General features: G+C 34.5%; 2 protein-coding genes across 2 annotated transcripts; both read left to right on the top strand.

The window, feature by feature from the left end:
• Positions 1-15,505: 15,505 nt before the first annotated feature.
• On the top strand, positions 15,506-25,373 carry LOC306652053 (RNA-binding motif protein, X chromosome-like; the record flags this gene model as incomplete). Its single annotated transcript, XM_079125135.1, has 8 exons — positions 15,506-15,614; positions 16,083-16,189; positions 17,308-17,482; positions 19,129-19,281; positions 23,529-23,643; positions 24,394-24,519; positions 24,598-24,686; positions 25,069-25,373. The coding sequence occupies 8 exons, from the start codon at positions 15,506-15,508 to the stop codon at positions 25,371-25,373; spliced, it is 1,179 nt and encodes a 392-aa protein (XP_078981261.1).
• An 8,710-nt stretch (positions 25,374-34,083) lies between these two features.
• LOC306652036 (porimin-like) lies at positions 34,084-67,704 on the top strand (the record flags this gene model as incomplete). The annotated part of the gene is given in 4 exon segments (XM_079125093.1): positions 34,084-34,280; positions 65,876-66,050; positions 66,501-66,714; positions 66,717-67,704. Coding segments are annotated over 4 exon segments (930 nt in total). The 3' UTR covers positions 67,061-67,704.
• Between the last annotated feature and the right edge of the window lie 4,385 nt (positions 67,705-72,089).

The following is a 72,089-nucleotide window of genomic DNA, read 5'->3' as shown; positions in this document are numbered from 1 at the left end:
CCATTTGTTTTCTGTTTGAATTATTGTCCACTGTGAGACTGTCTCCACTGGAGTCTGTAACCAAAGTTTGACATTAATTTTCTGAGTTTCAGACCAAGTTCTAGATACAGCATCTTCAGGTTGGGTCAAAGGGTGCACCTTTTGAAATTTCATCTCCATCCAAGTTTTTAATGTATTCATGTGTGCATGATACCAAGACTTTACTCCATTAGTTTGAGATTCATATTTCTTCCATATTCTTATTGTATTTGTTTGTGACTGGAACCAAACTCTGACTGAAACTTCTGATAAAACTCCAGGCTTTGTCTTGGGTGTGACTCTATTAACCTTAGATTGTATCCAAGGTCTGAATGTAAATGTTCTCCATGGTTGGACACTACCAGTATTATACTGAATCCATGGTCTGACAATATCAATGTCATGATGGATCCAGGATTGGAGAGTTTGAAAGTCTGGTTGGATTCTCAGTTTCACACGATCATTTCGTGATCTAATTGTATCAGATTCAAGTTGGTTCCAGGATATGACTGTTTCAATTTTTGTTTGGGTCCAAAGCCTAATTGTACCTGCTTTTATATGTTTGTTCTTACCTTCTTCAATCTGAGTTTTGGAGGTGCTTATTTTAAAATAGGGCTGAATCCAAGGACTTAATTTTTCAATTTTAGGTTGTAACCACAATGTGATTATATCAGCTTTTAACTGAGTCAAGGCTTTTCCTGACTGGGTTTCTGAATGAATTGCATCTGATTCAGGGTGTTTCCAGGGTCTGTTCCCATCAATTTTAGAGTGAATTGAAGGTTTGATTGAATTAGTAATAGGGTGGATGAAGAGCCATGTTTTACCATCAGTATGTATCTGGTGTTCTAACATTCTAGTATTATGTTTACTCGGTAGACTGATGCCATCTATTTTGCTGGAGGATCTAATCTGGCTAGCTTTATATTGGGTCAAATACCTAACAGTATCATCTTCAGAAGAAGTTGATTTAGATTCAGGATTAGTCCAGTATCTAATTGTCTTTTCTATAGGTTCTTGGGATCCATATATATACAAAGACGACTGATACCATGGTTCAAAAGTCTGGGTTACTGTAAGATACTGGGATCCATCTTTGTTAAGCAAGGGATGAGTTCGTAATTCAATTGTATTAATTACTGAAGAAACCAATGAATGCATGTTATATTTGTCTGGATTAACATCAGTGTTTACTGTTTCAGGAACATGGTATATTTGGTTTCCAATACTATATTTACTATATTGATCCCACATTATTCTTTGTGTTTTATCTGTTACATAGTGCATCCAAAGTCCAAAATCTGGGGTAATTTCTAGCCAGGGTCTAGCTACAAATTGACTATTAATAGGAAACATACTAGATTTAACATAAGCATAGGCAGCATTAATCTCAGAAGGTACTTGGTATCCATCAATGTCATTTGAATAAAGAATCCAGGATTTGCCAGCCTCAATTAATGGTGGAGCATAAAGTGCAGTTACATCATCTAATAGTTTATCCCCCAAATCAGTAAAAGTTTCATATTGATATTTCATTGCATCTGTATGGTCTAGTTCCCAGGGTATTAGTATATCAGCCCTTTTGGAGCGCTGGGGTGCAGATATAACCAAAGGTTCAAAAGTATCAGGTACTTGGGTATACCCTGGATCAACTATATAAGAAGGATTCCACATTTTTGAAATAGGAGAGATCCAAGTTTCTGCCATTGGGAATTTGCTAGAAAAGGAGAGCTGAACACTTTGCAAATATAGCTGTATACTGTCAAGAAAAGAATCTCTGTTTTTTTGAATCAAAAAATGCTAAAGGTGGATTACGTCCTTGTCTGTCCAAAGGGAAAACTCCTAATCTTCTTCTCTGTGACTGTACAGAGAATCCATGAGAGGGAAAAACAGCAGAGTCTTTGTTAGTGCTGATCTTATTTCGTAAAACATGTTCTGCTTCAGGAAAAAAATTGCACAGTAGGGATAAAACAGGATCCAGAGGCTTCTGGGACGCCTTAATAAACAATCTCACCCAGGATAGGTATGGGGCTGTCTTGATGACAAGTATAGGGTTGTAACATGTAACTGAGGATTCACTGACCAGGCCTACAAGTTCCCAGTGAATTCCAAAGTGACAGAGAACAGGACTGCCTTGTTGTAACTGAATGAGAAAGCAAAGATAACCAGCATATATGAGATATATTCCAAATACATTTATAAACTATATATTATATTAAAAATACATAATATATTCATGCATGTTTATGAATAGCATTTGTTTATAATTTATATACTTCATGTTTCATAAATATTAAAATAGAAAATTTATATATCTTACTGAAATATATAAATTACATATGATATAATGAATAATAATAGATGTTGGAAAATACATACATCTGGAACTCTAGACTCTGACTTAAACCCAGATCATTGTGACTCTGGTTAAAAGAAGAAAAAAAAATCCTTCCAAACATTTAAGAATTAGTTATATACTCAATTTAATTCATCCATAGAAAATGAGATTAAGTAAATTATGGCATTTGCAGCAAATAGATGAAACCATTATTTACCATTAATCATCATATTAAGTGAAATAAGTCAAACTCAGAAGGTCAAGAGTCACATGCTTTTTCTTAGATGTGAAAGACAGAGAGGAAAAAGGAAAAGAAAGGTGAAGTTGAACTACCTAAAAACTAAAAGAAGATCAGAAGAGAAAGCAGACCAGTGGAGGCTGGAGAGGGAGGGCAAGTATTAGGAAGAGCTATTGTCCAAACAATATTGTTTTATTATTTATACATACAAATATGTAAGAACAATTTCCATTAATAATATGTAACTGTAATGCACCAATGAATGTGGGGAAAAATCTTTATCTGGATGTAACATCCATTTAATTGAACATTGTGCTTAAATAATCAAGTCCATATATGTTTCTTAGGAAGAATATTGAAATAGTCTTTCCTCTTCATAAATTGTAACAGCTACCATATCTATAATTTGCAAATTTCAAATGGCATTTTTAGGTTTATTTTCTCTGTTTTGTTTTACATTTTCTTCTATGTGTTTTTTTTTCTTAGTGAAATTAGCCTTATAAACTGAATATTATTTTCTTAAAAATGTACTACATGCTTTTCCAGATTAGCCTTAAGAATAAGGATATAATAGTTTTAAGAATTAGTTACTATTAAAAATAATAAATACTGGAAAGGATTGGGAGAAAAATTAATGTTTTATACTGTTGGTGGGAACATAAATTAGTGCAACAACAATGGAAAAACATCACGGAAATTCTTCAAATAACTAGGCCTGTAATAAAATTATGACCCAATCTGTAGCATTCCACAGTGCCCTAAAGAATTAAAGTCATCATACTATAGTGATGTATGTACCAGTTTATAACACCACAATTTACAATACCAAACTATGGAACCAGTCTAGGTGTCCATCAAAGGAGGAATGGACAAGAAAATGTGATATATATACAGAACAGAATTTTGTTCCACCATAAGGAAGAATGAAAATCAAATACAAGAATGGAACTTTAAAATCTTGAGTGAAATATGTCAAACTCATAAAATCAAGGATCATGTGTTTTCTCTAAAATGTGGAAGCTAGAAATAAAGCAATAGTGAAAAGAAAGATATGAAAAGAGAGGACAGCTATAGAGCATAGGAAAGGGACTAGGGAGAGGAATAAGTTTAAGGGAAAAGAGAAATATTGGGGAATGATAATAGCTAAAACAAATAATTATATTGCATTCATGTATACATGTAATAATAAAACCATTATGAATAACAAAAAAATGTGTCAACAATACTATGGAGATAAAAACTACCTATTAATAAATACATTTTCCACATTAATCCTCTGTTGTTTAAATTTGTATTCTCAGGATGAATAACTATCCCTCATAGCTACAGATTTATTTTTCATTGATACTTAATTCACATTTATGCAACTGAATTATAAATTCTAAAAACTCATTCCAATAATATAACTGTATTTCATTTTGTTTCTAAAGACTTTTATTGCAAGTCCCCTATTTCTCAACATTTTCTGATGAAAACACTCCTGCTTTAACTACATGTGTTTTTATAAACACATATCTCTATGCATCTTAATAAAATTTTACATGTATTTCTATGACACTTAAAGACAACTTTGCCCCATTGTAAGTACCAAGCAGTCTTCTTGTGGTGGACTCCAGATACATAAGTTGTAGTTTTTAGCCATGGTGATATGATGATGGTGACAGAATGAGAGGTCCAGGAGCTTGACCGACAATTTCCTGATACTGGTCCCAAAGTTATGCTCTGAAGGAGTAGATTGGAAGGTTGTGAGGAAAGGGTTATCTGTCTCTTCAACTTTTTATAACATTGTGTGTACACACACAGGGAAATATTATACAGTAAGTTAATATGCTATATATGTTACATATAGGATAGTATATATATATAAGTATATATACTATATATGTAAATAATTACATAGAATTCCCAAAATAAGTTGACTTATTCTTCCTTCTTTTCTCAAACTTATTTGATTCATTTAGGGTTCTAATATGCTCTTGGATTTTCCCAATTCTTAAAATGAATAATAATAATTTAACTTCATATATTGTCTGTTTACTCTTATAAAGTGGAATAGCATGAATTCAACTGATTGAAATATTTTATGAAAAATTTATATTATTTTTCCATTTATTTGTTTTTAAATTATTAGTCTTATGAACACTATGGTACAGCAGAATATGACTATTGAGGCTTACTCTCATATTGGTATACTCTGCAGTGTCTGTACAGACAGTTATAACAGCTCTTCCAGAAGATGGTATAAGTGTGAGAAAGTGAATTTTCTTTTCTCTTAATAGGGTACTTCAAGAGAACCACTCCTACGTCTCCTTTGACTGATTCTGTTCCATCGTTTGAATTAAAACCAGGATGTATGCAGATTTTATGGCCAAGTAAAATACTTTCTTGATTAATGACTCCTGAAATGTCAGTGCGAAAAGCCTTCCTAATGAAATAGAAAAATTAAGAATACAATAATATTAAAGCCAAAAAAATAAACTATCACTAAAACAGCTTCCCATTATAAATTTTACTTATTTACCAATGTAATCCAATGGATTCCTACTTTATATTACTGCATATTTAGGCCAGAATTTTTAAATATTAAATATTGTTTGACTTTTAAACTTTTGAACATCATTCTAACTATATATTCAACTTGACTATAAAATTTATCTATAAAATCCTTTTCTCCTGGCTCTATCTAGTTATACTCACAATTTGTTTAAACAGCTCACTGTGGAGAGGATCCACCATGGACTCAGAATAATGCCCTGGCAGTTTTCAGCCATAGATACTAGCCATGGGATGTTGGTGGATGAAGACAATGGGACAATCGTTGGGGTCAATGAGCTAAACCACTTCTTTTGAGAATTAAGTACTACGAAGGGTCAGATGGGGGAAAGAAGTAAACATAATGTGAATTACAATGTCTTATTGAATGATTAATGCTTTTTGTCATCTATACCTTATTTGTTTGATGATTAGGCAAAGAAGAGACTATAAAGAACTATGAGGCACAAAAACGGAGCAAAAATGTAGAGTTAGGTAAGATAAAAGCTCAAAAGAAAGAGTAGGAAATGGGATATATGAGAAAAGGAGGAAGAAACTATTTTAATGGTTAAAGGAAAAAAATACTGAAGAGATTTAAGAAAAAAATCTCAACTATGTATAACTTACCACCATAGCAGAGAAAAAAAAATCCCCAAAACTGATAGAAGAAAAATGGAGCTCTCATGTTGACTCAACTGGGTGTGAATGAAAGATAATGTTGTAGGAGTTTAGCTTCCAAGGTTGAGCTTGAAATTTCAGGCTATAGAATGTCTGACATCATAAGAGCTATTTGTGAGATAAATGCCTTCTTTTTATTATGATTAACCAACTACAGTATTATACATCAGAAATTTAGCCAATCTGAAAATAATTTTGCATTAAGGAAATTTTTATTCCTTATTTCCGTATTAATTTTTATTTTTATAGGGATGACAACCAGTATCCCAGTCTCTTACCTTCTATAAAGTTATGATTCATTTGGTATGACATTATTTATCTACCACATAGTACAAATGACTTAAAAAATTTATATCCTGTTATGATATGAAAAAGACATAAATTAATACAATACTGGTAATTATTTTAATGAACTTATAGTTCATTTTATAAATTATAGCATATTTCATGCATATATTCATGCACTCATATCTATTATCACTCTACTCAAAATATTTGTGTTGAAATTTATAAGAAAAAAAACTCAAGACATGAATTCAATTTCTTTCAATGAAAATGTGGCAAAAACCCCCACAGTTCTATCATAAGGTCAGATATGGTAAATATTTTATTGACAAAATAATCAATATAAAAAAACATACCATGATCTAGTTGGTTTCAAATCACCAATCCAAGAATAATTCTAAAATGGATAGAAACACATTTAATCTAGTTAAGTACATTATTTATTTGGTAAAAATTTTGAGTAGTATGGCCATGATACATATAAATAGATGAATAAATATATAAGCATATAGAATGATGTATACTTAAAATTTGTGGAAAATATATAATATCATGGAATTTCAAAACAGAGAAAATGTAAAATCATTTATATATCAATAAATTATATTTATTATATATGAATCATGAGATGACACATAACTTCATGATTTCAGTAGAGATCCAAGTGTGTTCCATCATTCTACTTAGCATTTTTTTTGGAAACCAACTTCAACTAATCAAATTCTCTTTACCATTCTGCATCTCTTTTTGTAAAACAGCAAAAAATAAATAACATAAGGAAAATTCTTAATTAGTTAAACATAATTTATTTAACTTTTTGCTACAAAACTCTCAACATGTAGGGTGAGGTACGATGGCTAAAAAGAGATGCCCAGTAATTTCATTCTCTAAAAATAAGAAGCAGCATAACAAATAAGAACATAAATTTCAGGATGAGTCTCTCTGGAATCCAGCAAAGTAGTTAAAGGAACTCTGCATAAATTAATAACCATGGGTGAAGTTGAAAAGAACATTACTAAATTTAACCATAGTTCCTCAAACAGTGACTCCAAGGCATAGGGGAAAAAGTAAATACTGGATTTTAAAATAGCATAATTATGGTGGACACCAATAATACTAACTGTAGGAGAGACAGGTTTGTAGCCATGATAGGTAAACTTATAAAAAATAGGCCCTGATATAAAATAAAAATAGAAAAATTTCAAATAAACAATCTGACAATGCATTCTAAGAACTGTGAAAAGCAAGAACAAGCCACATTCAAAACTAGTAGAAGAAAAACATAACAAAGATTATAGAAAAAGAGAAAGAAAAAAGAGAATAAATGTAAAAGGGAATAAATGTAAAATATGACATGAGAAATCAAAGATAGGAAGACTTTGTGTGCTTTTAAAAGATAGATTCAACAAATTTAACCAAAGAGAGAGAAAAAATAAATGAAATTACTCATAAATAAAGGACTTATTAAATTTGATAACAGAAATATAAAGGATCATTAGGTATTATGAAGACAACAGGCTAACAAATTGCCTATATCTAAGAGATGAATAAATGTCTGGATATATGCAGTCTCCTAAAATTGTAACCTGTTTAGGCCAAAATCTTAATACACTAATAACAAGTAACAAACTGAATCAGTGATAAAATGTCTCCACAAAGGAACTCCTAGGAATAGATGGTCACTGCCGAGTTTTATCAAACATTTGAAAATGAATTAGTGTCAATTATTTCTAAATATTCCAAAGAGTTAAAGTACAGGGGACGTATCCATACTTATTCCATTAAGAAACCATTTCCTGTTGTCAAAACTGCAGAAGTACAGAGAAAAGGAAAAAAAGAATATGTAGATGATAAGGAAAAAAGAAACTAATATCCATGATAAAACATACACAGAAAAGTTTTTAAAAAATCAACAAAATACTAGGAAGCTGAATTCAATAGCAAATTAAAAAGAAAATATGCTACAGCAAATCTCACCATTAGGTATATCCAAAAGACACTAAAACAAACAAACAAAGAAAACAATAAGTAAATAGAAGAAACCAGTAGAATAGAGGAAAGGAAATAAATAATGGGAGTTAGGAGGGGATGGAAAGGGAATGTACTGGGGGATGAATTAAAACAAATTATATCCATGCTTCTATAATTTTATAAACATGAATCTTAATGAGATACACACACATATATATAAAACTCATTATATATATTTCATATATATATTATATATAATAAAAATAAGCAATAACAAGAAAATATAATAATGTCAAGTTGGTTTTAAATCACCAATTCAAGAATAAATTTTCAAAGGATAAAACTACACAATGATCTCAATAAATGTATTATAAAATGCATTCAATAATATTCAAGATAATTTCATCAGCAAACACTGGACAGTTTGATCCTAGAGTCACTGAATTTTGTGTTTTATCCCCTGAAATAATTATGTTTTCTTGAAGTAAGTTGAACCTGGTCCATTTATGGTGTTTCTTTTTCACCTGAGCTCAGTCAGTTAATCACCTTGTCTGTTTAGCATCACTAAATAAATTGCAGGGACACAGATCCTCCTCAGGGACCACACTCAGATCAGGAGACACTGGATCCAATCTTATGACTCCACAGATACTTGTATGAGGATTGAAAATTAGCCCACGTATGCTCATTCATACCATGGGAACACAATATTCAACACAAGGACTTTAGAATGAATTCTGGAATGAAAATTCAGTTCATGAGACTCCAACTCTATTTTGGACTAATATCAACTTCACAGGACTCATACAAATCATACAATTTTCTTTATACACTTCAGTGAATATCTGTCTCATATATTTGGAACCAGATTGAACTCAGGAAATATCAGGCTTAAATTAGTGTTCCAGTCTTAAATCTCAAAATGCCATTTTAATTCATAACAAAAAGTCCCAGTTCAGGGCATTGACTTAGGAAACTTTACCAATCTTAAATATCAGACGTATGATAAGATATAGAATATGTTTACGCATCACTCCTAATTGCAGCTCATCAAACCAAACATCAGAAATTCTGGATGCTGGACACTCATTACTAAGAAACTCAGACAGCACATAGGACCCAGACATAGATCAGGAATTAATATACCAGGTGGTCCAAAGCCAAACTCAGGTTTACCAGCCCTAAAAGGCTGATAAGTTTTCTCATAGTATACCCATAAAAATTACTGGATTAGGATTTGGTCCAGATGAATATTAAACATACCTCAAAGGCCTATATTGAGAATTAGCAGACCTCAGATTCAACTTTGAAGTCAATAGAAGTCAGTAGTTTGGAGGGGAAGTCAATAGACCTCAAAGTAACATATACTTAATGCAAGAGATTCAAAATAGACTGGGAATCCAGAAATGGATATGTTCTCAGAAACAACTGAGAGCAACACAGACCAAACTCAAAGAGAGAAAGATCCATTTTGCGTATTTATTTTTTAATTTAATTTAACTTAATTTATTTTAATTTTTTGGTACCAGGGATTGAACTTAGAAATGCTTAACCACTGAACCATATCTCCAGCCGTTTTTGTTTTAATTTTTTTAAATTTTGAGACAGAGTCACACTGTGTTACTTAGGGCCTAAATTGCTGAGGCTGGCTTTAAATTTGCTTCAGCCTTCCAAGCCACTGGGATTACAGACATAAAAACTCAGGTCAGAAAAATCGGACCCATTTCTTTAGACCTGACTGGAAAGCACTGTCATAATTCAGGTTACATATACTTAACTCATGCATCCCAACATACCAACCCTGGAGTATGGAGACACTTTAAATGCCTTGAGATTCTGAAAAACCTTAAAAGATATTTTCTCAGCTCAGGGTATGTAAATGCAAAAGGGCCTAGAAACATCTTTAATGATAGACTGTCAGCTCAGGATACTCTGTTCACAGGAGAATTGAGAATCAATTAAGGATAGTTTGACTCAGTTCAAAAGGCTCAGGTACACCTGGAACACTCCAGATACTAAGGAGATCCATTTTTCACTGTAGACAGCAATTCACCTCTGGAAATTCAGTATGAGTTAGAATGACCCATACACTTTTGAGGTCATCAGACCAATTAGGTTGCCAAGTTTTAGCTCAGGAGACAAAAAAAAAAAAAAAAAAAAAAAAAAAAAAACCAAAAAAAAAACAAGGTAGTGATAGATTCATCTCAAATCTCAAGTGCTTCCATACCCACACGATTTTACCCCAGATTCAGCTCAGGAATCCAGATTACACTTAGCAATTCCCCCATATCATTCTCTGAAGTCAGATATAACTCAGGAGTCTCCATAATAGAGTTAGTAGGAATTTAATGAGATAAGGTCAATGGATGGGTGAATAAGAAGCATTTTCTTAAGAATAACTTTTTCTCTCCTCTGCAGTTAGATGATTTTTATAATAATTTGTTAAATAATATTTTGCATTATACCATATTTCCTGGAAAAATGTAAGCATTTTTCTTCTGATTTATTCTTTAACAGAAACACTTGTAAAATGCTGGATATTATTTTATTAATAAGTATGTTTTCTGTTCATCATTCTCTTTGTATATATGAATTATTCAGTCAACTTTGTAAGTTTTTAAATATTCAGTACATAAACTATTTTTCTGAATATTCTCTAAATTATTCTAGAATGTTGATTCTTTCAAATAAACTCTATTTGTGTGCATGATTATATGTATTATCATTCTTACCAGATAGATTCATATACACAATGCACATATATTTGGGATCCTTACTATTTTAAATAACATTCTTCACCTTTTAATATAATTTAGTTTCATGCTGAATTCATATAGAACATTTAACTCATCTTTCTTCTTAATATATTCTCTAATAGTTTCATGAGTTTGTTCTTTGAATAAAATTAGCACATAGATTAAGAAAGCAATCTCTAAAATAAGACAAATATCACATAAATATATTGTGGCAATGAAAAAAATCATAATGAAATGAAAAAATAAAAGAAACACTTCCTATAGTAGTCACACAAAGTGAACATATAATAGGTGATTTATTTTTAATTACTCTATTTCCGTATGATTCTTATATGCCTACATTTCTGTGTGGTATAATTATTTATTATGTTTATAAAAATAATTTATACATTTATTTTTTACCACCTAAAATCAATAAATGTAGAAATACTATACAAATGATTTTAGTTAGCAAATTTTTCAAATTTTTCCCCTAGAATTCATTTTATCTAGGATAACTTTCTAAATCATTTTTGGTAATGGCTTTATAAATCTCATATATGTCAGCTTATTTTACAACTATAACTTATGGGCCAAAGTTTTTCTAAATTTTTATTTTTTCCATTTTTCATTTAATTTTATTTATACTACTTGTGCCCGTGTGTGAGTACTCTATTTTTTTCTATTATTTATGCTGATTCTTCCCTATTTATATTACTATTGTGACTATATAATATATTGTTGAATGTTTGACTTGATACAAAATATTTAAAGCCATACATTTACATAGTTTAAAAAGGTTGATGAGTTGCTAAAGAAAGAAGGATTACCTATTAACCTTAGGCTTCCACTAAAATAAAGAAAATTATAATAATCCAAATTTTGAACTCTAAACTATCATCTATATATTGTGCTGATGGTATATTCTGGATATTTATTTAATCTTACACTTCTTTCTGGTAAGTATTATTACCTCCTTTCTTGTAGAATAAATTTCTTTGGTTCAGCAATTTACCCAACTTTATACAGCTATTAAAAAAAAAATTAAGTTTAGAATATTTGTTGGTGGCCTGCCTCATTTCAGATTACCTTAATCACAAAATTCATGAAGAAATCTAATAGACATTAATACTACTTGTGAAAAGATTGTAGCTGCTGTTCTAAAAAGTAAAGTGACTCACTAGAATGCCAAGCAAAACTTGAGGTGATGTGGTTTTTCCTTTTGTCATCTGTTGCAATCTGTGACTTGGCTGCATTTATTTCTATTTCATTGGTCATGAAAATGAATATTATTCTAAGTGATCTTTTAAACGCTGAACTTTTCAGAATATTCTTTCCAACAAATTGCAATCTCTATCTGTAATATTTTTTCTTAAGCCCAACAAACAGTATTTATTGATCAAATTTCTCTGAAAATGTTTTATCTCCACCTTGAACATGCTCTGCATGTCAAATATATAACAAAACATTTAAAAATATTGCGCAAAATAATCTCATTGAATTTTAATCATGTATCTTCATAATATTTGATCCTTTTAAAAAAGAATGGGGATATCGTTGAGCCACAGATTTTCTAGTAATATAAAGTTGAAATTGTGTGTTTTAATTTTTTACCTTGAATTTCCTGATTTGAAAGTGAATAGAGTAATTAATTTATAGAAATTCAAAGAATTGTTTTAATAAAATACAAATATTTTATTTAAGTGATTATATGGATAATTATTTATAACATGGAACTACACATTTTTCATCTTCCAAACATGGGGTTATTTTCACACATCTCTTGAGTCATTAATATGATTTATTTCTGTGACTGCTTTATCTGTAGTGTTCTCTTGCTAGAAAATGTATTTACAATTCTTTACTTGTATTAATAATTCATGATACTAATATTCAATTATTTGCATTATCACATGATAAAAATTGTGAGTTGCATTACTTGAAGGGGAATATATATTCATAAAAGCAAAATTTCAGCTTTAACAATATGTGAAAAAATCCAATGTATACCTTCAGTCATAGAAGCATTCATGTCTTGTTAGAAGGTGGGAAAAGGTGGAATAAAAATGTTAGAATGTATTTTGGTCAGAAATAAATTAATATTGATGATTATAAATGTATAACTTTTATAGTAAATATAATTTCTAAAAGTACATAAATGCATAACATGTTTGTACTTGTACTGCACATTTTCCACTACGAGATTGTTCACCTAAAATATTGGAAAACTTCAGATTTTAATAAAGACACAGATGGCAATAAATATATTATTGCAGAAATTCTAAGTTAAGTAATTGGAGAGTATTAAAAGCTCATAAAGGAGTAGAATTTACTTGTTAAATATGACTTTTAGCCCTGTAATTGTTGATTTTTATAATACCTAAGCATTTATTTTGGATTTTACTTCTTTTCTGAAAGTTATAATCCATGACTATATTAGAGCTTTAGGCAAATTATTGACTATTCTTGAAATAATTTTTGATTGAGTTCTTTGGTTATTTGGTGAATATTTTGTTATTGAATTTTATTTTACAAATAAATTCATAAGAAATAATGATTTAAAAAGGGAAAATATGATATCCACTGAATGTAATATTCAGGAATGTAATATGTAAATATATGTCAGTATGTTTCCATTAAATTGCAGGTTTGACTCAAATCTCTAAGTTGAGTTACTGTGTAAGGAAAATTAATTACCAAGATCTAGCTTTTTTAGACTGATATAGTTGCTTTCAGTTTCTCACTTATTTTTCATTTTTAAACATTCTCATTTTATTATTATTTTATATTTATTTGAAAGATTATTTTCCTTTCCACATTTTAAAAAAAAACAAAACACTTCTACATGAGAAGGGGGATAAATTATGGATGATGGGTTCATAAAATTATTTTTCTTAAGCTCAGTTATAATAGCTCGGAAAATAAATAATAAAGGAAATATAAAACATAATTTAGTAACAATTTTCTTCACATTTCAAACCCCTCGCTAATTTTTCAGATCAACCCCTCACTTGTGGGTCCTCCAAGTTCCCTACTTCCTCTGCGGCTTATTACTGAAATACATCCGGGTTTCTTCCTCCCTCTTATATTGGTTGTCCCATTGACCTCAGCCGTTAGTTTAGCTGGTAATGTCGGCGAGACGGAATGGTAGATTCTAAGGAAATCTGAAAAGAAGGTAAGGAATATGAAGTTTCAACAAGAAAGACCATTTTAAAACCAGGAAGGGAGAAAACATAGCGAATTCATGTTCAAAGAAGGGGAATGTTATTAGGACTTTGATTTTTCTCTCAGGATTTTATCTTTAAAAATGCTATAAATTAATTTTACCCTTACAGTTTATGCAAATGTAAATCGATGTAGGTAGCTGTATAAAGACGTGGGTTTTTGAACTGTGTGATAAAAATTTCAGTGTCAGTAAATTACGTAAAGTTTCTGGATTGTGTGCATGAATATAGGCTGGGTTTACTGTGTAGAAGCACTGAGTTGTAGGTGTGAATACTGATCAGAAAACCGGTCCATTCGAGTTAGGAAACTTGTCTTCCTTAAAATGTCTAACTCTCACGAACTAATAGTTAATAGTTCTTGATTTTTGCTTTGTCATGGTATGGCGTGTATTCACGCATTGTTGGACGTAAGTCGCCATTTTGATCATTTTGATTCTTGTGCACTGCCCCTCCCCCAACCAAAACCGCTTGTGCAACTACGGTGGTGGCTGCCGTTGCTATTACTGTCGCAGATTGCAACAGTGGCTCGCCTGCTTGCAGGCGCTGCTACCTCTCAGGCAGCTACCAAAGCTGCTGCGCCACCCGCCGCTGCAGCAGCCGCGGCAGCTGCTACCGCCGCCGCCTCCGCCGCCGCTTCCGCCGCCTCCTCCGCCGCCGCCTCCTCCGAAGCTGCCGCCACTACTATCCGGACGTGTGTAAGAATAGGTTGTATCTAAAAAAAAAAAAAAAAAAAAATGGACAAGATATTTAACCACAGTTATTGGAAAGTAGACCTTATTTCCAATTGTCGGTCTGTTTGAACTAAATTAAAATTTAACTGATTATAAATTACGTCTGATGATTTAAACTGTGTTAAAATCTGTGACAGGCATTCATTCTCTAAATGTGCCTCAATAAATGCAATCTCATAAGTAGATCTTCAAAAGGAATTGTAAGTGAATGGGTTTAGTTGAGAGAAAACAAAAACTAAAACATTCAAAGAATTTGGGGTATACTTTCAAAAACAAGAATGTCAGAATTTTTCTTTGCTTTTAGTTTAAAAAGTTTAAAAACAAAATTAGTGTAATTCATTATTTATTGTGCATTTTGAATCCTAAAAATATTTGAAATATTCTCAGTGCAAAGAAAACATGTAAAATATATAAGAAATTGTGTTGAATAAGTTAATTAACCTGATTTAATCGCTATATTTTTGTATATGTGCTATATGTATCCTTATACATATATTTTGTTGTATAAAATGAAATTGTATAGTGCAGCTCAGAAAAATGCAATTAACCTTCCCCAGCACATTGTACATAAACTATTAGATAATATTTTAAAAACATAATTTGTTAACAATTCTGCTTTTGATTTTGTGTTACAGATTTTTAAAGTTAAAATAAAAAAGACCACCACTAAGGTGTCAGGCCATGTAGCGTACTTTACATGTTTACATGAGTTGTAAACACTGAGATGAATTTTTATTCTTTTGGCTGCTTATAGAAAAATGATGGAAGCTGATCGGCCTGGGAAACTGTTCATAGGAGGCCTCAATATAGAGACCAATGAAAAGACTCTTGAATTAGTATTTGGAAAATTTGGACACATATTGGAAGGTAATTCTTAGAATAAGCCTCTGCACCCTTTCAAAATAAAAATATCTTGTTTATATTGTATAACATATAAATAAGAATACATTGATTCTTAAAAAAGGAGTACTATTTTTTAAATTTTTAAATTTTAGGTCATTACACATTGCAATTCATAAAATGTTCCTTGTAGGCCACTGCCGCTACTGAAAATGAGAAAAAAACAGTATCTATGATGTGGGGTGGGACGTGACAATGAAATGTGATGGCGTTGGTTTACTATAAAATTACTTCCTTTTGCTACTTAGGACACTTGTAATAATGAAGTGTAAAATTTTGGTAGCTTATTTAAGATAAAGTAGTTGAAAATATATTCTATCTTAAGAACAAATAAAGGAGCTTTCTGCAAAGTTGTTACAATATTTATAATGTTGGAAATATTCAAAGTTAAACATTTATCTATCATGTAAATTAAAAGGTTTAAATATATTACAGTTCTTTTGATGAAGGACAGGGAGACCAACAAGTCCAGAGGCTTTGCTTTCATTACTTTTCAAAGCCCTGCTGATGCTAAGGATGCTGCAAAAGATATGAATGGAAAGGTAAGAATCTTGATAAATAGGATCTTTGCTCTGTTCAGCAGTTCATGGTATTTCTGCATTGTTTTCATTTTCCTAAAATTTTTAAGGTTGCATAGTGGTATGTAAGCTATAATTCACCCATTCCATTTATTATTATTATTATTATTAGTTAGTTATATGTGACAGAAAAATGCATTTTGACTCATGTACAGAAATGGAGCACAACTTTTCATTTCTATGGTTGTACATGAGGTAGAGTCACACAATTTGTGCAGAACAGTATAAAATTAAGACAGTTTGGGGGCAGGATTATATATATAAATAGGGGTATTGGGAGGGGGTTTTAGAATCCTTGAAAAATAATAGGAAGACTACATAAAATTTTACTTAAAGAAATTGAGATCTGAAATATGTTCCTAAAATTTCTTTACATTCAGAAAAAAAAATAGGAACTTATTGCAAGATTATTCAGCATGTGTAAACTTATCTGAAAAACATGAACATGAAGTACTAAAGTTATTTCTAAGGACACATTTTAGGCAAAGTGAGAAATGAGTAAATAGAAAATGCTAAGTGGGAACAAACAGTATACCATTTTAAGAAATAAAAAGTTAATAGAACTACTATATATAGACTATCAAATGATATTGGGAGATATCATAGAAGAAAGTAATAAAATAGCTCTGTGGAACAAATATTGGGATATTACTTTATGTAAATAAATTCCATTAATGTACTAAATGTTTTCTTTCAAATACTGTTTATTCACTGAAAAAATGTAAGCATTGGATATATAGACAGTGTTAAACAGCAGTGTGGCATATTTTCCTGCAAAACGTCTATAAAGATATAAATCTTTTTATGTATGTTAATGTTATTTTAAAACACTAGAGGTATTTCAGAGAATTGTAGTAATTAGTATACATGCTTTTTATGATTTAAATGCAAATAACTTAGTCCCTTATTTGATCATTTGGCATTATGAATCAATCATATGCTCATTTCAGAAGAAAATGTTTGCCCTGTGGAAAATATTCTCTAAAACTAAAGTGTACTTTCAGTGAAAGTAAATATATCAAATTTAACAAATAAATTTGATATAACATTGATATGACATTTAATATACTTGATCATTTTAGTCTTTGGATGGAAAAACAATTAAAGTAGAACGAGCCAACAAACCATCTTTTGAGGGTCGTAGTAGGCGAAGACTACCACCTCTTTCAAGAAACAGAGGGCCTCCAAGAAGTCTGAGATGTGGCAGAGGAGGAAATGGAGGAGCAAGAGGGCGTCCTTCACGTGCAGGACACTTGGGTAATATTTTAAAATGTAGGCATGTCAAGAGAAGTGACACATGCCTGTAATCCCTGCAGCATGGGAGGCTGATGCATGAGTTCAAAACTAGTGTCAGCAATTAATTAGTCAATAAACAATTTCTTGAGACCCCTTTCCTAATTAAAAAAGGGCTGGGGTGTGGCTGAATAGTGAGTTTGAGTAGGTAGAATGATCTCAATTTTACTTCAATCATGAGCAAAAAAAAAAAAAAAAAACTTAAACTCTTTCTAAGTGCTATAGAATTTTAAGAATGATGTATCTAAATCTTTTAAAAATCGTACTTTTCAGTGAAATAGAATAAATTATAGGCTTAATTTTTAATTTGGGGGGAGCAGTACCAGGAATTAAACTCAGGGGCAGCTCAACCACTGAACCATATCCCCACCCCTCCTTTGTTATCTTTTTTTTTTTTTTGTATTTTATGTTAAGACAATTTTGTTGAGGCTGACTTTAAACTCTGAATCCTCCTGCCTCAGCTTCCCAAGCAGCTAGGATTACAGGAATGCACCACTGTATTTGGCCATTATTTAATTATTGATACTAATTTTCTCTTTGAACAACTTTTCTGTATAATTTATTTTTTATCATACTTTGCGAACGTGATTGTATCTTTTTTGTTTGAGTGAGAATAGAATGAATCATTAAAAATGAAATTTATGAGCCAGAAATGGTGTTGGGTTGTATACCTTATAATCCTGGCTTCTTTGGAAGCTATGGTAAAATCTCCAGTTTGAAGCTAACCTGGAGAACTTATGCAGTCCTTTTCTTGAAATAAAATTAAATAAAATGACAGAGGTATAATACAGTGTCAGAATACTTGCAAGTACCAGGATGTGCATTTAAGAAAAAGGCCCTGTATTTTTTTCTTTTGTAGTTTAGGAGATCGAACCTAGTTCACATGCATGTCAAGTGCTCTGCAATTGAGCTATATCTCCAGCTTTTTTTTATCTTCTGAGACATGTTTTTACAATGCACAGACTGGTTTGGAATTTATAATCCTCATGCTGTAACCTTATAGGGGCTAGGATTACATTTATGTGACACTATGCATAGTGGTATTTTGTTTAACTTTGTAGGAAAGAAGGTATAACATTTATTTTATAACTATAAATATTACAGATTTTTAAAATTTTTTGGCCAGTTTTCAAAATATCAAATATTTAGCTGCCAATTTTGATAATGAGATAACTCATTGGAGATATTCGCAAAGTGGAATTGCAGAGTTTGCTTCATTTTAGATTATTTTTCATTCAATAAATTTACCTTGATAATTAAACTTACCAACTTCTCATGTATATGAGAATATCACAGCTTTAATTACCACACAATTGAAATACATGATTTTATTTTTTTCCATTTAAATAAAATTGTTTCACTATTTAATGCACATTTCATAGACATTACATTTTTATGAAAGCTGAACCTTGCCTAAATTTATAGTTAATTTATTATAAATGAATTCTAAATGTTTTATGTTCAAGTACTGAATTTTTCTGATGAATCCTGTGATTAGTTCTCAAGAGGATACATCTGCTTATGTTTGGATGATATTTTGGTTAGGCCTGTAATCCTTTAAAAGATTATTATCAATGTTTACATAACTGCAGTTTTGTTTTTAAACACAGATGATGATGGATATGCTCTGAATCTCAACGTTAGTTCTTCTAGAGGGCCATTTCCTGTTAAACGAGGTCCATCTTCAAGAAGTGGAGGTCCTCCTCCTAAAAGATCTGCTCCTTCTGCTCCAACAAGAAGCAGTAGTAATGTGGGAGGACGAGGTAAATGATGACTATTAGTATTAAGACAGTTTCTTATGAATGGAATTAGTTTACACTATGTGGAAATATGAATGAGAACTAGTATTTTAAACTGGGTACTTAGGATTCAACTCAAGAAATGAGAGAAAAAATAAGACATTTTCTGATTGTGAGCTTATTTACTCTTCATCTCAAAATTTGTAGATTAAATTTTAGAGAGGAAATATTTCAGTTTCTAAGTGCAGTGTGTGTAATCCAACATTGAAGTGAAGAAAACATTCCTGTTACTGAATACAAAATTTCTCTACTTTGTCTTCGAGTTTCTGCCAAAAATCTTTTATTAGGTTTAGTTTTGATAGAAATTATGGATCAGGACTTCTTATGATATTTATTTGAACTTTTGAGATATCTTTAATTGAGCTGCTTGTTTCCACTGTATTGTTTCTAGTCTATAAGCCACAGCTAAATGTTTGTCCTTAATTTTATTTATTCATGAAAGTGCTTTAATTTAAAGATATGGATGAAGTATTTAAAACTCTACATAATACCATATTAATTTCACCATTATGGATATCCACAGGATATTTATTTTAAAACTATAAAAAACTATAAATAAATAGCAGACATATTAGTGTAATAGGATAACTAAGGGAACAAGGGAAAGGGGGAGGTGATAGAAAAGTACTCAGGACTGAATTAGAAGGAATTATATATCATGGTTTTAAAATTATACTAGAATTAATTGTAATGTTTTTTATAACTAACATAAGCCAATAAAGTGTATACATAAATTATTCCATAGAATCCCTAGTACTGGTGCCTTCTGTACCACCATAAAGTTAAAGTGACTTTTAAAGACCACAATAATGCTTTCATGCCACAATTTTATTGATAAGAATACTTAAAACATACATGAAAAAAATATTTTTACATTGTCAGGAAATTTCTCGTTGGGGAATGTAAAATAAAGAATAATATGTATGTTTAATAAGAAATACATTACTTTGCCATTTAGCAGAGTAGCAGAAAGCACTGTGGGATGAGGTGATTTTTAAAATAACTTGAATACTTGAATAGGTATCAGGCATTTTCTTGACTTAATCAAAGTACAGTTAGTTATGATATATATGAAGAAATTACATTAAACAGACATTTAAACTTAGTTCCTGTGAACATATTAGAAAATAACATGAGATGAAGTAAAATCAAATAGAATAAGTAGTAGTTTTGAGAAATTATAAAACCTTAGGTTGATTATGGGAGGCAGTCAAGGATAATCCAGAAAGTGTATTTTGGTTTGGTTTGATCTTTTTCCTTGTTTTTGTTTGTTTGTATATTTATTTGTTTTGATACCAGGGATTGGATCTCCCACCCCTTAACCACTGAGCCACGTTTTTGCCTTTTTAATATTTTATTTAGAGGCAGAGTCTCACTGATTTGCTCAGGGCCTGGCTAGTCGCTGAGGCCAAACTTGAATTCAACCTGGCCTCAGTTTCAAGCCATTGAGAATATAAGCATGTGCCATTGTAACAACCAGCCAGAAACAACTCTTAGTAAAGAAGTTATCCTTGTGTAGTTATATCAAAGTTGATTATACTGTATAACTAAAAGATTTAATAAAAATGTAGTTTAGTACAATATCTTATAATGTAAAGAATCTGTGAAATGTATAGCTTGTTCGCTCTTGACCTTTAGTGTAGTACAAACTTGAAAATACCAGTACCAGTTTTACATTTTATATATAGAAAATCTCTGAAGATAGGTATTTGGTCATTGACTTTAGAATATACATGTATCCAGTTCATTTATATTAGACCAGCATGGAGACGGAAAATAAGTAAAAGACTTTGACCACCAGGAAGTAGGAATATTAGTTAGCATGTGAAGATATCATTATATGTACAAGTTCCACATTTTGAAAGAGATAACTGTTCAGATGGGCTTTCAAATAATATTAGTAATATGCAGGATGAATTATTATTGGTCTTCATTACAAAGGGATAGCTGTTTATGTTTTAATTTATCACCTTAGAAGTAGAATCAGTATCTTGGTGATATTCAGGAAGTTAGAATTAAAGAATTTTCTATGAGATAGTCCTATAAAAGGTAGTAATATTTGTGTGGGATATAGATTGAAGAAGATTAATAAATTTTTTTCAACTAAGAAAAACATGCATAGGAAAAGTGAACAGTAAATATTTGTGTGTATTTTTTTCTGCATGTTTTTTTTCTGTCCTCAGTATTTCTTAGTAATTCATATGAAAAGAAAAATACTAAGTAAAAAAGATACACACACACACACACACACACACACACACACAGATATGTATTTGAAAGGAGCATTCTTATCTATTAAGCATGAGTTTTCATTTTTGGTATGTATTTAGATTTGATTTGAGACAAACATTTATCTTCAAGGTACCTTAGGATGGATAAATTAGAAGAAATATTTAAACAGATTTAGGAACTTATAGTAGTTTATAGAAAAAGAAAAAAATGAGGAAAGGAATATAATAACTATTAGAATCACATGCATTAGAGGTAGAAATTTTGATGCAAAGGAGAACAATGAGACATTGATGATCAGTTCTGGTGGTAGGAAACATAGTTTGTACTCATTTTTTTCCTTTTCTATTCATTTTAGAAATACATATTAGGGTTCTTTGTGGCATAATTATACAAAAATCAAATATTATTTACTCTAATTTAGTATCCAGTAATTCCCTTTCTTTCTCTTCCTTCATCCCCATTTACATTCCTCTACTCATCTTTCCCTTATTTATGATTTTCTTTTTAATTTTAATATTTTAATTTATTCTAATTAGTTGTACATGACAATAGAATGCATTTATACATTTGGATAGATCAGACATAAATTAAGTGTAATTTCTCTTTTTTCTGATTGTACATACCATGTGATTTTCTTTATTAGTACCATGAGGATATAAATGACATTCATTGTGGTATATCATATGTACATAGGAAAGTTAATTGTATTGTGAGTTTTAAAATAATGAAATAAAATCAATATAAAGGAAAATATAGATTCTACAGTTTATAAAACATAAGGTGACTTCGGGAAAGAGTGAATATGAAAAGAATAATAGAATAACTTTTAAGACAGCAAAGTAGTGGTATGGGATGGTTCCCGACTTAACATTTTCACATTAGTATTTGTATACACAAATTGAGTAGAATTTGTATACACATTGAGTAGAAGTTATTTCTGTTTTTAAATTTTGGAGGTTTTTCTTGACCAGAGCTATATGCAATATTATATTCTCTAAAGATGTTAGGAAATGATAGTGAGACACACTGTCCAACCCAGCATATTGCTTGGAGAATAAACACCTGTTTTCTACAGTACACTATGTACCTATGATGACAGATAAGATATATAAATACATTTTCATTGTAATAGTACTTTTAATTATATGTAATACTTATTATGTTAAATGCTTATAATTATATGCTATACTTACATTAAACATTAACAGTTATTAAATACTAAACTACTTTTAGCTTACAGTGATTGCTTTGGATTATGTCCTTATAAGTCAGGGAGTATTAATACTTGCAAATGCCTTTTATAGCTATAACAATTAATTAAAAGGTATTTGTAAACAGATTAAAAAATAAAACAAAAGCGTACTGAGGCCTTAAAATAATTGGTTGTAAGAATCATGTGCACAAGGAGTAAGTGGGAACTAGGTTATGATAACGCAATTTAATTTTTTATAATCTGACATAATGTCATGTTTTGAGGAGCTATCCAATGATTTTAACCATAATAGCAATACAGTTTGAATATGAGAAAGTATTTAAATCTTTTCAAATATAACATTCAAATATTTAAAAACAGATTTAAACATTTACATATTTAACATAGAGGAATAAATGTGCTAGAAGTGAAATTTACAAGTCTTTTTCAGAGATGGATCACATGACAGCTGAGAAAAGTTGATAGATAAAAAAATATTAAAGAGGAATACTTGATTGAATAATATTCCTAAAACATTTAGCCCAGAATTTTAAGGTACTCTACGTACTAATGATAATTTAAAGATAATATAAAATGCAGATATATAGAAATATTACAGAAGATCATATTTTAAGAATTAACTTTAAAGACCAGAGAAGAATTAGATACAGAATATTAGAAAGAAAAATTCTAAAATATTTTGGAGAGGACAAAAATCAGTATTTTAATTTTTTTCTGTGAAACATTGCTAACGTGGAATAGTCACAAAATTGTTTTTAAATTAAAGGTCCCATATCACGTGGAAGAGAGAATTATGGAGATGGGCCACGCAGAGAACAAGTCTCATCACGAAGAGATGATTATGTGTCACCTAGAGATGATGGTTACTCTGCTAAAGATAGGTAAAGGAAACTATTGAAAATAATTTATTGTTCAGTGATATATTTAAAATTAAATATTTTAAAGTGAAATGTGCTATAAACTTCATGTAATAAACATTTCTACTAATTTTAAATATTTTATTACTTCCCTGTTCCTGGGGACTTCATATTAATGAAATTTTTTTAAAAAAGTGTGTGTGTGTGTACACGCATGTGTGTGCACTCTTTTTCCTTAAGATATTTTCAGAATTCATCCACATTGTAGCATGCATTGATAAGAGTTCTTTTTCCACTAAATAAGTCAGTTATATAAATAACAGTCTATTTCTAAATCATCTTGGGATATTTCTACCACAGAATTGATAAGGTATATTTATATACAAATATTTGAGTACTTGTGCTCAATTTTGAGCATGTGTGTATGAAATATCTCGGCAATATGTTGTTGTTTTAACTATTTGAAGAGCTACCAGTTTTTACGTAAGTGCAGTAGAAATGGACAAGCATTTCAGTTCTGTGTCCTGTACTTAAGTTTGCATTGCTTATTTTTGAAATTTTATTCCACTCTTATCAAGTATTATAAATGTGTCTCAATATTAAGATCTTATTTGCATTTTTCTAATAGCTAATTATCATCTTTCTTATTTGGCATATGTTTTTCTTAGAGAAATGTAAATATTTTGCTCATTTTTTCAAATGAAAATCTTTTATGATGATTGAGTTATTTATAGTTTTACAGTTATTAACACTGTTTTAATTTATTCCCTTAAGTTACTCAAGCAGAGTTTATCCAAGTTCCCGAGATAACAAGGATTATGTTCAGCCACATAGAGACTATGCATACCGTGATTATGGCCATTACAGTTCTCGTGATGAACATTCCTCTAAAAGCTATAGGTATAGTAGTTTTTTATTCAGCTAGATTATTTGAAGTTTTTAATTCTAACATTAAAGGTTTTTTTTTTTTTAATTTAGTGATCGTGAAGGCTATGGTGGGGGTCGTGATAGAGATTATTCTGATCATCCAACTGGAAGCTCTTACAGAGATTCATATGAAAGTTATGGTAAGAGTTTTATCTTTGACTTGTAAATCGTTCAGTTATATCTTCCTGTCTCAGATTATTGTTTTAAAGGAATTTTACTTAAGGGGGAAAATAATACATAGCATGGCTTTCTTGATTAGCTTGGAGATTTGTGTTATTTTAATAACTTTATTTTAAGTGAAATTTTGTAGGGATTTTGGCAATATCATCTTCTTTCTCACTTAAGGAAAATCATAACATTTTAAAATAATGAGAATGTTTAATTGTATGAAATATAGGAATGATATAAATAGTGGACATTTAAACCCATATTCATTTCCCAAATACTTAATACACAACTAAAGTCAGTATGATAACAAAAAAAATTTATTATTAATATTTCATTTGATGATTGACCCTGTAGGGAGCTCCCGTGGTGCACCACCTACACGAGGACCCCCACTACCTTATGGTGGAAACAGTCGCTATGATGATTATAACAGCTCACGAGATGGATATGGTGGAAGTCGGGAAACTTATTCAAGCAGCCGAAGTGATGTCTATTCAAGTGGTCGTGATCGTGGTGGTAGACAAGAACAGGGGTTCACATCTTCCATGGATAGGGTGTACAATGCTCCTAGAGAATCATATAGTAGCTCCAGATGTGGAGGTTCTGGAGGAGGTCGTGAGGGAAGCCGATCTGAAAGAGGGGTCAGAAGTAGATACTAAAAATAACACTCAGTTGTTTACCAAATTTTCCTTAAAAAAATAAAGTACTAATTTGTTACTTCAATACTACTAAAAGGAATATGTTCATTTAAATAGGGAAGGGAATGTATTAACTATCCCTTCATGAAATGTTTTTTGTATTTTAAGAAAACTGTTCAAAATAATTCCATAAATGTTTGTTAACTGAAAAATAAACATTATCAGTTTAGATTTAAAATAAATTTTGTTAAATTGTTCAAAATAAAAATTTGCATGAAATCTCAAATTTGTTTTTGATTGCCATGTGATATATATGGTTCAGAGGAAGGAGGATTGTCTTTATTGTCCCTTTTATAATTGAACTAAATCTTGAGAAAATTAAACATAAGTTTCTTCACCACACCAGTGTTTACTTGTTATTCAGTTTATCAGGTTAACAGAGTCATGTTTATCTTTTGTATAAAAGGTAAGAGAAACATCCAAAGAGCATGTAGATTCTGGTTATAAAACTACAAATAAAAATTAAGTTATAGACAGTGTTGAGGTTTAGAACAGGGCTGAAATACTGCACTTCAATATTGTACTAATGAAATAGAAATGCATAGTTAAGATTCCCACATATGACATAGGTGGCAGCACCAGCTTTTTATCTGCAACCTCATTGATTTCTCTGCATATAGGAGAACAGTATAAAAATTAGTTAAAAAGAATACTCATTGTGGGGAAGATTGAAAGTGCACTGTGATTTGGTAAAGAGTTTCTGCATGTTCCTTTGAAAGAGTAACAAGAGATGTCATTTTTAAGACTTTTTAAAAAAATTAGTTTTATAAAATTCACGTTTATGGTAAATTCATATTTAACCTTTCATGCCTTAGTTAATATAGTTTTGAATCAGTTTTATTTAACTATAGAGGTTTTTATACTCTGTGTTCAGAGACCTGTTTTTCAAGGCAATTCATTTGAAAATCTTTTCTACAGTCATAAAAAGGACATAGATATGGTGGTGTTGGGAATCTGAAAGCCATTCAGGACCATTGGTCACCTGAACCTTTGATTTCAGTGTCCAACATGGCTGTCAGACTATACACTTGGCATTTCCAACTATGCAAGTTGCTGTATATTTAAATCACAATATAAAATTCTGATTGGCTGTATTTTAATTTCTAACAGGTTAAATCTAATAGAGTCTTTAAGCAACATAAACCTGTAAGTATTGCCTCCTACCTGTGGAGATCTACCTACAAAAAGCTACAAGATGTTTGTTTCCTGTTTTATACGTGGGTACCCACCTGTGCATTTTATTGGTGGGTCTATATTTGCACTTGGTCCATAATTAAGTGGTATCAAAATTGACATTAGATAAATGAGCACTCATAAATCAAAGTTTATATAAAAAATGGACAAATGTTCAGTTCATGTGACTTAAATTTCAATTTAGGTAAACAGATAAGAGTAAAGATGTCTTTAAAATTACTAATGCAAGTTTTTCTAGTGGTCAGACTACAACATGTTTTTGTAAAATGTCTATAATATCCATTGCTTTTAGTATTTTTCTTCAACAGGGAAGACACTGATAAGTCTGTTAACTATACTTTTCTGATATCCTCTTTTTTTACAGTTAAAAATGAGTAAATTAGATTTAACAAATGGAATCAGTCTTCATGAATGTGTTTGTTAAGGATATATCTGATTTATGTACAAAATCAAAGCACTAAACAAATTCCTAAATACAAAATCAAGTACTCTTAAATTCTATAAGTAAATAAATCTAAACATTAAATGTGTATTTCATAAATAGGTAAATAGAAAAATTTTGAGATTGCTTCATTTCACTAAAAACAAGGTTACTAAGTTAAGTAATTATACATGCAAAATACAAAGGTTTTAGTTTGGTTTCAATTAAAGTACTACAAAAACAAAGTTTAACATCTTAAAGGAGTAATTTGTCTAAATTTAAAAATTTCATAAGAATTGTTTCAAAAGAACTATAAAGTGATCAGCAAAGATAAATTTCTAAATATGGAAATATGTTTTAATATCGAAAGTAGGAAAATGTTTCTAGCTTAGAAAGTCTTGTAAAGTTAAATTTTTAAAAATTTCTATGTTGCAGGAGATTTATGAAGGGTAAATCTCAAAGTTTGTAACTAAGTTACATATAATTAAAACTACAGATTTTTAAGATCAAATAATGTGCTGAAATAAGTTTAGTTCTGTTAAGGTAATAAGGATTTCTTAAAAACAGTCTGCTCTGATATAATTTCTTAGTCCTATTTTTTATTTAGAAAAACTAGTCTTACAGGAATTAGGAGTTGTACAACTCTAAACAACCAACAATTATTATTTAGAGTTATTATACATTGTGGATTCCAAATTTTTCTTCAAAAGCTAAACTTGCTTAATATAAAAAACATCAGTATAATTGTGCTTTTACTGAATTATTTATACACTTGGTATATTCATATTTCCCAAGTACACAGTTCTTTAAAATGCAAAGTTTAGAAGAATATTTTACCAAGTTGGTGTTCTTAACTAAATTTTAAAGATTTACGATTATAAAATTATGTTTCTTGGTTTCTTAAATATTACATAAACAAAGTTTTACTCCTGTTAATTTCATTTTATATATTTTTTTCAATAAATATGTTTTGTTAGTGCCTTACAAAAGTACACCATTCAATATAACACCCTGAATTAATTCAAGATAATGGGCTATCACTGTAGGACCAACAGGAGGGAAGTCTAACTTCCAGTATTAATACTCAACCCAATTAAATGGAAGGGATGGAAAACAGAAAAGTTATGGACATTAAAGTCCCAGTATTCCTACTTTAAGACTGGTGAAACTGGCTTGATGTTTAAAACTAAAATTTGAAGACACAAGATGGGTAAAGAAAAAGAATGGCCAGCATTTGACTCCTGCCCTTGGGGGTTGACTCAAACCCAGGGAATGAGGGAACTTATCTAAAGCCTTTACAACTCTAGGATACATGACTTCCCAATTGGGTATAAATGAGACAATAAAAACAAAATCCAACCAGTTCATATGCTTTACATTGGAGAGAAAGATGTCCTTACTGCTTCATAGGGAAGCCATGTGGCCAACAGACTCTGACCCATCCTGACAGATGGCACCAGAGGAACTAAAAGCTGCTCAAAAGTTCCCAAGAGTAACTCCCTGAAAAAACTCAGCTGATTCTAACAATAGATAGGAACAAGTTCAATTTGATCAGCATGGTCTTAAATAAAAAACTAGTTATAATGAAAGTATAGCCATATTTGTACATTTAAAAGGTAAGACAATAGTTATTTTAATATAACTTAATATGTATACTTGTGTAAGCCCCAGCAGGAGTTAGACTAGAGGAGCCTATAAAAGGATACTTAGGAGTGCCTAAAAATAATTTAAAAAGTATCGGCATCAAAAGCTGTCTTTAGTCAGTTTAAGGCCCACATATCTTCCTAACAAAAGTAAGACTTTCATAAGAAACTTTGTTTTTGTTGTGATTATCTAGCCCTAAGTTACAGAAATAAAGGACTCTCTTAAACACAAAGAGTATGACAATAAAAAGATCTATTTTACAAAAATCAGATGACATCAGATAACTGCATCCTAGGAGGGCATCTATGACATTATATAACCTAAGTGTTGTGTTTACATTCCTGAGAACTCTGACAATGTAACTAACAACCTTAAAGATTTATATTCCCAAATGGAGGGCATGTCATCACTGGCCTTGCCAATGCAACAACTTCTTAGCTCTTGCACATCTTGGTGAAAAAATTTCTGGTTTCTATCATCATAATATTCATTGATATGTTCCAGATACTGTGACATGTATTTTGTATTAATATCATTCCAGTACTCATATCTTCTTGTTTCTAACACAGAAGCACCCACCACTCAAAAAACTTCACAAGCTGTTCATTTCAAACCAAACTTTTGCCATGGAAACTTCAACTGACCCAAAACATTACTAAAAGGGAAACACAAAACTGTTTACTCCAATTCATCACCCCCTCTCAGGCTAAAGCCGTCAGAGCAGTCATTGCTTAGTTCTTAGAGTATTGTGTTCCTTTTAATTAGAGTAGGAATGAGATGAAGGCAAATGACTGGTAGCTGATTACCAAAAATAAATAATAAAAAAGGAGATGGGATGGGTATATAGTATGCCCCATAACAAACATTTTGGCACAAAATGCTTCAAGAGCCCTCTGAGATCATGAGGCTATTGAAAATGAATTTAAAGCTAAGTCAAATGCTTTAGAAACTAATGGACTTGGGTGATCAGCTATAAAGTCTTAAGGTCAGACAACAAAGATGTCATGTCGCTTATCAATTTGGGTAAAACCTGTTCCAAACAATAGCTCTTAATGGGACAGGGAAAAGATAAAGATACAATGATTATGAATTTGGAGTCAAAAATATTAGTCTAGATTCTTGCAACTTCACCATTACATCCAAACTATGCAAGAAATTTATCTCTTGCCAGTTTTACAAAAAAGCTGTTGGAAGCCTTAAATGGATTCAATCTTTGAAATATGCTAAAGCATACTGCATTGTTCCTTATAGGGCTTATTTTTTGCTATTGATTCTGTGTTGTTTTCTTGCACTCAGCTGCAAGCTCATCTAATCCCAGTTCCAACATCTCTGAGGAGGCATGCACCAATTGCAGTTAAAATATAAAAAAGAGGGAGATGTGTGGAGTGAATGAGCCTTCATCATAGGCTGAACATGAGAAGTAGGCAATAGCCAAGCCTGGGAAAACATTCCTTGATAAAGGCAAGTTGTGTGATCAGTGTAGACACTGGCTCTAACATCAAAAGTCACAAAAATTCTGGTACAATGTGTTTTCTTGGTGTAGGAGGGTAGCTACAGGATGTTCCTAACACTGCACTAGCAGGAGAGTCACAGAATGTTTTGATCTCTATACCTTTAGTATACTAACAAGCCTCTTAACAAATGACAAGTATTGAGCAATTTATAAATTTTCTGCCAAAAATTTCCTGAGTGAGATCCTATGTAATAATAGGATCAACTAGTTCTATGTCACTGTTCCCCCAATGAAAGACAGTCCAGATTATCCCCAGTGTTGCTTAAAAATGTCTTTGTCTCTGTGATTTCCTTAATCTTTCTGACTCCTTGAAATCTTGTTCACTTGGTGTTTTTCTCACCAGAAATGGATGGCTACTTAAAAGGAAGGTAGGTAGCACAATTAAAGATGGCACACAGCTGCATAAGAATTACCATTAGCAGTATCAAGAAATTATCCATATAAAATTTACTGAACAATCTTATCATATGTGACTGAGCTATTACCTGTGCACCTGGGAAAAAATTACCTACAGGCAAATGACCAGGCCTATAAGGTCTCTGGGTTCTACTGCTGCCTCCTATGCTTCACTTACCATGTGATCCCAAGACTGAAGGGGAGGATGACCTGAGAGACACCTCAGTACCTGCCGGTCCTAGGCAGGACCAAGACTGCACATCAAGTCAAGTGAGAATGTGTTTTAGCCTACCCCACATCCCCTGAGTCTATCAGCTCTAGCCAGGACTTGGTGCCCTTAGAGGCCCCAGCAAATGCTCCATGCCCACTCTGCACCGGAGTGGCCGTGGGTGTGGAAGATTTGAGGACGCTGGCCAGCTGGCTACCTCTAGGACCCTGCAGATAGAGGTCCAGCATCACATGCTTCTCACCCAGTGCATCCCTGGCATTGCAAGATGGAAAACCAGGGGCCCAGTTGGGGGCATTATCCTACCCACCCCTTCAGAAGAGACAGGGGAACAAGCCAGCCTCCAAGAGCATTTATTTGTCCCTCACAACTGGGTCACTTGTTCCTGAGGACCTGCCCCCTGTGGGTGTGGATCCTGTGACCCCCCCACTGAGTGCTGTGTGGTGAAGAATCACGGAGATGATTCACCTCTTGCACAGGTCTTGAAGGAGGTCAGGTAAGCCATGGGGCTGCGTCTTCCTCTTGGGGGCAGTCAGGGTCACCACACCTGTGCAGAGAGGGGCACAAAATGCTCACGGGGGCACTGCACAAGCAGGCAGGAGACAGTGAGAAATGCCACGGCACCTTTGCACCATTTGAAAGGCCTGTCTTAATACTGGGATGGCTTCTCTGGTCCAGCTCTGCTGGCCCAATGGCAGACCTCCCGTGTGCTCACCCACTGCTCTCAGCCTCTCCCTCTTTAGTCAAGTCATCACTGAGGCTGTGCAGGGCCTGTGAGAGGAGTCAAAGGATCATTGGCAGGGGCCCTGGTGATTGCCCTGAGGCAAGAAGTGCACAAGGTTGAGCCCTCTGGGCAGAACCTGTGAATCCCATGATCAGGATGATGGGGTCTTGTGGGACCCATGTGAAGGCTGTTCCATGTCAACTAATGGTCAGGACTTTGGCCTCACTGGTGGCCCCAGGATGACTAAGCCACCCTCAGGAGGCTAGCAGCAGCCCAGGGCCATACTCTCAGCTTTCCCTGGGCTGCTGTTCTGGAGGCTCCCCCCTGGGCCAAAGGAGCAAGGGTTCCTAAGATTGTGACACAGAGCCCCCAATGAGTGTTTTTGTTTGTTTGTTTGTTTGTTTTTTTCCAGCCCCAACCCCTGGTCTCTCACCTGGCCTCTTCCAGCTTCTCTCTGTCTGGGTCATCTACTGCTAGGTAGTAGGGCAAGGGGTTGAGCCACAGGTCCTCCATGATGATCTGGAAGCACAAGCGGGAAAGGTCAGGTCCAGATCCACACCCCAGTTCCCACCAGGTACCAAGTTCGCTGGGGATGACACACAGTGCAGTTCACCTTAGCAATCCTGTTGGAGCCCGGGCAGTGGCGGGTGGACAGCCAGTCAAAGAAAGTCAGGTTCCTGGCATCCACAAAGCTGCTGGCAGGTTCACCTACACAATCCCAGTACCACTGGACCCCAGTTGAACGAGTCTCCTTATACCCTGCAGGTGGCCAGGAACATCAGGCCACAACATCAACCCCCACCCCACAAAGGCTTCAAACTCAACCCCCACCTCACAAAGGGAGAGTCCTCCTACCTGTGATGCCAACCAGATATTCCTTGGTGATGACCTCATTGCGGAAGTAGGGGTTGTGCTGAAAGGAGAACTTCATGCTACAGCGATTCTTGGCAGGGCTCATGTCCTCCACCTGCCAGGCCAGGGAGGAAGGCAAGGACAAAGCTTCTGTTACAGGACTGAGGGGAATCCACGCTCCATCCCCAATGTCACAAGGGCTCAAGCTAACCTCCAAATTGGATACGTAGCCCAGCAGGTCTTTGTCTTGGTGGGTGATGATGGCGGACAACTGGGGATGGTGCCCCATCTGCCTTGGATCAAGGAACTCTCATTTGCTGTGATGGGAGGGCCAGAGGCTCCAGAGCCAACAGGTAGAGCATGGAGAGCTGGGTAGAGGACCTGACTTGGGACCTGCACCTTTGCACGGATCTGTCCCGGTTGGAGATCCCAGGCATTCCTCAGAGGGCCTTCGGCCCGCCCACAGGCTGTGTGATCAGTGGGTGTTTTGGGCTGGGGGGCAGAACTCAGCCCAGATCCCTGTGTGCTGGGTTGGCACTGCTCAGGGGCAGCATGCCTGCTCATGCATCTTCAGGTGTGTGGGGGTTTGGGGACAGCTCCCTGCCTCCATACACAGGCTTCAGGTGTGCGTATTGTGATCTTCTGTGCGCTACAGGTGCCCTACACCCCTATGCCTAGCCATGCCTGGGGCCACTGAGGCCATATGGCTCTTGGGCCTGGATGCCAAAGGAGCAGTCACGGCAGCAACCTGGGAGCTGTACCTTGTGCTCCCTGAAGAACTAGACCTGGCCTTTTGGAATTCCACCAACACCAGGGGTAAAGGATGCGGACTTGTCAGCAGGACATAGTGCTGCCCGGTGGTGCATAGCTGAGCAGAGCCTGCCACAGTGTTGGGCCGGCTTTGAGCCATGATCCAAGACTCTCGGGCCCTAGTCCTGGTGACCTCTGCTGCCAGGGTTATAAACCCGTAGGCGGTTTCCCTTGACAATGCTCTCTCTCACTGCTCTCACTTGCACATTTCCTCTGCCTGTGTGCTGAAGCCGCAGCCCTCTAGTGCTATCTCCCCGCGCCCAGCCTTCCGAGTTGGACAACCCCAAACCACAGCCCCTCCTCTGGGAAACCCCAAAGTGCGAGCCAGAGAAGGATACAGCTTTGGCCCAGAAGCCAGGGATGCTGTCGATGATAGCCCTTCGGCGATCAAGATAGGATACCCGCCTTCGGGCCAGCTTCCGCCTCAGCCGAGTGTAGGACCGGCTACCGCGGGCTGTCGTGGCCCTGAGCTCCCACTGTAGAACCGCGAGTTCCTGCATTGGGGAGCGCCTCTTCGGCGAAGCCCGCGCTGTCAGTGCCAGCAAGTTCTCCTCTGGAGAGTCTTCGGATTCCTCCTGCTGCTCCTGGGTCTCTATCTCCACGACCTCCACCACATCCAGCAGCAGCGGAACCGCCCCTCCCGCTGGGGACGCCCCCTCTATCCATGGGAAGGCCTCGGGGACCTGCTGTACCTCCAGAGGGCACAGCGTGGCCACCTCACACCTGCCCGCAGGCACCGCCCATGAGGCCCAGTTCGCTACAGGGGTGGACCCCGGGTTCTCCTCCCCGACCGGCTCCCTGAACGCCCCCGACTGGCGGCAGTTGAGCGGGTCGTCCAGGTCTCGGGGTTCTGGCGCTGCCTCCTCTTCCCCGCCCCCTGCTTCACTCGCCATGTGGCCCTCAGTGCTGCTGGGGCCGGCCTACACCCACCATGCAGCAGCAGCGGGGCCCAGCTGCAATTTGCTAAGCCTGATAGCCTGTGCTCTCCCACCAACCTGCCCGCAGCCTGAGGCCTTGGCGCCGGAAGGAATTTTGCGTCAACTCCCAAGCGCCACCTGCGGTGGGCGCCTGCTGCTGGTCTCTGTGACGTCAGTCGCTGCTTTTGTCTTGCTGTGGCCTAGTGATAATCACCATCCTTTGTAATTTTAACCTGATATATTAATTCGTGAATTTTTACACTTACTACTGCAGTATTTAAGTTTTGCTTTAACTCTAGTTTTTCATTTTACTCTTTTCTGATTTTTGAAGTGCGATCTCTTGATGTATTATACTTCTTCATATACTCTAACAATATTTTGTATCTCACATTTTTGTATCTCACATTTGCTTACATCATTTTGCACAAAGAGGTCTTTTTTTTCAAGTAATCTGAATTTAAAGACCTTTAAATTATTTCTTTTATTTTGTTTGTCACATGAAATGTCTCATTTTGCCTTTTACTTTGAAATTTACAGCAGTCTCTTTCACACGATTTTTGGGATTTCTTCTTTATGTTAATTTGAATTGATGATATAATTGGATGTTTATCTTGTTAGTTAATTGATTTTCACTTACAGTTTTGATGAAATTCCATAGCTGTTATTTCAGTTAGATTATTCTTTGTGTGGTACTGGTGTGATGGGCTGACAGATCTGGCTCCATGAGAATGTTATAGGCCAGACTCTAAGGGAAATGACTAAACAGACTCCATTTTGCTCTGAGACTCCATGTTATGTAGGAAATAAGTTTCTCCCATGGGAACACTGCACCTCTGTGCCCATCATCAGTTACTTAGTGTGACATGTTTAACAATACAAAATGACAATTCCTATGAAAGAAAAATTGCTCTCTTTTGATTCCTATTACTCATAAAGAATGTACCATGTGAACAGTGAGTGTGTGGATGTTAGTAACCTTTCTTTAGTTTGTACCTAGGTAAGGGTCATTTTGACCCACTTCCCCCTCTGTCGATGATCTCATGATGTTAATGTGTAATTTTGAAACATAGCAACAGACACTTATGATTAATGTGATTTTTGGTATAAGAACACCTACAACCCTGTGGCGGGGGCTGTTCTCCCAATAGCCCATTTTGGGGCATTGTGTGAGACAGTCAGCAGCTGGCTTAATAAAAACTCTCAAATTTGGACTTCTCAGTGGTGATGGGTCTGTTCTTAAGTTGTGCCCCATAACACTGGGTACTCAACTGTGTCTGTTGCTGACCATTTTGCACAAGGGAACCCACTTGAAGTGATGCTCCTATTGACCATTTACTCCATATGAGGAAAGGCTGATTCCTTTTTTAATCTTCCTTGTCACACTTCAACCTTGTTCTAATGGTTTCTTTCTGGATTATCAAAGTTTGAATCAGTAATAAGAACTTTTTATCCAAGTGATCACTTACAAATGTGAATATTCCTGTCAAAGTTATTGACTGAGAATCTTTATTAAAAAATTTCGGAACATCACTGTAGCCATTTTTTTATTGTGAAATTCTGTGCATCCAGAAATGGCAGGAGAATGCTTTGTTTGTTCTATTTTTTTTTCCATTTTTAGTGAAGAGAGAAATTATATTAGGTATTTTTCCTGTTGTTCAATGTATTATTTTTCTTTCAAGGGGTGTGTGTGCGTGCGTGTGTGTGTGTTGTGTGTGTGTGTGTGTGAGGGTTATCTCTTTTTTTTTTTTTTTAAATTTTAAGAAATTCAACTCAGGGTTTCACAATTGTCCTCAAGCATTCTAATTCTGAGATACATACCAGCATTATCTCTGTTAAATTTTGTATTGAAACAGAGTTTCCCTAAGTTTTACTAGGGGCCTCTGACTTGCAGTCATTCTGCCTCAGTGTCCTGGTTAGCTGGGATAACATGGATGTCCCACTATTCCTATATTTCACGCAGTTCAAGGTGTGAAGTCATGATATATTCCCAAGTTTTCATCATGGAACTTATCAGGTGTGTTCAAAAGGAGAGTTATTTATTCCAATTTCAATAATTTTCAGTATGCAAGCAGTCAGTCCTGTTTAATCTCATTCCTTTTTACCTGCCCTGACTCTTCCCTTGTATTATTTTGTAATGAATCCCTGGAAATAGGATTTGACTCATAACTACTTCAATATATATTCTTGAGCACAGGCAGGAGGAGGGGCTCGCCCCCCTAGGCGGCAGCTGCTTTCTTTATGGCGCCAAGACACTGCTCCACTACTCTCACTTTTTCTTGGTCTCTTGATGCAAATGTATGCCCCTATACTCTTCTTCATTTTGTGGGGTGATTACCAAAGATTGAACCCAGCAGCACTTAACCATTGAGTCACCTTCCCAGTCCTTTGTAAAATCTTATTTAGAGACAGGGTTTTTTGAGTTGCATAAGGTCTCACTAAGTTGCTGAGGCTGGCTTTGAAATTGTTTTTCTCCTCTTTCAGTGTCCTGATATCTGGGATTACTAGTGTAAGCCACTGAACCCTTCTTTATAAACAGGAAAACCTGTTTGTCATTGGAGTCATGAAATGACTTCATAGTGTACCACTTGTGCCACAAAGCCACACACATCTCCAATCACATCCATTCAAACAGTAATCAGGGTGAGATGCTTGCAGCTGCAGCTATATCTCTAGTTAATCATGCTCTTATGTCCTTAAAGGTCTTCCAGAAGCCCATGGTTGTCAGTTGTGCAGAGACATAATTACTGATTTACAATGATTGCCATGTCAGAAGCTCAACATACATTTTGAAAGGATAAGACCCCTTTCTCCTTGTCTTTCTCCTTCCATCCTTTCCCTTCTGCATGTGGATCTTCCATAACCATGTTGCCACCATCACACCAAAAATTATTAGTAATTTTTTAAGTTTTTAAATACCTGGTCAATGTTCACATTCTCATGATTGACTTTTAAATGCTTTTAATTGTAACTTTTAGGTTTGTAAATGGTCAAAGGGTTTTACCCCATTTTTAACAATAGAGTCATAACATGTGTGTTCTTTAAAATATTCACATTGGTATTTGTTTGAAATCACTATAATATTGGTATAATTATAAAAAATACAAAAGCAGGGACACAGAACATAGTTCATAAATATCAGGTATACGTACAATAAATAAATATTCAGAGAATGTATACACTCTCTGTGTATATGCATACATACCAAAATAAATGAGGAAAGGATAATGTTTTCAACCAATGTGGTTGAACAACTAGATATCCATACTACAAAAATTTGTTAAAAATTGACCCTTACCTCATACCATATACATTAATTAAGAGATGAAGCAAATGCACAAACATAAGAAATAACACTAAAAAGTTCCTAGAAAAAAAATTGTTGGATAAAAATCTTTCTGAACTTAAGGTAGGTAAAATCTTCATGACAGACTTGAAAGGTAAGAAATATGGAATAAAAGATTGATAAATGGTAACTTTCTGACATTTAGGACATTATTAATAAAATTAAAAGATAAGTCACAGACTAGGAGGACTTACATACATACTATATTCATGTGTGTTTACACAGACATACACATATACACAATAACTTTGGAAAATGCATGATATTTTCTTATAAAATGTGCTTATTCAAAACGAGAAATTCCAATGTTAAGTATTTGTCCAAATAAAGTGAATGTATATGTCCACTTTTGTTTTCATCTGTAAATTTCTGCACCTTAATGTTCATGGAAGTCAAAGATTGAAACAAATCCATCAATAGACATCTTGATAAATTGTTGCATATTCATGAAGTAAATACAATTTAGTAAGAAAGAGAATGATTGATGAATTTCAAAAATATTGGACTGAGAAACAGAAACCAGTCAAAAAGAATTCACATTGTGGCTGCATCCCGTAAAGGCAAAATGAACCCACATGATTCAATAGTTGCCTAGGGCAGGGAGAAAGGAGAGAAACTGACTATGAAGGGATATCCAAAAAACTTGGGTGACAGGAATTTTCTATATTTTGTTTGGGGCAATAGTTTTACAAGTAAAACCAGTTAACTTATAGAATTGTGTACTAAAATGGGTGTGTTGTACTCCATATAAATTATACTTTTTTCAATTTTACGTTTAAAATGTAACTATGCTGCAGTTAATCCATTATTAGGGCTGAGAATATAAATTTATCTTTACTGGAAATTGGATTTTAATGTTATTTTTGTTCGACATCAGTGGAGATTTTAACAGACATTTGACCTTAAAAGTGAGTGGACTTTCCAGCAGCTCAAGAGACTGAGTCAGGACAATAATGAGTTCAAAGTCAACCTCAGTACAAGTGAGATGCTAACCAATTCAGTGAGACCCTGTCTATAGATAAAGTACTAAATAGGGTTGGGGATATGGCTCATGGGTCAAGTGTTCCAAAGATCAACCCCGGGTACAGCCCCCCAAAAAATGTGACCGTGTCTTACTTATTGTTGAATTCACAGTTAGTAATACCAAATAAGCCAGATTCAGACTGAACTCAAAATGAAGGTAGATCAGAGAAGCTTCTTTTTACTTCTATGGAATTAAATGACACCCAAGGTACTGATTTTTAGATTTGCAAAATGCCATAAGTTTGGTGGCACACAAATTTTTTTCTCCTTATGTTATACCTATTCCCTAATAATTTAATAAGCTGGGTGACCTTGTTTAAAGAAAACTATATTATCATGAGTCCTGCCACTTTTGTATTTTTAGAAAAAAAAATATTCAATACAGACTTATATATTATTTATCAAAAACAATTTTTCAAAAAAATTATTTACTTCATGAATAGAATTCATTCTCAAAAATGATAAGACCTGAGTAGCAAAAGGATAGAGAAGAATTTAATAATACAATATGAATCACATTTGGGGCAATAGTTTTACAAGTAAAAACAAGTTAAATTATAGAATTATATACTAAAATAAGTGTGTTTTACTTATGAGATTGTTATTGCAACTAAATCATACTTATTTAATCTACAAATACAAATACAAATTGTTTGGGTTAATGTTCTTCACAATGGACATTGTCCCCTGAATAATGTGCATATGAATAAAGTTAAATATAAATTCACCACTCTCTTGAAATCTATTCATTCATTTAATCATTCAAAATCAGTGATAATTTCCAAAAATTCAATTGCTTGTTTCATGTATAATTTGGAAACTCTTCCATCTCCTAATCTTCAGTTCATTAAAAATAATTTATTTTTTGTAGCACTATAAATGGAATGCAGAGATTAACACATGCTAGCAAGGGCAAGTTTAAAATTGTGAAAACATTGATTTTACCAGTTAAAATTTAATACTCACCAGGAGTATTTATGAGCAGATGTATATCCTGCTAAACATGATTTTCTAACAGTTTTGAGTGTTCCTTCCTACCTTAACATTAAGACATAGAGACCAACCCACATAAATACAGTTATCTCATCCTAAACAAAGGGGTCATAAATGAACATTGGAGAAAAAATAGCCTCTTCAACAAATGGTGTTGGGAAAGATGGAAATACATATGTAATATAATGAAATTGAACCACTATATCTCACCCTGCACAAAACTCACTGTAATTGGATCAAGACCTAGACATTAGACAAGAAACCTGTACCCATTAGAAGAAAAAATAGGCCCAACTCTCCAACAGGTTGGTTTGGGAACTGAATTCCTCAAGACTACTAAAATGCAAGAAGTAAAACCAAGAATCAAGAAATTGGGTTGTATCAAACTGAAAATCTTCTTCAAAGCAAAAGAAACAAAGAACATAGGCCAAAGAACTGAATGAGTACTTCACAGAAGAAATACAAATGGTCTTTTATAGGAAAAAATGTTCATCATGTATAAGCAACTAGGGAAATGCAAATTAAAACTACACTGAAATTCCATCTCATTTTAGTCAGAATGGCAATTATCAAGAATACAAGTAACAATAAATATCAGTGAGAATGTGAAAAGAAAGGTATTTTTATACATTGTTGGTGGGACTGAAAATTGGTGCAACCACTATGGAAAGAAGTATGGAAATTCCTCAGAAAACTTGAAATGGAACCACAATTTGACCCAGCTATCCTACTACTCAGTTTATACCCAAAGGACTTAAAATCAGCATATTACAGAAATACAGGTGCTTCAGTGTTTATAGCAGCTCAATTCACAATATCCAAGCTATGAAAACAACATAGGTATCCTTCAATGGATGAATGCATAAAGAAAATGTGATGTATATATTTACACACACACACACACACACACACACACACATATGTGATATATACACACACACACACACATACACAATGGACTGTTACTCAGCCATCAAGTAAAAGTAAATTATGACATTTGCCAGTAAATGGATGGAATTGAAGAATATCATGCTAAGTGGAATAAGCCAGTCTTAAAGAAACAAAGGCCAAATGTTCTGATTGTGGATGCTAATCAACAACAAGGGAGGTTGGGGAGGGAAATACTAGAAATCCATTGGATTAGACAAAGGGAAAGGAAGTGAAGGGAATCAGAGGGGAATAAATAAGACAGTAGAATTCATTGGTCATAACCTTCCTAGGCTTGTATTTGTTTATGTGCCCAGGGTAACACCACACCATATACAACCACAAGACGGGGATCCCAGATAGAATAAGATACTCTATATATGTACGTTTTGCAAAAATGTATTCTACGCTCATTCATAACTAAAAAGAGCAAATTAAAAAGAACTATAAAAAACTATAAAAATAAAGCTCTTTGTCATTATATTTTTGTATCTCCATCAATTTGATGAGAAATTTAAATCATTTTAAACTTTCTTCTTTTAGGGATTGCTTTATGTTTTGATGAAGACTGATTTTAAAAATGAGAAATGTTTACACAATTTGAATATTGCATAACACAGTTTATTTAGGAAAAGTCTGAATATAGTTTTGTTTTTGTGCCTGTTTTCTCCGATTGTGGTTAGCTTTAAAATTTCGCTTTATATTCCATGTTTCTTTTGCAGACACAGAAGTGTGTTCTATTTATTCCACTCTGTACAATGTGATACTGGTATATAAATATATAGGTATATAGCTTACATTTGTACACACACATTTAGCTATACTTTGTAAAAATACCATGTTTACATATGTACATACTTGTACACAGAGACAATGTTTTTGATACTTTGTTTCCCTCACTTTATTTCTGAAAATCATTCTACATCAAACTTTAGAGATCAGTCTTACAGTTTTCATGTGTGTATAGTATTCTCTTTATTTTTAAGCCTGCACATTATTCTATCATTTGAATATAATCCAATTAATTCTGCCACTTATGAATGTGTATGTAAGTGTGTACATTCAATGACCATGCATTTAATTTTCTTTCTTTTTCTGTGTATTTTTGGGACAGCACTTCCAAATCAAAGGTTAATATTAAAACATTTTTGAAATATGATAAATCTTCTGGATCTATAGGGTTGATCCACTTTGTACTATTATACATAATTTATGAGGATGCATACTTCCTCATAGATTTGTCAAAATAATTTAGAAAATTTCTGTTTATGTATTCAATATCCTATGTAAGATATGTTAAATCATCTTAATTTGTTTGTATGTGTGTGGTCTTGGAGATAAAACCCAGAATTTCACACTTTTGTGGTTCAGAAAACTTCTGAAATATGATTCCCCAACTTTCAGTATAATTTTAATTTTGAATTAGCAGGACTGAACAGGTTTAATTGAGTGTCTTCCTCATCCTCTCTTATATTTATTTACTTATTTGTTTACTTGTATTTTTTTTTTTTTTTTTTTTTTTTTTTTTGCAGTGCTGGGGATTGAACCCAGGGCCTCTATGAACTAAACTGTAATTTTTATTTTTTGGAAAAGAATCTTGCAACATTGCCCAAGGTGGCCTCTAATTCGTGATTCTCCTAACTCAGTCTCCTGAATTGCTGAGATTAAAAACTTGTGCCACCATACCTATTGTGTTCAACATATTTTTTTTTAAATCAAGGTTACTATTTGTTTATAATTATTTCTTCAAAATATAGTTCTAAACAAAATCAGTCAAATTATTAGATACTTAAACATATTTCTTTGTTATCATTTTAAAACATTTTTGGTAGTAAGGTTAAGTAGTTTTTGCAAGTGTTTTAGGGTTACTTTTGGTAAAATCAGTGTGCTGTGACCTTTAATCTAATCTTACCTCATATAACTTTTACATTCTTAAAATTACATACAACATTTCTTTTTTGCAGACTGGTAATGGCAATATAACAATTATATATAAACTTTATTATATATGAGTTAAAATATTATTAATAATATTATAAGCTCTGAAATAACTACAGGAAGTCTAAAGCTTATTATTACTATTTTTTTTTTTGTGGTGCTGAGTGAGAGTGGAACCCAGGCTTTGCACATACAATGTACACAATTTAAACAACACTGTCCAGCTTCTAGTTGAAGTTGTTTTTGTTTTTTTCTGACCCCCATGTGTGTCTAAAATTATGTTAGGTATAAACAAAATATTGTATTCAGGAGTTCATTGATAACTGAATCATGTTGAATCATGCTGTTTTCTATTCTGAGTGATGGCTTTTTCTTCTATTTATGGAGATATCTTTTTTAACATAAAGTTTTAGGTAATTTCAAAGCCAATACCACTTAATCTGGTCTATTATCTAAATAAAGCTTTGTTCCTGACCCATTTATGTTCTTTCCCAATATAAGACACTTTAAATTTTTGTTTTATATTTCAGTGTTTGGTTTGTGAATATAAAAGTGTGTGTGTGTGCATGCATATAAGTGCACACTTTCGTATCTCTTATTGTCTGCCTCAAAATGCTATTTGGCACTTTGCTTTCCTTATTCAATAAATTCCTGGAGATAACTAACTATCGGGATATTTCTTGTTCTTTTTATATGTGTATACTGTGAATGTACTGCATTCAACTAGTTATATGTAAGGTCAAGCTTGCATGTAAATGTGATCACTGTTCAGTTATATTTTTGTGTTTTTACTGAATATTTTAGGGATAAATACCTAGTCATGCTGTCAATGGTCAGTGTAACTACAACTTTTAAAAATGTCAAATCTTCTACTATGGTTATGATTAATTTTGTATACCAGTGAACAATCTAAATGAATGTCCTCTTTCCCACAACTTGTCAAAAGAATACATTACAAAAGTATATGAATTTTTCATTAGTGTAAGAGATGAGAAATGATATCTAAGTATAACTCCCAGTCTTTCAGTGTAATTTTTTATCATGGGGCTCACTCCTAGTGGTTCTCTACCACTGAACTTTATTTTCAGGCAGGGTCTCATTAATTTGCTTAGAGTGACCTTGTTCTGCTCCTCCTGCTTCAAATACCTAAGTCATTGGGATTACAGCTTGTGCCATTCATTTAATTAGCAAGTATAGGTATTTTTTCCAAATGTTATCAGAGTGTTTTTGTTGTTGTCTTTCAGCAGTCCATTGCTGTGAGACAAAATACTCTGACACTTGGTGGTTTAATGCAGGTCACCCATTTAGTATCCACAGCTAGAGACTGGCAGTGGTTAAAAGGTAGCTGTAGCAAAATGATAACAGTGGTAGAAGCAAGAAGCATTACAGTTGGGACAGAAGAACTCCACACTTAGACTTAGTGTGAAATTCCCAAGCTACATGAGGTGAAAGCTCCTAAGCTGTTAACAAGTTTGCATCCATACAAGAAACGTAGAATTCACCCTCCAATAGAAGTGCACCAGCTTTCTTTCCTGAATGTACCAAAAGCTTGCTTGTGTATAAAAGTCAAAGCCCTGATGCACTCAGGGATGATTTTGGAAATTATCCTTGGCCCAAAAGGATAATTTTAGTAAATGACACTTCCAGAGTTCCTTGTTTTGGCCCTCATTTCCTGCTACAACACTATAAACATTAAGGAAAACCAGTTAAGCAGAATGGAGGCTGAGAAATTCTGCAACAGGCCATTTGAAAACTGGAGACCCTGTCATTCCAGAAGTTGGGAGACTTATTTTGAGCCAGAAAAGCTTACAACCAGATAAGATCCATTTGTGCAAGTACCTGGAGCCCAGAGTTCTTATGTTGAAATGCAGAAATATGTCCCAAGTTCAAGAAAGGGAAAAATTTCACTTTTCCTAGGCCGGTCTGTTCTATCTTTCCCACAAGCATATTGGTTGTTACTACCCACCTTCAGGGCAAATATCCTCCATTCATTCTTTTAACCCAAGTACCAATCTTCTTTAGAAACACCCTCAAAACACATCCAGAAATAAAACTTTACCAGCTTATTAGATGGTCCTTTATCCTGTCAAATTGGCACATGTGTCATTCATCTTTCCATTACTGTGACAAAGTACATAAAAAGAACAACTTTGATCATGATTTCTCTCAGTCCATGGTAGGCCATTTCCATTATTCTAAGCCCAAGGTAAGGCAGAACATCGCAGTGAAAGGGCCTGGCAGAGAAAAGTTGTCAACTCACAACAGCCAAGAACCAAAGAGGTAGAAGCAGGGAAATGACCCTATTACCAAGAGTGCCTTCAGAGATATTTCCTCCCGTCATACCCAGTTGCCTACAGTTACTTTTAGGATAGTGTCTTTCTTGTCAAAATTGTTCTTCATCAAATGATTTAATTCTTTGATTAGGTCACTATCCTTATAATCTAACCATTTCAATTTCTGCATCAATCTAGGAGTTTTAGGGAAAGGTCATACTTTGTTGTGACTAGGAATGGAGGAGTCACCAGTGATAGGGGGGTGGGTAGGGGTCAGTGCTGATTTTCCTTTTCCTCAATCCCATCCTCAGTCCTAGCTTAGGTTCTGAGATGACACCAGGAGATGAAAGCTTCATTTCTGAGAAGTCAAGTGTTCCCTGCTTGAGGAATGGTGTTCTTTCTCATTCTGGAAATCCCCTTAACATCCCCAGGAAATGTGCTAGATGGGTCTGAGTGTGGGAAACATGGTATTCTCGTGGTGGGAAACTGGATTTGGGGCAGAAGTCTCCTCATACATGAAGTACTGAAGTCTAAAGATTCTAAGTTACTCATTGCTTTTTAGAGGTAAAGCTGGGACAAAACCCAAGTCTTCTGACCCACACATCTCATTAGTTCTCTGCCATGTTTGCCAAAGCAAAGAAAGATTCACTTGCTGCTTCAAAAGGTTTCTTATTCTATGTTCAAACCTCTTCAATATCCTCAGTGAATCAACTTGAGAATACCTACTCTTGCTCTAAAAGAGTGGGGCAGGGATTTTGGATCCTAGAAAATTTCATGTGTTTGCCTTTCTCAGGGTTTTCTTGTCTCCTAGCAGGGAGTCTGCCAATTGAGAAAATCAAGGGAGGCATCAGTAGTACTTTTTCTGGGAAAGGTCAAAATCCCCTGTAAACTTCCACTCATCTGCACTTCTTTTTTTTTAAATTTATTTTTATTGTAAACAAATGGATACATCTTGTTTCTGTTTGTACATGGAGTAACGGCATACCATTTGTGTAATCATATATTTACATAGGGTAATGGTGTTTGATTCATTCTGTTATTTTTTCCTCCCCCCACCCCTCACACACCACTTTTCCCTCTATACAGCCCCTCCTCCTCCATACTTGCCTCCCTCCCACCCCCTATTATGTGTCATCATCTGCTTAGCAGCGAAATCATTTGTCCTTTGGTTTTTTTGAGATTAGCTTATCTCACTTAGCATAATATTCTCCAATTTCATCCATTTGCCTGCAAATGCCATAATTTTATTATTCTTTATAGCTGAGTAATATTCCATTGTGTGTGTGTGTGTGTATGTGTGTGTGTGCATATATATATATATATATATATATATATATATATATATATATATATATATAAATACCACAGTTTCTTTATCCATTCATAAATTGAGGAACATCTAGGTTGGTTCCACTATCTGGCTATTGTGAATTGAGCAGGTATGAACATTGATGTGGCTGTATCTCTGTAGTGTGCTGATTTTAAGTCCTTTGGGTATAGGCCAAGGAGTAGGATACCTGGGTCAAATGGTGGGTCAATTCCAAGTTTTCTAAGGAATCTTCACACTGCCTTCCAGAGAGGCTTCACTAACGTGCAACCTCACCAGCAATGTATGAGTTCCCCACATCCTCACCAACACCTATTGTTGCTAGTATTCTTTATAATCACCATTCTAATTGGGGTGATATGGAATCTTAGGGTATATTTGATTTGCATTTCTCTTATTATTAGAGATGTTGAACGTTTTTTCATATATCTGTTGATTGCTTGTAGATCTCCTTCTGTGAAGTGTCTGTTCATATCCTTGGCCCATTTGTTCATTTGGGTTATTTGTATTCTACATGTAGAGTTTTTTGAGTTCTTTATATATTCTGGAAGTTAGTGCTATATCTGAAGAATGAATGGTAAAGATTTTCTCCCACTCTGTAGGTTCTCTTTTCACATTGCTGATAGTTTCCTTTGCCAAGAGAAAGCTATTTAGTTTGAATCTCTCCCAGTTATTGATTCTTGCTTTTATTTCATGTGCTATGGGAGTCCTGTTAAAGAAGTCTGATCCTAAGCTGACATGTTGAAGATTAGGACTACTATTTCTTCTATAAGATGTAGGGTCTCTGGTCTGATTCTGAAGTCCATGGTCCATTGCGAGTTGAGTTTTGTGCAGGGTGAGAGATAGGGTGTTAGTTTCACTTTGTTGCATATGTATTTCCAGTTTTTCCAGCACCATTTGTTGAAGAGGCTATCTTTTCTCCATTGTGTATTTTTGGCACCTTTGTCTAGTATGAGAAAATTGTATTTATTTGGGATTGTGTCCATGTCCTCTATTCTGTACCACTGATCTGCTGTCTATTTTGGTACCAATACCATGCCGTTTTTGTTACTATTGCTTTGTAGTATAGTTGAAGTTCTGGTATTGTGATACCCCCTGCTTCATTCTTCCTGCTAAGGATTGCTTTAGCTATTCTGGGTTTCTTATTCTTCCAGGTGAATTTCATGATTGCTTGCTCTATTTCTGTAAGGTACATCATTGGGATTTTAATTGGAATTGCATTGAATCTGTATAGCCCTTTTGGTAGTATGGCCTTTTTGACACTATTATCTCTGCCTATGGAAGAACATGGGAGACCTTTCCATCTTCTAAAGTCTTCCTCCATTTCTTTCTTCAATGTTTTGTAGTTTTCACTGTAGAGATCTTTTACCTCTTTGATTAGATCGATTCCCAAGTATTTATTTTTTTTGAGGCTACTGCAAATGGAGTTGTTTACCTCATTACCCTTTCAGATGTTTCATCACTTGCATATAAAAATGCTTTAGATTTATGCGTATTGATTTTATAGCCTGCTATTTTGCTGAATTCATAGATGAAGTCTAGAAGTTTTCTGGAGGAGTTTTTTTTATCTTCTAAATATAGAATCATGTCATCAGCAAATAGTGACAGCTTAAGTTCCTATTTTTCTGTTTGTACCCTTTAATTTCTTTAGTCTGTCTAATTGCTTTGGCTAGAATTTCATGGACAATGTTGAATAGAAGTGGTGAAAGTGGACATCCCTGTCTTGTTCCTGTTTTTAAAGGGAATGCTTTCAGTTTTTTCCAATAGGAATGATGTTGGCCATGGGCTTAGCATAAATAGGCTTTACAATATTCAGGTATGTTCCTACTATCCTTATTTTTTCTAGTGTTTTGAGCATGAAGGGGTGTTGTATTTTGTCCAACACTTTTTCTGCATCAATTGAAATAACTTATGTTCTTATCCTTAAGTCTATTGACAAGATGGATTACGTTTATTTTTTTATGGATGTTAAACCATCCTTGCATTCCAGGGATGAGCCCCACTTGATCATGGTGCACAATTTTCTTAATATGTTTTTGGATATGGTTTGCCAACATTTTGTTAAGGATCTTTCCATCTATATTCAGCAAGGATATTGGTCTAAAATTTTCTTTCCTTGATGTGTCTTTGCCTGGTTTGGGTATGATGGTGATATTAGCTTCATAGAATGAGTTTGGTAGGATACCCTCCTTTTCTATTTCCTGGAACACTTTGAGAAGTATTGGAATGAGTTCTTCATTGAAGGTCTTGTAGAACTCGGCTGAGAATCCATCTGTTTAAAGGAATTCTGAGAAGGAAAAGGAAAACCCACCCACAACCAGTAGGTTCTGGTTCTTGGCTTAAAGGCCTGGGAAAGAATTTCACATGTGCCAGATACTAGAAGAACTTTATTGGGAAAATGTGGACCAGCACAAGAGGGAGGCAATTGACAGGTTCCTGATTTAAAACATGGTGAAAAGAGGTCATGTAGGATTTATATCATTCCAGTGAGCTCAAGGTGACTTATAGTGGACTGGTAAAACTCTGGAATTTTAGGCTCACCTGCCCTTGTTATTTGAACTATAGGGTGACAAATTCCCCTAAATTATCTATCCCTCAACACACTCATATTTTTGTTTAACCTGTTTATTGCACATTAGTTAATGTGCACGTGTAGATTTTCATATTTAATGGGAAGCAGGGAGTAACAAAAGTTGAAGACCAAGACTGGCTTGGGGGCTGACAGGCTTGGAAAAATATACTGAAGTGTGAATTAAAATGTTTTCCCCTCACCCATCTTTATTTGTTCCTTCCTCCCTTCTTCTTATTGCATTGTCTTACCACCCCACATTCTTATTTTTTTCATTTTTTTAATTAAACATGACAGTAGAATGCTCCTACTTTGATACATCATATAAAATGTAGTATGATTTCTCATTCTTCTGGTAATACATAATGTAAAACCCAGCAGTCATTTAGTAATATATGTACATGGGGTAATAAAGTCTGATGCATTCTACTATCCTTCCTACAGCCCAGACAACCAACCTGACCTCCCTTTACTCCTCTCTGCTTAATCCAAAGTACCTCTATTCTTCCCTAGTCACTCCCCTATTTAGAATTAGCACCCTCATATCAGAAAATATTTGGCCTTTGGATCTTTGGGATTGACTTGTTTCATTTAGTATAATATACTCTAGTTTCATCCATTTACCTGCAAATGCCATAATTTCATTCTTCTTTAACGCTGAGTAATAGTCCACTGTGTATGTATACCACAATTTCATTATCCATTCATCTTTTGAAGGACATGTCAGTTGGTTCTATATTTTAACTCTTGTGAATTGTACTGCTATAAAGATTGATGTGGCTGCACCACTGTAGTATGCTGATTTTAAGTCTGATGGGTACTATCTGAGGAGTGGGATCAAATGGTGGTTCTATTCCAAGTTTTCTGAGGAATCTCCCTACTCTTTCCATAATAGTTGCATCAGTTTTCATTCCCACTAGCAGTGTATGAGTACCTTTCTCCCCATGTCCTCACCAACACTTGTTGTTGCTTGTTTCCTTTATTGATGAGAAGTAAGGTCATCTATAACTTCTTAAAGCTGACACAGGGAAATGTTCCTACCTGGTTAAGAACTGAAAATTTATTCCTGACTGACTTAATGGACATAGACACTGACCTCCATTGTGGAAATGGGTTGTAATACATATATTACCATCTCCTTTGTATGGGTTATTTTCATCTGAAAGATACAAAATTTATTACAAGATTAAAGTGGGCAAGGGCTAGACAATGTAAATGGGAATATAACAACCAAAGGTCCTAATAGTGTAACAGCCAGGAGAGTTTAGGCAAGTAAACTTTAATATTACTATTTTTGATATTATGTATTTAATATTAGACTTTGCTTAATAGTAGTTACAGGGGAATATATAAGAAAGCAAAGAATAGAAGAATTAGAATGACCAAGAGAAAGAATTTTTTAACCAAGGAATTCTTTCCTGATGGAGTACAATAACTACCAAGAATTGAAGTTCCACAAGACTGGAAAGGAGCAGATTCCTTGTATATAGTTATAAGAAAACTTGGTTTAAACTGTTGTTATTGTTTGCTTTCATTTTTGAATAGGACTTATAGATCTCCTGTGGTTCATACTAATAGTTATTTCCCTCTTTCTATGATTGCAAACATCTCTGGAGTCTTTGCAACTCCTCTGAAGGGAGGGTGGGTTATTCAATATAGACACAGCAGCCTTAGAAGAGTTTTTTATTCCCTGGGTCCTACCTGGTATTTAGGGTTAGGCATTGAACATCATGGTAAGTGAAATAAGTCAGAATCAAATATATTGTAGGGTGAAAGCCAAAATACTGGCTACTTTTTAAAAAATTCCTTTATTTTCTCATTTTTATTCAAGTCTCAAATTTTGAACACCCGAGAGATCTTTAGAGGCAATAAGACTCATTACAATATCCCACGTGTCTGGTAGGTGATAGTTACCATCTCACCATAATTTAGGCTATTCTCTTAGAAGCTGTACTTATAAAGTGCCATGAGAACCAAATTCTGCAGGGATAATTCAGAATAAAATTGTTAGGAGAAAAATACAGTTTGTGAAATTTGTCTGAAAACATCAGATGATATGATTAAATTTCTGTCTAAATTTGAATTGTTATACATCATGGATTATGATGACGATGAGGAGGAGGATTTTGATGGTGATGATGATGAGGAGGAGGATTTTGCCAAAGCCCAATTTTCAATATTTTCATTAGAGTGTTACAGCTGTATATCCCAGGGGAGTTTATTTTGACATAATCACATGTGCAATGGAATACCATTTGCTCCAACTGAGTCCCCAGTACTTCCTACCTCAATCATATTCTACTTCCTCATTTCCCCTTCTCTACTTCACTAGATTTTCCACTGTATTTTTATTGTTTTTTATAAATTGGTATGATTTGTGGTGCTGGGGATGGAACCCAGGGCCTTGTGCATGCGAGGCAAGCACTCTATCACCTGACCTTTATCCCCAGTCCCTAAATTGGTACTTTTTGAGTATACACAACAGTGAATTCACCATGGCACATTCAGTTATGTACACAGCATAATTTGATCGATCTCATTTTGCAATTTCTCCCCTATCCTATTCCTCTGCCTCATTGTTAGTCCCCATCCTACACTCCACTGTACTGATTTCCCTTCCAATTCATGGTATTTTCATGTTCTCTAACCCCAACCACCTATATTTTGTTCTAGAATTGGCATGCGAGAGGAAAACTTTGACCCTTAATTTTTGAGTCTTGCCTATTTCACTTACCATGATTTCAAAGCCCAATTATTCAATCATTAAAACACAATGGTTCACAATTTCAAATGTTTGAAAATTTTTGGAATTGGTATAATAACTATAATTATAAACTTAGGTTAACAACTTGGGAAAAATCTAAAAATTGTCTGATACATTTAATGATCAGTGCTAATGATCTGAATAATGCCTGATGTATCAGTGTATCATATTTATGGGATAAAGCATTTATTTAGTCAAGAGAATAGATGTAAGCCAGGTTTTAAATGGCAGATTTTTTTTTTAATCTTGATGGTACTAAATATAAAAGAAGGAATCTTTAAAAGCATCATATGAATTTTATATGTTAAATTATAGGTATTATATATAAAATGGAGCACATCTTGCATGAATTAGACCTGTACACTTTTAGCATACTTTTAAAAAATTTAAACAAATCCTCAATACTCAGGATCTTTTGCTTTCATATGCATATATAGTATGTTAACCATATTACATTTCCTGAAAATAATAGTTGTTTATTTAATGAGATTTACAAAATTCTTAGTTTTCAAAAGTTGTAGAGCTGAGAGCCAAAAATAAATCTTGATTCTTCTGGAACTCAGTTTCTTTAAGTAATCACAAAAGATCATCTTTGTTTCAAACAAATTTTTGGCATATATACTAAGAGCAGAAAATATTTTTACTTTAAATAAAAAATGAGATTTTGGTTTTATAATAGCATATTAAGTTCCGACCTTAGAAAGAGCTTTAAATAATCATTTCATTTATAATCAACCTAATCTCACATATCTAAAACTTCCAGAATTTATTAGACACTCTGACATTTATTGCCATCTCTAATTTTGTCCTTTCTTTTCTCATCTTGAAACAAAATAGTCCTTTATATTATTATTATTCTCATTTTCATTGGTGCATTATAGTTGTACACATTGATAGGATTTGTTTTTATACTTTCATACATGCACACAGTATAACAATATAATTGACCAAATGATAAGTGATCAATGTCACTCCTCATTTCTTCTCCCCTCCCCTACTTGTCTCCTCCCACCAACTTTGTTCCTTTCCTGTACTGTTCTCCCTTTGAGCTTTAGAAAGTCTATCCCAACTTTGTTTTTCTTTTTCTTCTCTAGCTTCTTCATGTGAGAGAAAATATAATACCCTTAGCTTTCTGGATCTTTGACTTATTTCCTTTAATCCAATATTCTCTAGTTTCATCCTGTAAATGCAATATTCACTTTCTTTTATGACTGAAAACAACTAAATACACACACACACGTACACACACCATCTTTTATCCATTCATCTGTTGATGAACACTTGGGATGGTTCCATAGTTTGGCTATTGTGAATTGTGCTGCTACAAACATGGGTATGCACATGTCACTGTAGTAAGATAACTTAATTCTTCAGAATAAATACTGGGTCGTATGATGGTTCCATGCCTAGTCTTTTGACTGTACACTGATTTCTATATTATTTGTACAATTTACAGTGTAAAAGTGTTCTTTTTCTCCACTTTCTCTAGAACATTTATTATTATTTGTATTCTTGAGTGCCTGCCATTCTGACTGCAGTGAGATGAAATCTCATAGTTTTGATTTGCATATCTCTAATTGCTAATGATACTGGCTATACTTTTATATATTTCTTGGTGATTTGTATTTCTTTTTCTGAGAAATACCTTTTTCATTCATTTGCCCATTTATTAATTGGGTTATTAAATCTGTGGTGTAAAACTTTTTGAGCTATTTAGGTATTCTAGATATCAATTTTTTTGTCAAAAGTATAACTTGCAAAGAATTCTCCCATTTTGTGGGTTCTCTATTCGTATTCCTATTTGTTTGTTTTGCTGTGCAGAAGTTTTTAATTTGGTTCTGTCCCATTTGCTTACTCTTGCCGTTATTTCCCTACAGCTTCCTAATGAGAAAATAATTTTGCCTAAAAAACTGACATGTTGGCCTTATGTTTTTTTCCTAGGAGGTGCATAGTTTCTGTCTAAATTTGAAGTCTTTGATTCATTTTAACTAGATTTTGTGCAGGTTGAGATATAACAGCCTAGTTTCATTCTTCTACATGTGGATAACCAGTTGTCCCAGAGCAATTTGTTAAAAAGTTTGCCTTTTCTCTGCAGTATTATGTTTTGGGCACAAAAGCAAGAATGAGATGACAGTAGCTATGTGGGTTTATCTTGGTGTCTTCTATTCTGTACCATTGGGCTATATGTATGGTTTTTATTCCAGTACCATGGAGTTTTGTTTACTATACTTCTATACTATTTGAACTCAGGTATTCTATTCATATAGAATTAGATTTGTTCGGATCATTTTCTTCCCTTGTTTTTTCATGTTGTTCATGTATCTTCCCCTCTAGCAGTGCAGATCTGGGATATTGCAGATTTCACCCTATAGGCTTATAGTGGTTCTATAGGTTTCCAAAACCTTTTCTTTAAGGGGAGATCAATATTAGCAGTGCCCAATTCAGACACTATCCATTCCTAGACCAAATAGCCCCTATGAGGACAATATCAAAATTGTCATAATAAACAGAGTGAGTTCAAATATTATCTTTAGTATAACAAACAGATTTGCAATAATGTTTGCAGTCTCTAATGGAGGACAAAGAGGATGAAGCAGGATGTAGGATGTAGCTGTTAATGGGATAAGAAAAGAATATACAGAAGTTCTAGATAATAGAAAGGGTGAGTGTGTAATCAAAAGAAATTGGATGTTAGCCTGCAAAAAGGGAGAAAGAGACTCTGAGAGAACACGTAAACAAAAGGAAAAGAGAGCCAAAAAAATCAAAGAAATAAAAACTTAAAATTGTTCAATAAGGAGAAAAAAGAAAATCTACACTATAACAGTCATTTAGTATTCAAACCTTCCAGTCTTCAGTAGCAGATGCATGAGAGGCACCTGACAATGAGCTTCAAGTCTCCAGCAGGCATCCCAGGATGGGATTTGCCCCACCTAAAGATCGGAGCTACAGCTTCCAGGATTATCCAAGATGGCCACTCTGGCTTCCAAATGTGTTGGCAAATGGGAAGCTGCAGCTCAGGGTGTGGACGTGGTCAGCTGGAGGACCTGGAGGTAGGATGCAGTTGGTCAGGCAGGGGTCCTGGAGGTTGGGTGCGTTTGGTGTGGTTGCAGTATCCTGGAGGCTGGGTGCAATCAGTCGGTCTGGGGTCCCAGTGATAGGGTGTAGTCAGTTGGGGTCCGGGTGGCAGAGAGCAGTCAGTTGATGTGAGGGTCCCAGAGGCAGGGAGTGATGGCCTGGCTTAGGGATCCTGGAGACAGGGCTCAGTCAGTCAGGCCAGGGGTCCTACTGGGCCTGGCTGTTGTCTCAAAATGGCGGCAGCCATGTGTAACCAAACCTGCAGGTACTGTGACAGAGAACTTCCAGACAACAGCAGGCAACTGGCGCTCCACTGGTGATCTGCGGTCTGTCTGCTGGCAGATGTCAGATGATTGGGAGGTGAACCTCGGGTGGTGGGTGATGGGTAGGTGAAGGGTAGGTGAAAGGCAGGCGATGGACAGGCAAATGGTGGATGATAGGTGCCTGACAGTGAACAATCTGCACTAAAAAAAGGCGTCAATACACTGGCAGACTGCAGGTGATCACAGTAGACAAATGGAGTAAACAGTAGGGGATTGATAAGCAGCAAAATCTGTCCCAGCAAGAAACAAATATCCTCTTTTTGAAATCAAAATTACGGAGCGACAAGGAACACAGCCTCCCATCTAGTCCACCATCTTGGATCAGTTCTGCACTTCTTTTAGAAACCTAATTCTGCAAAAAAATTATATTTCCTTCTGCTACTTGAGCATAAACATACAATTAAAAGGAAAATCTATGGTTTATTTTTAATTTTAATATATTCCTTCCCCAATGGTTCCAACCAAAGGAAAACCTAATATCTCTCACCAGAAAATGTGCACACAAATTGTGTAATGCCTGTACCATGAAATGTCATGCAAAAATAAATATATGCAATGTAATGGCACATTCAACAATACAGATAAAACACAAATGCATTGTGCAGAAGAAAAGGCAAGAAGATCTGTGTGTTTCCAATCAGAGTCGCACAAAAATAACTGGTAAGAAAAATCCAAACAGTGAATACATCTGGTCGATGGGCAGGATGAGGTAACTCCTGTCAGCAAGAGGTCACAGGAATCTGTTTGGCAGAGAAGAGTGTTCTGTATCTTGATCAAGTGGAGCATACAGGTTAGAGAACAATGTGAAAATCCATTGATCTGCACATTTAAGGTCTGTGTATTTTATTCTTTGGACATTGTAACTTAAATATAAAGTGAAAAGAAGTAAAACATACAAAAGAAAACACAAATTAGAATTTCTTTGTTATCCCCCATCTACCCTTTACACTCTCATTTTATCACTTTTATTCTTGGTTCACTTTATGTGAGAGTTTCTAGAATTTGGACCATAGTAAGTATGAAATAAAAACTGCATACATTTACAAACTTAAGCACAATCAGGTGACAACCTTAAAAACCTTATAGAGTAAACTGAAGGGATAACAATGGGATTTGCCTTTGCCACAGAAACAAAACTGCATATGGACCTTAATTTCAGACTGCTGATAGAAGACACATTCTAGTGGATTCTGAGTCCTCCAGTAAAATTCTCTGATTTCTGTGATTGAACATCTTTCTGTTGATCCACTGTGAGTCTTATTATGATTCTCATAAAGTTAAGTGACTGATCCAGGACCTCAAGAAGTAATGTTCATTCCAGAAAAATTTCTCAACTCCTTCTCTATTCCAGTCCTTTATATGTACATTGCTTGGAATTGTCTGCTACTAGTAGTCATAGAAACATAAGAATGTTCCCTTACAACTTACAACTTGGTGGTTACTCTAATTTATACTTCTGGAAATTTTTTCTTCCACATTTTGTTTATTTGTTGGGGTAACTGTGGTGGCTTCTTGTTTCTCCCTGGTGAAAGAGATTCTTGATATTTCCAGGGGTCTTTGGCTTCATCATTTCACCATTTCCAAGAAGAAGCTTGATTGACATTGGATGGTCCCACACACAAAAATCGGTCAGCAGGGGCCATATTTACTTTGAAGAAAAGGATTGTTATTATATTTTTAGGAGAGCCTACTAGACTGTGCAAATGGCATTTTTAACTGAGACCAACTGAGTCACTTTGAATGTGAATGATAACTCATGACATTGAATAATCCCATCTCCACCATCTCATCTCCCTTAATGAAAACAATCATGAGACTGAGTGGGTATGGCCAGGTGTAAATGATTAATTTGTAACTTGGAAACTAAAGTGATGGCATTGCCAAACCATAGGATATCATCCTTTTATAAACTGAGAACACTGAGAATATGTTTTCTTTTGACAAACAAAGCATCTGCCCTTTATGGCACTATTTTCTTACTGCAGTAAAACATATTTAGCATAAAACTGACATCTTAATCATTTTCAAGAGTACAGTTTGGTGGTGTGAAGTACATTTAACTGTTTTTATCCATTTCCAGAACTTTTTTCATCTTCCCCAACTGCAGTCTGCCCCCACTTACTTCCCATTCCTCTCCATCCCCTGGCAACTACCATTCTACTTCCTGTCTCCATGGATTTGACTCCTCTAGGCACATTGTATAATTGGATCCATGTTGTATCTACACTTTTGTGACTCTCACATCATATGGCACTATGTCTTCAAAGTTTATCTATGTTATAACAAGAGTTAAAATTTTCTTTCTTTGCATTGTACATCTAGATCACTTTTTGCTTATCCATCAATGGATATTCAGACTGTGATAATCTTTTTATTATTGTGAATAATGCTATGATAATACCTGTACATATATTCAAGACCCCTGGCTGGAAATTTTGAGGCATATGCCAGTAAGTAGACTTGTTGGATCACATGCTCATTCTATTTAGATTTTTAGGACTCACTGCCCAATTTCCACAGTAGCTACACCCATTTTGTATTCCTACCAACAATACTCAAGGGGTCTAATTTCTCCACAACATCACTGTATTTTTTGATTTTTGGATAGAAGTATGGTACTATAAAATGTCTCCATTTGAGCTAAGGAGTCAAAGAGATAAGTTTGTTTTTTCAATATGCTTCTACAACTTGGGAGTCACTTTCATTTTCACAGGACATAGTGAATGCCACAGATGGCTGTTTTTATAATCAAAATGGGACTTGTCTATATGTTTGTACTCCTGGTGTTAAAAATGCCATTCCCCATGAAGAGGGCCAGGATGTGATTTGTCTAACCGTGAGAGCTGCAGAGCCTCCACTTCCATATAGATCTATGCAAGTCATTGAACTCGTGTTTATTATTTACTGTCCCTGTACTCCCTTCCCTCAACTGTAAAACAAAGAACTATAACGTAAGCCTATCATATGAATGCATGGGATGTACTAATATTTGCAAGAGTAGAACAGGGTCTGGTCTATCAAAAGGATAGAATAATTATATGTAACAAATATTTTTGTCAAAGTCAGAAACGTGTTCATTTTGGTTAAAGCCCCAAATTCTATCTAACAATATTTTTTTTCCTGAAGGTGGTTCATCTCTTTTTTGTGTATATTTTCAATTTGGCTGGATATAGCCCCTTCCCTGATCAACATTTCCTGCTCCTCTAAAGAACATCTGTCATCCAAACATCTTCCAAATGTATGAATTCACCTACAAGACACATTGGTAAAATTTTAAATAAGTTATACAGACTCATTGAAGTTTGGTCTTTGGGAAAACATGTCCAACACTGTAAAACATGGACAGCACCAAACCTTCTCCAAACTAGCACATTTTTCTGTCAGCTTCAACACTTTGCTTTCTGATTCCTTCCTTCCATCAAAACTCACTGATCCAGGGTCCATTTCCTCAGGCTTCTATTGGCAGGGAAGTGCTCATATGACAGCCAACTATCCAAATTACCAATGTGTTGCAGGTCTGTCTTGCTAATATAACTTCCCAATTATTCAACCTTTACATAATTAGAAGCATATTTCACAGAAGACTGTAGAAAGTGGGCACATGTTAGAGATGCCAGGCTTTATGGTAAGGATGTAACAGTTTGGAAGTCCCTAAAATCTTCTGCCTTGGCAGTGTCACATACCTAGTGACTGGACATATCTTATCTCCTTTCTTTCTGCTAAACAACACATGGGTTGCTCTCAGGGCACTTTTTTTTTTTTTTTTTTTTTTGTATTATAAGTAACACATTTTGAATTGTCAATATATTTACATAAATTGTTTATGGTATAAATGTGACAAATATGTTCATAGAACATATTTGCTTCATGTAAAATATATCCAAATATTTTTAACTTGCACCAAAAATAAACCAATGTATCTAAAGTTTGAATTTTGAGCGAGCAATTGGGTAAAGTGATGCACATGATTTACCATGATTAATATATGGAACTTGAAGATCATATTTGCTCTGGTTTTAAATATAAGAGTATATACATTTTTCATTTAAAATATAAAAACTACATAAAATATGTAAAGAATTAAATTCTCCACCTTGACCTTAGAATTATTTATTATTAGTTTTTAATTTGTATCCTTTGAACTTAAAAAAAACGATGTTCACACTTATTTGTATGTACAAAGAAAATCAATGTTTTCCTTTTGACACAAATGGTCATAACGTATTTTTATTCATTTTCTTCCTCCAGTTAATATAGATTAACTCATTCTTGATAATGACCACATTATATTCCACTATAATCTTGTACAAAGCATGAGTTGTTTGAAACATTCCTCTCTTGATTGGCATTTAGGGTATATCCGTTTTTCTCTGTTACTACTGGCACTGAAACAGACATCCCATTACATGTGCTTTTACAAATTCTTGGTTTCAATTCCCAGAATTGGAGTTGCTAGATAAGAAGTATGAGCATTTGGACTTTCAAAAGATATTTCCAAATTTTTCTCTGAAATCACTTACAAACTGATATTCCTCACATATTCATGTATTTATAGGCTTTTAAAAAATTATTTTTGAAATATTTAGAATAATAGTGCACATTAGAAACACCTAAATGTACCTTTCAGACAGGAAGGACAGCATATAAATGTTGAGCACACTTTGAAACATTACTCACACTAATAGTCTGTTTTCCATCACTCTTCTATGGTCCTGGCTGGACTTCATGCCTCCTCTACAGTTTTCCTGAAGTGAAGAAATGGATCTGCAAAATGACTGGCCTCCTTTGCAGTTATTTGGCCTGGGTTTTTGGGGTAAGCCTAGCCAACAGCAAATCCTGGCGTGTGTGGGAATTCAAGAGCAAGAAAGTTCAGTTTGTGTTCATTGGACTTTGGGAAGCATATTACTATCAAAAATTTAATATCTCTGGTACAATGGTTGATTTGCCAGTGTACAGCACTATCAACAAGAGCTGGGTCATTTCGACTGAACTTCAGTATGGTCAGGACCTAATCTTGTTGGCTAATTTTATGAAGACAGTAGTCTTGGTTTTCAGCTCAATGGCCATCATGCTAAACTGGATCAAAGCCCCATACCCTGATTACCTGAAAATGTGTTACAATGTCTCATCCTTCTACCTTTTCCTGAGCTGTGGTTGCACAGCAGGCGCAGTGAGCTGGAACTTTGCCAAAGATTTTTATGGCCATACCACACTTGACTTTCCAACTGCCTTTCCTGTTAGCAAACAATCCCTGAAAAAGAAGCACTTCTCCTATGTATTCCCACTAGGAATCATGACTGCCACCTTCTCATTTGCCAGTGCCTGCATGTTTCTCTTTGAGATGTACTCATTGAAACGGAACCAAGTGAAACCCATGTCTGTGGGCAAAAATTCATAGCAGAAGGTCCTGAACTGGGCTTGTTCTGTTGAAAAGTCTGCCAACAATATTCATGAAGAAATTTTTATACACATACAATGTTGCAATCAGCAATTCACTGAAAATAAAACATCTCTTGGCTTTCTCAAGGTTTTGTCTAAAGCTTATATCCTCTGTATTCTGTAAGTTTGTTTCATTCTTTGAAGGTCTTCAGTAGGTGAAGATCTTTTATTCAGACCTGCCAAAAATGAAAGGCAGGAAAACATACTGGCCTAAGGCAAATGTGAATCAAAGAACACAAACAACATCAAACAGAAATAGAGTTGTAAATAAGCTTGATTATACACATAGGAAAATTATTGAGTTTAAAGTCTTTAGATCTTGAGAGCACCCTAATTTATGAGGTGAGAGCAAGGTTTCTCAGCATTAGCAATGTGATTTTTTTTTTTTTTTTTTTTGTGGCAGGAGTCTGCTGTGCACTGGGGACATTTGGAAGATCTTCTAAAATTGAAGTAGCATCTTCCTCTTTCCTTGACTGTAAAAGTAAAAAATGTTCAGATACTTACAAATAGCCTCTAAGTGACAAAATTTATCGCTGTAGAGAACCACTGGCTGGATATAGTCAGAGACTCAAGCTAATGGAAGTTAGTGTTTTAAGAGGATATTTAGGCAAATTTCTGACCAAAATAAACAGCATAGTCTTGAACTAACTTTAATTCAGGGGTCTGTTTGGATGATTTTGTTTTCTATTCCAGGAATATTTGGCAGTATCAAAGTCAATGAAATATGTAATCTTAAGTATCAAAGTCTATGGTACAGGTTAAAGAGCTGGATGGATTCAAATGAAGACAGAATTGGGAATCTTGGATTATAAATTTGAACAAATTGCCTGAAACAGAGTAAGAAGGATAAAATGAAGACATGATATAAAACATTTAAGAGGCAAGGAAGATAGGGTGGGAAGGCCCAATGAGTGTGCCAAAGCATTTTGGTGCAAGAAAAACAGATTGTGAAGATTTGGGCCTACTTTTTTCCCTAATAGTCACAGGGTCTCCGTTCTAGTACCTAAGTCTTTGATCCACAGTGAGTTGAGTTTTGTGCAGCATGAGAGATGACAGTTTATATTTCATTGTTACATGTGACTTTTCATTTTTCCCAGCACCGTTTGTTGAATGACCTATCTTTTCTCCAGTGAATGTTTTTGGAACTTTTGTCTATTATGAGTTACGTTTTAATGTGGACTTGTCTCCGTGTTTTCTATCCTGTACCATTGGTCTATGTGTTTGTTTTGGTGCCAATACTACGCTGGTTTTATTACTATAGCTTAGTATAGTTTGAGGTCTGGTATTGTGCTGCCTCCTGCTTCACTTTTCTTGCTAAGGATTGCTTTGACTATTCTGGGTCTCTTATTTTTCCAAATGAATTTCATGATTTCTTTTTCTGGTTCTATGAAGAAAGTCATTGGGATTTTAATAGGAATTGCATTAAATCTTCACCATGTTGGCCTGGGACCTGACTTCCTTAACAAGACCTCTAAAGCACAAGAAGTTAATCAAGAATCAATAAATGTGATGAACTCAAACTAAAATGCTTCTTTTCATCAAAAGAAATATTTAATAATAATGAGAGAGCCTACAGATTTGCCAGAAATCTTTGTCACATGCACCTTAGATAAAGCATTAATCTGTAGGATATATAAAGAACCCAAAAAACCTTAACACCAAAAAAAAAAAAAAAAAACCCAATCAATAAATGGGCTAAAGAAATGAACAGACACCTCACATAAGAAGATATACAAGCAATCAACAAATATATTAAAAGTTGTTCAAAATCTATAGCAATTAGAGACAAGCAAATCAAAATTAATCTTTGATATCATCTCACTCCAATCAAAATGGCAATTATCAAAAATAGAAGCATCAATAAGTATTCATGAGGACATAGGGGGAAAGTACACTCATACATGGTTGATGGGGCCACAGATTGGTGCAACCACTCTGGAAAGCAGTATGGAGATTCCTCAGAAAACTTGATATGGAACCACCATTTGACTCAGATATTCCACTCCTCAGTTTACATCCAAAGGACTTAAATCAGCATACTAAGTGGACACAGTACATCATTGTTAATAGCAGCTCAATTCACAATAGCTAAATGAAGACCCAATCTAGGTGCCTGTCAAACAGATGAATGGATAAAGAAATACACACACACACTCACACACATACATATGTGATGGAATATATATGATATATATATATATATATATGCATATATGATGGAATATTACTCAGCTTAAAGAAGAATGAAATTCTGTCATTTGCTGGTAAATGGCTGGAGTTGGAAAATATTGTGCTAAGTGAAATAAGCCAAATCCAAAAAACAAAGAATGTTTTCTCTGATATGCATAAGCTAATTCACAATAAGGGGGATGGTCTCGGGAAAAAGAGAGTTACTTTATATTAGGTAGAAGGGAGTGAAAGGAGGGGAAGGCCTATGGGGGAGGAATGATAGTGGAGTGAAACAGACTTTATTATCTCATGTAAATATATGACTGCATGACCGATGTGATCCTACAATATGTATAATCAGAAAAATGAGAGATTACACTCCATTTATATATATAATCTATCAAAATGTACAAATGCATTCTGCTGTCATGTCTAGCTAATTAGAACAAATAAAATTTAAAAATAATAAAAAACACATGGTGGAAAAGAAATATTGTGAGGATGAAATTCTTCCAGGATCAGTGAAAGACATGCATCCTCAGACTGAGAAAATACAGTAAATTTTCAGCAAGCTAAATCAAAACAGATCCATACCTAGACATAATGTGAAACTATAGGGGATTTACTTACAAAGAAAACTTCTTTGAGGACATAAGAGAAAAAACAGAAATTAAAGACAAGATCTTCTATTAGACGATAGACCTCAGACTTCTCAACAAAAGCAATAATAGCAAAATAATATCCCCAAATGCTGAAAGAAATTACTGATGAATCAATAATTCTACATCTACTAATTGATCGTTAAAGGATGAGGACAAGTATAGCTCAGGGATAGGGCATGAATAAGACCCTGGGGTTTGACCTTCAGTACCACAAAATAAATAAATGAAAGAATAATACAAAATAGAGGAAAACTGAGGACAAAATTGGAGACAGTTTCAGATAAAGAATATATCAAAGGAGGTACTTTGGAAAGAAAACCAGTTGGTCTCAAGATGGAGTTGAATTCTGAAGGACTGATGAACAAAGAAATTGGTAAGTCTATGGTTCAATACAATATACTGATTATAATTTTAAATGACTATATTATGGATTGCAGATGACAGTTGTTTAAGACAGGATTATAAAAGTCTAAAGATTTTTAAGTTCTTGCTTATCCTGAGAATTTGTTAACTTCAAATTTTAAGTGAGGATATATGTTAACAGTTAAAGGGTAACCACGAGTTGGGCCTAGTGGTACGTGCCTATATTTCCAGTGACTCTGGAGCCCAGGGCAGGAAGATCACAAATTTGAAGCCAGTCTGAGCAATTTGGCAGGACAAGACTCAAAATTTAAGAAAAAGAGGAGGCTGGAGGTGTAACTTAGTGGGAGAACCTTTGCTTAGCATATTGAGGCCCTGGGTTCCATCTCCAGTACCTCAAAACATGGGGTGGTAGCCACTAAACAAATAGGGAATGAAAAGAAATTAAAGGTAGAAGAATCAAAAAGGAAAAAATGAAACATAAATTTCAAAGGCAATATACTGATATAGAATATCCAAGAGAAGATGACATAGTCAAGGTTCTATTCGTAGACATGTTTTTAGAAAAGGCAGGACTACAGAGACCAAACAACAGAGTGACTGACTGGTGGTAGTAGTGAAAACAGGGAGTGACTACATAAGGTCACTAGGGAACATTTTAGTGTGATGGGCATGTTCTCTGGCTGGTACATAGTCATAGTCCACAGTTATATAATTTATTAAACTCTTCAAAATACATGTCCTAAATGAGCTCAATTTTATACTGCATAAATTCTACCTAAATAAATGTTAAAAATAAAACACTCAACATCAGCAATGTATTTGTTTATGCGGTGCTAGGGATTGAACTCAGGGTTTCATGCACAATTGGAAAGCTCTTTAGTATGAACTATATTCTCAGCCCCTGAAAACTTTTTAAAATATATGACTTCAAAAAAAAAATGGTAAGAAAAAGAATAATGATCCAGAGGCTGGATTTTTTTAGAAACGATCTGTGCAAGACTTTCTTTTTTCTTTTTTTTTTTTTTGAAATTATTTTAGTTGTAGATAAACACATACATTTATTTATTTATTTATTTATTTATTTATTTATTTATTTATTTTTATGTGGTGTTGAGGATTGAACCCAGTGCCTCACACATGCTAAGCAAGTGCTCTGCCACTGAGCTACAACCCAGCCTGTGCAAGACATTCATGGAAAAAAATAAAAGGAATCTTATTTAAATTCCCAAAAGATGAATTAATCAACAGATACGTAGACTGGGTACATGGATGAGATGGCCCTGTGTTGTAATCTGGCCATTTACCTCCCTCTACTTCAATTTCAACTAAAACCTCACATGAGTTTTGTGATCACATAGGGGCTATTAGTTACTCGACAAATGGTAAAACAGCAGCATCTTAACACAATATAGGTCTCATTTTACTTCTCTTATGTCCAGAATGAGGGGTCCTCCTAACTGTGACTCAGAATCCTTCATCTAGTAGCCACAGTTCTCAACAGGAGGGTGGTAGGGTCTCGGCACTTATGTGCAATTGTCTGGAAGTAAAGAGGGTTTGGAATGTCATTCATGGGGATTTGACAGCCGGGCCTGGAGGTGGGTGGCAGTGTTCCTGCTCATATAACTATGACTGACACTGACCTTATAACTGGAAATATAGGGAATACACAGTCATGTCCAGTGCTGTTTTTCATGAAGCTTGATGAGTTGACCTTAACATACTTGGAGGCCTGAAGAAAGACCTGTAAAGACACCAGTTTGGAACAACAAGGTATACATATGAGGAGAATATTTATGATTAGATAATATTTTTGATGAAGCTATCATATTCAAATAATGTGATTATCATCAGGATATACAAAGAGGTCAATACAATGAAAGTGGCCTAAAAATAGAAAGAGCAGCTTTTCATATGACCCCATATGGCACTGAAATGTAGAGAAAAACAGGACTATTCTATCTAGAATAGTTATCAATAAAGAAGAGATAAAATTAGATCCATAACTATGCAGAAAAATAAGTGTCTCTCTTATGATACTTTTAGAATGAAATCCTACAACATCCAGGTAAAGGTGGTTTCCTTAAATAAGACACACACACACACACAAACTGTAAGGGAAAAATGGATACATATGCCTACATTGACTGACCACATGGAAAACCAGTATCCAGAATATTAAGACATTTTACAGATCCTTAAGAAGAAAACCAAGCTCAACTGAAAAATGATCAGAATATGTGACTAGGCGACTCACAGAGATAAAATTGGAAGGACTACGTATATGACTATAAGCTAAAACTCATATCAGGGGAATACTACATAAATTCACAAACAATTGAAATTCACACATGAGGATGCAAAATGAATGCTCTGGTTTCCTAGCTTATATGCATATTGAAATGCCCTGGGGATGTCTAAAATACTAATGTCTATGCCTAATGGTAGGCAGTGCATTTCATTCTGGCAAAATGTCTCAACTGTTACCATGTTTGAGGATCTGTAGCATGTTTAGCAGACTTCCTGGTTTGTATCAGTGAGATGCTTACAATAATCACCTCTTGTTGTCCCTTAACTTAAGACTTATGAAAAATCAAGCATCTGATACATTTTTATGTGACTTTAGTGGGACGTCATCTTTTAGAATTCAGAAGGTTCACAGGAGGGAGCAAGCTTCTCTGCTAGACTTTAACTTGAATGATGAAGTCAAAGTCATGGGAATCTTGGAAAAATTGAGAATTTTGGAACTGCAGAAAGTATGATTTAGTGATAAATCCGATAACATTTTGGATGCAGATTCCCAAAATAAGTGAGGTAGGAAGGATTGTCCGTGGCCTGAGACACTGCAGGGGTCTTTGCAATGGGAGAGAGAGGACCCTCACAAGTGAAACTGGGCCACCTTTGTGGAAATGGAGCTAGAGTCAGAAGAAACCGAAGATGCCCTGGCACACAGAAAAGCTTAGGGTGGGCAAGGATACTTGAAGAGATGGAGAAAATGCCACAGAACCAAGGAGAAACTGAAGCTTGGCAGAATCTGTTGCAACAAAACTGAAAAGACCCTAAATGTGATCTGTAAGAAAAACTGCTAATGAGAGGACGCGGGGTGGGCTCCAGTGAGCAGAAGGGACGCTTTAACCGCTGCCTTCGCTCTCGGCGCGTTTGGGACCCACGAAGCCGCAGCATCCTGCCTGGGAACTTTATGACTCAGCGCTCAAGGTGCTTGGGCCGAGCTGCTCCTGGGGGTACTGCAGGTGCTGGCTCTGCCAGGGCCTGACGCTGACAGCGCAGGTCCAGGGGAATCTCTTGATGTAAGGAATCACGTGCTTCTGCAAAACTCCAGTGCCAATTCCCCAGCAGAGAGTATGCAAAACGTGCCTCACAACTCTACATCTGAATCTAACAGCAGCACCATTGTGAAACCACTCCAGTTTCCTTGGTCTCAAACAATGTTTCAGATGTCAACTTCAAACCCATAACGACTTCTAAAATGGAAACACCAGAGTCCTCAACAAAAACAACTTCCAGCACTTCAAAGTCTATACCCAAAGCAACAAGTATTTCACAAAACGTATCCCAGATGTCGACATCCACGATGACCACAGCCCATAATAGTTTAGTGACATCATTAACCACACCTAGTCATTTAAATGGAAAAATATCAAAATTTGACACTGGCAGCTTTGTTGGTGGTGTTGTATTAACACTGAGAGTTTTATCTATTCTTTACATTGGTTGCAAAATCTATTATTCAAGAAGAGGCATCTGATATAGACCCATTGATGAACTCGATGCCATCATTTAAAGAAACACAAGGACCAAGAAAAGAAGAAACATTCATGCATCCCTAGTCTATTCATTTTGTTTTTTACTACTTTCAAACAATATTCTCTTGAAAATAGTATAATTGGGTCATGCATATAATGTACAATGTGTTAAATAAATATGCATAGATTTAAAAGGATTTGGTTAAATATTTAAATACGTGGAATTTACAGATAATTTAACAATGATCATACTCACTTTTAGCAAATACATAGTAAGACAAGTCCTGTCACATTTTTTGTGGCATTGGTCACATGGGACCAGTAATTGAAAGACAACATCACTAAAGGGCATGCTGCCATCTGGGTGTACAAAGAAGGAGCTTGTCACAGCACTCTAGATCCTGAGTGCCTTTGTTGCTCACACAATGAACTTCAGCTACTTTCAGGGCTGGAGATATCCTAATTACTGATGCCACACAGCAGAAATTATGCAACTGAGTAAACCAGGTCCTAAAGCATAATTTAAGGAAGCATCAACATTTTGTTTTCATAGTAGTTAATCTAGAAACAATACATATCCCCTGCAAAATAGAATCTTCAACTAAACCTGAACATCCTACTGGAGATGCATTGGAGAGCATGTATTTTTATTTTTTAGAGTACTTTTTTTTTTGTTTAGAGTTTTCAGTGTTAGTTTCATATAATCTTTTTTCTCTGTAATTTAGGTAAATGCAGTGTTTAACATAATGGTTTTTAAAAAACTCAGTTGTAAGACTAGCTTTATAGGAAAACTAGATTATTGCTACTGTGAGAATATTGTCACCACTGGAAAATGCTTTTCATATTCACTTGATTTCATATTCAGTGACTATTTTTGAAGAAATGTAGAGCTGCTTTCAATACCTAGAAATTTTTAATGGAATGTGAAAACATTTAACATTTTAAAGCCCCAATTTTTAATTATACTTTCAAAAAATATTTAGAACCCTGTATTGTCAAAACTATAGATTAAGGCTGTGTGTATTAAACCAGGGATTGTGGGGCTTTTCACAGGCTACTAAATCTTCAGGATGAAAGTGCTGCATTTCATACTTGACTCAGATTTGGGGAAATGACATTTTTATACTTAAGTACACTGTTGGTATGAATTCTTATTTTAGTCAGAAAATTTCCTGCTTCCTTTTTTGTGTGTTCTCCTAGACAACTCCTCTTACTCCACTGTTTAGGGAGAGTTACTTTCAGATGCACTATGTTAATGCAGAGAAAAAAGCAGTGTTTTAAAAAAAGATTACACTTCATATATTGGAGTGTTTTTTGTTTTACAGTTTTATATTCCAGCACTCAAACTCAGGGTGAACTTTTAACAAGTTATTTAGTCACTAAATACTAATATAATATGTCCATCTTAGAGAGTCAAAGTAAATCGCACCAATTTCTGAAAGCCCAAAAAATAACCTAAGATTTCCTAATAAACATGCACCTATATTTAATAGGAATAAAAAGTAACTTTTGTCAAGAGCTTTTGATTTGTAGAGAATGACAATGTTAAGAATCATATCTATTTGCTGTTTATTTTGGCCAACTGTTGTGATGATATGGATAAAAATGATCCAAAATATGGATATTATTAGATCCATACAACACATGCAATATGGAGGAAATTTTATGAAACATATGGTTAGATTAGTTCACACTATGGGCGGTTGGGTAAATTGTATGTTATTACTAGACCTTAATTTGTTGTGAAAACACTGCATCCATTTCTTTGCAATATGTTATAGTTAAAAAATACTTTTTGGTGATGAGGGCCTTTTCAGTTGAACTTGCTTTATCTCCTGCATTCTTCATATTTCAGTACCAGCCTGAAGTTTTTCTTGAATACTTACTTCTTTAGCACTTTGAAGGTAGAAAACCACTTTTAAAATACTGTGTAACTTTGCCTTGAGAGTTTACTCTGCTTTTTAGGTTGGAAAGTTGTAGTTATGTTCTTTCTCTGTATGTAAACAGTATAATTTGTTACCTTCAAATACCAGATACTTTCAGTAAAGTTTTTTTGTTTGTTTGTTTTTAATCTGCAGAAATTGAAAAAAAAAAATCAATGGTACAAAACAATAGTACTTTGGAATACATTTGAATAAGCAAATTTATCTTCTGTTACTTAAGCAAATGTTTGACTTTCTTTGCATTCCTTTGAAATGTATTTATTTAAATATTTAAATATCAGTCAGGCAGAAGCCTTGTTTGCCCATGCTTTGATTTTAAAACCTCCTTGGAAGATCCATAAAAGGAATAATTCAAATAGAATGTTGGCAGTATATTACAGTGATAAAATTTGTATTCTTGGAAAAATTTTTTAAAATTTCTGTTACCATTTTTCCTCTTATAATGACCAGCTTTTGGTATTTCATTGTTACTGAGACCTATTTTTAAAATAAAATTTATTCTCCATTAAAAATAAAAAGAAAGAAACTGCTAATGAAACTCAAAATGTCACTTTCTGTTGATTTGGAACACATGACACAAGATTGTAGTGGGTCCTGTTGCTTGAATCTTAAAGTAATATTAATGGTTGACAAATGGATTTTTTTCTCCAAAGGGAGAGGCAATATGCACAGGAAATGAGTAAATCAATCCTGCATAAGAGGGAGTAAGTTGGAGCAACTGCAGCAAAGTTGACTTAAAAATATGTCATGAAACTGCAGTGATCAAAACTTAAGGTGTAGACTCAAAAACTGACACTTAGACCAAGAGAAGAGATTAAAGGTACAAATACAAATTCATCTTTTATAGGCAATTGATTTTTTTAAATTTGTAAGTTCATTATAATTATACAAGAATTTTGAAATATTTTGGTCAATTTTATTCCCCAGCACTTCCTTTTTCCCTATTCTTTTTCCTGATCCCTCCCTTTATTTTGTTGGTCTCTCTTCTCATTTATCCTCTCCCTTTGATCTCTAGTTCCCACATATATTTAACTGAATTTTGACAAAGGTGCCGATGATATAGCTGTAAAAAAATACCCTCATCAATAAATAGCCTTGGAACAGTGTATACACACATGAAGAAGAATGAAAGTGATCCCTCATTTCACACACATATAAAAAATATCTCAGGGCAGGGTTGTGACTCAGTAGTAGAGTGCTCACCTAGCATTTGTGATGCACTGAGTTCAACCCTCAGCATCACATAAAAATAAATAAATAAATAAATAAATATATAAGTAAATAAACAATTAAACAATAAATAAAAGGTATTGTGTCAGTCTACAACCAGTATTAAAAAATAAAAATATATATTATCTCAAAGTAAGTTAAATATTGAAAAATAAAATCTGAAATTGTAGAAAAATTTTTGGGAATAATCTTCACAACATTGGTCTTCACAAGATGTTTTGGATATGACCCCAAAACCACAGATAACAAAAGTTGAGGAGACAAGTAGAATTATATAAAACTAAAAAGCTTCTGCACAGCCAAAGGAGCAATTAACAAAAAGACAATATTTGCAAACCCCACATCAGATAAGTGCTTCCTATACAAAGTATACAAATAAATCAACTCAATAAAAAGAAGTAAAAAATTACTGGATTTTAAAAATGCTCAAAGGACCTCAATAGACATTTCTCTAAAGAGGGCAACAAAATGGAAAATAATCAATACCACTAATCATCAGATAAATGACACTTGAAATTGCAATGGGATATCACCTTATATCTGTTAGAGTGGATATTAATTAAGAGGCAAAAGATATATGTGGAGAACACTTGCATACTTGTATTGGAAATGTAAGTCCACCAAGACATTTTGGAAAACATGGAGGTTTCTCAAACGATTAAAAATATAACTACAATGGAACAATCCCACTATGTGCAGAATATGCAAAGAAAATTAAATCCATATGAACTACAATGGAACAAACCCACCCTTTGCATAAAATACAAAGAAAATTAAATCTGTATGGCAAAATGACATCTACACTACCAAGTTCATTGCAACACTATTCACTGTAACCAAGATAGGATATCATCCTAAGTGTCCATCACTACTTGAGTCAATAGTGAAACTGAAGACCCTGCACAATGGAATACTCATAAACATTTCAAAACAAGGAAATCCTGTCATTTTGAATAACATGGATGACCCAGGAGAATACATGTTAAGTGAAATAAGTGAGGCATAGACACATAGTATATGGGCTCACTTACATATCAAATCTAAAATGAAAAGTTAAGTCCACTGCAGATGGACACTGGATGCCAAGTCTGCCTGCCCCCTGCCCTGTGCTGATTTGGCCCTCTCTTGCTGGGGCTCCCCAACTTCTTTTTAGGCTGGTGCAGGCATTTTGAATTATTCCTGTGGGCGTGGTCACCATCATTGGAAGGGCAGCTCCCTTCCTGAGACACCTGCAGAAGACTGGAGGCCCTTTGACAGGTACCTCTGTTTATTCACTTATGTCCTACACCCTTCCCCATCCTCCTCTTTTACCACTAGAAATACTGTAAATAATAATCGAATTCATCCTGTTTATTACAAGAATGTTAAAGTCTTTATAGGGGCTATCTGGTTCAGGGCTGCATTTTCTGTGTATTGGGTGCTGCTAATATTGATCTCCCCTCAAAGGAGAGGTAGTGGAAAACTGCAGGGTCACAATGAGCCTGCAGGGGGGAACTTCAGTACCTCAGATCATCACTGCTAGGGGGGAAAATACAGAAACAATATGAAAAAACAGGGGATGAAAGTGTCCCTAACCAACTAAGATGCTATTGTGATAGAATCCAATGACAGCGTGACAGTAGAAATGACAGAAAGAGAGATTAGAATCTGCATATTTAAAATGACCATGAAGCAAAAGATGAGATAAGAGAACAAATGCAGGAAATGCATGATAATTCTAATAAATAGTTAAAAGAGCAAATGCAGGAAACAAAAGAACACTTCAATAAGGAGAGATTCTGGAATAAAAAAAAAAAAACAGAAATACTTGAAATGAAAGAAACAATAAACCAAATTTTAAAATTCAATAGAAACTATC

This window comes from Sciurus vulgaris (assembly GCF_902686455.1).
Source record: "Sciurus vulgaris genome assembly, chromosome: Y".
Taxonomy (NCBI): domain Eukaryota; kingdom Metazoa; phylum Chordata; class Mammalia; order Rodentia; family Sciuridae; genus Sciurus; species Sciurus vulgaris.
This window is presented reverse-complemented; position numbering and strand designations above follow the sequence as displayed.